At 43.7% G+C, this 50924-nt stretch overlaps 2 protein-coding genes and 2 long non-coding RNA genes across 10 annotated transcripts; 1 reads left to right on the forward strand and 3 right to left on the reverse strand.

Moving 5' to 3' along the window:
- Positions 1–3055: 3055 nt before the first annotated feature.
- LOC122209558 lies at positions 3056–14204 on the reverse strand. Of its 2 annotated transcripts, none has more exons than XR_006197658.1 (3): positions 13844–14204; positions 12663–12821; positions 3056–4067 (listed from the first exon to the last, which is right to left on the reverse strand). It is a non-coding gene; the product is annotated as an uncharacterized LOC122209558 (long non-coding RNA). The 2 variants fall into 2 exon arrangements; XR_006197659.1 differs by lacking the exon at positions 13844–14204 and adding an exon at positions 13335–13463.
- ZNF789 (zinc finger protein 789) lies at positions 12808–27306 on the forward strand. 6 transcript variants are annotated; one of them, XM_042921514.1, is made up of 5 exons: positions 12808–12891; positions 16890–16967; positions 21865–21991; positions 24419–24532; positions 25962–27306. In XM_042921514.1, exons 1-5 carry the CDS (start codon positions 12889–12891, stop codon positions 26972–26974), a joined length of 1335 nt encoding a protein of 444 aa, XP_042777448.1. In that variant the 5' UTR covers positions 12808–12888; the 3' UTR covers positions 26975–27306. The 6 variants fall into 6 exon arrangements, with proteins under 6 accessions (XP_042777448.1, XP_042777451.1, XP_042777449.1 ...); XM_042921517.1 differs by lacking the exon at positions 12808–12891 and adding an exon at positions 14057–14120; XM_042921515.1 differs by lacking the exon at positions 12808–12891 and adding an exon at positions 14109–14204 and having other exon boundaries at positions 25962–27305.
- On the reverse strand, positions 26205–34303 carry LOC122209559. The gene is made up of 3 exons (XR_006197660.1): positions 34025–34303; positions 32432–32476; positions 26205–26449 (listed from the first exon to the last, which is right to left on the reverse strand). It is a non-coding gene; the product is annotated as an uncharacterized LOC122209559 (long non-coding RNA).
- A 207-nt stretch (positions 34304–34510) lies between these two features.
- Positions 34511–49255, reverse strand: ZNF394 (zinc finger protein 394). Its single transcript, XM_042922663.1, has 3 exons — positions 48598–49255; positions 46309–46444; positions 34511–36343 (listed from the first exon to the last, which is right to left on the reverse strand). The coding sequence occupies exons 1-3, from the start codon at positions 49048–49050 to the stop codon at positions 35268–35270; spliced, it is 1665 nt and encodes a 554-aa protein (XP_042778597.1). The 5' UTR covers positions 49051–49255; the 3' UTR covers positions 34511–35267.
- Between the last annotated feature and the right edge of the window lie 1669 nt (positions 49256–50924).

Genomic DNA, 50924 nt, shown 5'->3' on the forward strand with positions numbered 1-50924 from the left:
TCCTCATCAGTACAATGAGGAAAACAATAGCACCTACTTCACAGAGTTGTTATGTGGATGCTGTAAATTAATTCATGTAAAGCGCATGGGACAGTCCCTGGAACACAGGGAAATCCTCAATAAATGCAAGATATTACCTATTAGTTTTGGTCATTATATAAACTTTTAATAAAAATACATGAGGGGCAGGGCACCTAGGTGGCTCAGTCGGTTAAGTGTCCGACTCTTGATTTCGGCTTTGGTCATGATCCCAGGGTTGTGGGATGGAGCCGTGCGTTGAGCTCCACACTGAGTATGGAGCCTGCTTGAGATTCTCTCTCTCTCTCTCTCTCTCTCTCTCCTCTTCCCCCACTTGTGCTCTCCCTCAAGAAAAAAAAATAAAATAAAAATACATGAATGATTTTAAGGGATTCTCAACCATTGCTGAAGAAATAAAATGCATCATTCAGATAACCAGAAAAGTGGCTGGTGATAACTTTGTTCACAGTTTCAAGGAAGAAATGAAAAGTTTTGAGACTCATGGGAATTAACTGAGAGCCATGGGAAAACACCAAAACGAAGTTCAAGGAAATAATTAAACTGTTCTACAAGAGAACAAGATATTGATGAACAGGAAGATGTTCAAGCTAGCTAGAGCCTAGAATCTTCATGTATTTGCTGAAAAGAGCTGAGTAGTAAATAACTTAAATGATTTGAGTATAGTCCCCCTCGAGAATGATATACTGTACATTACTGCATATATTTTACATATATACATATTTGCTGTGTACAAGTGTTCATGCAAAATCACATATTTTGGATAAGGTAAAGGATTTTACAGGAATACTTGTGAAGTCATTTGATTCATCTCACCATCTAAATTCAGAACCTATCCTCCACCTAAGGTGTATTTTCACAGTAAATAGAATATTTGGGAAATAATAAGATAACTGGTTTGACTGGATTTTGACAGAAAAGGCATGATTCATACTGAGAGGATCCTGGACATTAGGATAAGAAATAGGGACTTTAGAGGCACCGGGGTGGTTCAGTCGGTTGAGCGTCCGACTTCAGCTCAGGTCATGATCTCACAGTTCATGAGTTCGAGCCCTGCATTGGGCTTTGTGCTGACAGCTGGGAGCCTGGAACCTGCTTCAGATTCTGAGTTTCCCTCTCTCTCTACCCCTCCCCTGCTCATGCTCTGTCTCTCTCAAAAATAAACATTAAAAAAAATAGGGACTTTATTTGGGGGGCTTGGTTATCTAATGAGTTTTTTTCTTTTTCCTAAGCACAGGGATGACAATGGTGAAATATTATATGGTAGAACACCAGTTGCCCAGAATTTCTGGGGATGTAGCTGTTCCAAATTTATAAAATCATAATCATAATAATTGTTTCGGCTTCAACATCATGTGCACCTACCCTCACTGTTTTAGATCTTGTGAGAAACTACAACAGCCCTGGAAATGCCCTCCCTCTGCACTCCTGATTATGACCACCGCTTTCCTCTTAGGCAGGTCTATGGGAGGAAGGGATACAATCTGAGGGATGTGGAACCACATTAGCTACATGTCTGATTGTCAAGGGGCAAAGGCATTGCTATAGTGCAATAGAAACAATGGGGAAATCTATCGATTCCAATCATGTAGTTTGAATCAAGAGATGACTTTTAATGCAAAGCTGTGTTAGCTGCTCTGAAGCTATTTTAGTCATTTCATAAATGCTCTGGTTTTTTCTTAAACTGTAATTTCTCTGTAAATTGGTTAGTCCATCCCTGGACTATCAAGAATACAAAATAAGATTTATTTACTTTATTATTTTCTTTTTAGATTTGTTTATTTTGTTTTTACTTTATTTTAGAGAGTGCTAGCAGGGGAGAGGGGCAGCAGGAGAGGGAGAGAGAGATAATGGGAGAGAGAAAGAGAGAGAGAGACAAAGAGAATCTCAAGCAGGCTCCATGCCCAGCACAGAGCCTGAGGAGGGGTTCGATCCCTTGACTCTGGGACCATGACCTGAGCTGAAATCAAGAGTTGGACACTCAACTGACTGAGCTACCCAGGCGCCCCTAGATTTGTTTACTTTAAATGTGTATTTAAATTAAATACAGAAAGTAGCCAAACAAAAGAACCGGCTGTTCCTTAATATCAGGGATACGTTTGCCTTTAATGTTGGGAATTAAACTCTAAGAGGTCTGCTCTAGTTGAACCTAGATTACATTGCCTCCTCTGCCCAGGAGTTTAGGGAGAAATTATTTCCAAGGGCTGAGAATTGCCCCACCTTTATTTAGAAAGTAAATAAACTGGAGAGAACAATTTACATGTATGTTACGATTTGGTATAGAAACATCATCATACATGTCAAAACTTTAAGTGTAAGGATAGGTTTCAGTATTCCTTCTATATGCTTCTGTCAGGATTCGCTTCTGATTTATGAAAAAGATGTGTTCACTTTCTGGGTCAGTTATGTATCCACTGGAGTCTGTCTCAGTAATGAGACTCCTTTTCTGCAGAGGACACTAGTGACCAATCCTGGGCCCAGGGAATGACCCTACTTTAAATGGATCTGAGTGGGCATTGTGACTCAAGATGATGATTTGGGAATCCAGGGGAGCTCTCTGTTGATCACTGAGCTGGACAAAGTGGGAGCCTATAAGAAATTCCTAATTATCATTCCCACCTCCAAGTCCTGGGAGAACATAGAATACAACAAGGAACTGCTCAGGGTATCGACCTCAAAGGTCATTGTGATGTTTCTTTTTTTTTTTTTTTAAATTTTTTAACGTTTATTTATTTTTGAGACAGAGAGAGACAGAGCATGAACGGGGGAGGGTCAGAGAGAGGGAGACACAGAATCCGAAACAGGCTCCAGGCTCCGAGCTGTCAGCACAGAGCCTGACGTGGGGCTCAAACTCACAGACCGCGAGATCATGACCTGAGCCGAAGTCAGCCGCCCAACCGACTGAGCCACCCAGGCGCCCCCATTGTGATGTTTCTTAACAACATGAGGTTTCCCCACATCTATGAGAGACTCCCAGTGAGTGATATAAGGGGGACGATATGAATTAGAAGCAACGTCCAGGAAAATGAAGTTAACTTGTCCCAGATTATCGGCATCTTTAGATCCAAAATCATAATCCCAGGCTTCTCAGAATCCCTAATCAAATGCATCCTCTCAGGTACAAAGAGAACATGTTCATAAAGACATTTTTTTAAAGTTTATTTATTTGTTTAAGTAATCTCCACGCCCAATGTGGAGCTTGAACTCATGACCCTGAGATGAAGAATTGCAACATAAAACATCTTGGAAAGAGGATTTTGGATCTAAGTGGCCTGGTCAAGACTAATTAGCATGGACACCGGAGAGGTCAAATTTGGCACACAAACGGAGCATCTACAAAACAGTTCATGAGTGCGTTGGTGCAGACTTACAGTACCTAACACTGCTGTCTATAGCATTGCCCATATTCTTTAAGACCTGAGTTCTTGGGGTAATGGAAGTAGGCCCTCTAAAAATGGGGCATGTGCAAAGGACAGAGCCGTCTAACTCTGGCGAGTGAGAAACTAAACAATCAGTCTTCAAAGAGATTACTCAATATTAGGAGACAGTATCTGTTCTTTCCAGCATACTCATTGGCTGCTCTTATCCCCTGGTTTGCAAGAGTGTGATGATGGGATTGTAATAGCAAAATTAACCTGAATTCTCATGATGGTAGCAAGTAAGCCAGTTCCCTCTTCTGGTCCGTCAAATTCAACAATATACTACTCCTGGAAAGACAGGAGTCAGTAAATAGTCTTCCCTGCTATGCACTGGCTTGATGGTGCCCGAGGTGAAAGGGGGTGAAACTAGGGGAATAATTCCATCATCCAGGACCAAGAGTTCCTCTTATTATGTGGAAATAGACATGATTCAGCTTTCAGTCTCCCCACAGAGTAGAGAACAGGCTAACGGTACATGAAATAGCTTAGACTTTTCCTTTTGCGAGTGTGGGCTTTTGGAAAATTGCTCTTTCTGTGATGTTAGTCCAGGTCCTCCAAGAAGCAGATGCCAAGATGTGATGAAACATGCAAGGATTTTATCAGGAGACACGCCTGTGAGAAAGGAAATAAGGTGGGAGTTTTTAAAGCTGGCGAGAGCCCAAGATGCAAGACTACCCCACGGGAAGGAGAGGGGAATGGTCAGTGGAAGCATGATGCCGCCCTGCAGTTTAAGGAAAATTCAGCAAAGTCCTCGGGGAATCTCGAGCCAATGTCAGCTGAAGAAGAGTCCTATACCTTCCAGGGATGGTCTGCTAGAGGGTCCACACACACTCAGTGCCAGGGAGCAGCGCCTGGGAGGCATGTGTTGAGGCAGTTAGGACCTCAGCCAATTGTTCCCTGTAGCAAAGGTTCACAAGGCATGTCCTCATGGCCACTACATGAGGCATAAGAGAATGTTCCCATGGACACTTAAAAGTGTCAATTTGTAAAAATATGATGACCGAGTGTGTGGAAAAATACATAGGACAGGGGCTCCTGGCTGGTTCAGTCGGTGGAGCATCTGACTCTTGATCCCAGGGTCGCGAGTTCAAGCACCACAATGGGCATGGAGCCTACTTAAAAAAAAAAAAAAATACATAGCACAAATGACTATCAATCTAGGTAAGGCCATAGCCTCTAGTCCATACTGGATTTTCATTGCTAAGAAAGCTTCATGGTAGGGGCGCCTGGGTGGCTCAGTCGGTTGAGCGGCCGACTTTGGCTCAGGTCATGATCTCTCCATCCATGAGTTCAACCCCTGCGTCGGGCTCTGTGCTGACAGCTCAGAGCCTGGAGCCTGTTTCAGATTCTGTGTCTCCCTCTCTCTGACCCTCCCCTGTTCATGCTCTGTCTCTCCCTGTCTCAACAATAAATAAAACGTTAAAAAAAAATTTAAAAAAAAGAAATTAAAAAAAGAAAGCTTCATGGTATAGAATTATTGACCTGTCTCATGCAGTTCTATTGGATATTCCTCAAATAATGTATTTTCCTTAATAACACACTTTAACTTGGCAGACTGTGTTTTGGATCCAGGCATGTCTTCAGTGTGGGTGATTTCATACATTAAAGAGAAAATAATGGGGCGCCTGGCTGGCACAGTCAGTGAAGCATCCAAGTCTTGATCTCGGCTGAGGTCATGGTCTCACCGTTTGTGAGTTCGAGCTCCGCATCGGGCTCTGCACTGATATTGCACAGTCTGCTTGGGATTCTGTCTCTACTTCTCTCTGACCCTCCCCCACTTGTGCTCTCTCTCTCTCTCTCTGTCAAAATAAATAAACTTTAAAAAAAGTTTCTTAAAAAAAAAGAGAGAAAATAGATAAAGTAGAATCTCTGTTTATCCCAGTTAAGCTCCATTTTTGCCCTCTAATTCCAGGAAAGATTGAGAGTACTGGGGCTATGAATGGTGAGAAGGAGGAACATAGTTGTTGTTTTTTTTTAAGTTTACTTATTTATTTGCCCTCACCCTACTTTCAAATTTTTTTTTTTAATGTTTATTTAGTTTTGAGACAGAGAGAGACAGAGCATGAATGGGGGAGGGGCAGAGAGAGAGGGAGACACAGAATCAGAAGCAGGCTCCAGGCTCTGAGCCATCAGCCCAGAGCCTGACGCGGGGCTTGAACTCACAAACCGTGAGATCGTGACCTGAGCTGAAGTCGGACGCTCAACCGACTGAGCCACCCAGGCGCCCCACCCTCACCCTACTTTCAATGCCAGTCACAAGTAGTAGGTCCCCAGGTTACCCACAACTTCTGTCCAATTTGGCTACAAACTAGAAGTTCCCACAACTTCCTCCTCCGGTTTGTTTAGTTTGTTAGAACAGCTCACAGAATTCAGGGAAGCACTTCCTTACATCTACCAGTTTATTAAAAAAATATGATAGGGGCACCTGGGTAGCTCAGTTGGTTGAGTGTCTGACATCAGCTCAGGTCATGATTTCGTGGTTCTTGAGTTTGAGCCTCATACCAGGCTTGCTGCCATTAGCGTGGAGCCCACTTCCGATCCTCTGTCCCCCTCTCTCAGCCCTTCCCCTACTGGCACTCTCTCTCTCAAAAGTAAATAAAACATTTAAATATATATACGATAAAGGATACAGATAAATAGCCAGATGAAGAGGTAGATACACAGGGTGAGGTCTGGGAGGGTCCAGAGCACAGAAGCTTCTGTCCCCATGGAGTTGGGATATGTCACAATGCTGCTGGTGTGGATGTATTCACCAATTTGGAAGCTCCCAAATCCATACTATTGCGGTTTTATGGGGGCTTCCTCACACAGGTATGATCAATTATTAACTCCATTTCTAGGCCCTCTGCCCTCTCTGGAGAAGTGAGGGGCAGGACTGAAAATTCCAAGCTTCTCATCATGGCCTTGGTCTTCCTGGTGACTGTGGCCCATCCAGGAGGCACCTAAGAACCCACCCAGAGTCACCTCAGTAGATCAAAAGATGCTCCCAGTACTTTTACCATTAGGAATTTATAGGGGTTTAAAAAAAATTTTTTTTTAGGTTTATTTTGAGAGAGACAGAGTGTGCGAGCAGGGGAGGGGCAGAGACAGAGGGAGAGAGAGAATCCCACCCAGGCTCTATGCTGTCAGTGTAGAGCCCAACGTGGGGCTTGAATCCATGAACCATGAGATCATGACCTGAGCCAAAATCAAGAGTCACATGTTTAACCGACTGAACCACCCGGGGCCCCCAGGAATCTACAAGGGTTTTAAAAGTCCTGTGTCAGGGATGAGGTCAAAAACAAATATTAGAATAAGAGATGCTCCTGATGCTATGATCACTCAGGGAATTACAGGGGCTTTACAGTGCCAGGTACTGGCGGACACAGACTGATGTATTTTCTGTCACCTCATACCAGGAGGGTCCAGTCTGAGGGACGGGAGAGAGTCTGGATGAGGCTTTTGTCAAAGTTGCACATAATGAAATGAGATTCTTTCAGATTTCACAAGAGAAATAACATAATGTATATGCCAGCATAGACAGGAAGTGGCTGGCAGGAACCACATAAGGGAGTCAGAACCCCAGAGAACTTGGTTTAAAGCTAGACATAGTGTGTTCTGCCTAGTCCGAGATGAATAAGAATGGAAGCAAAAGGCAGAAACAGGGACACAAGTCCTACCAATGCAAGAGACAAGCAGGAAAACGGAGGTCCCAAGGCTCATCCAAGGACCTAATGGAGGAGGAGAACTAGGATATAAACATCCCTAAGTTAATTTACAATGTTAGCATGACACCAGTATAAGTAGATTTTTTCCCCTGCAGCTGCATTTATGAATTCTAGAACTCATGTAAAAAAATAAATAAGCAGGGTCACCTGGGTGGCTCAGTTGGTTAAGCATCCTACTCTTGATTTTGGCTCAGGTCATGATCTCAGGCTCAAGTCATGATCTCAAGGATCATGAGTTTGATCCTGCATCAGGATCTGCTCTGTCAGTGCGGAGCCTCCTTGGGATTCTCTCTCCCTCTCTCTGCCCCTCCCCCGCTTGCATGTGTTCATATGCTCTCTCTCAAAATAAATAAATAAACTTAAAAAAAAAAAAAGAAGTACAAGGAGAACAATGAGGAGGGGAAGGATGAGGAGGGTGTGGAGAGGAAGAAGAAACCAAAATCATAGTGAATTCATTTTTAATTTGGGAATAGAGAAATATTTCTAATTATGTCTCAAAATCCAAAATACAATGTCTATACACCAAGAGGAAAATATTCACGTACAATCATAGTTCAGTCACAAAATTCAAATGAAACTGTAAGAAGAAATGCAGTGGAATAAATTTAAAGACTGAATTGGCTTTATTGAATGATTCATGAATCAGGTAGCATCCCATCCAGCACTAGAATGGAACTCCAGAGGGCTACAGAAGGAAAGGTTTGTGTTTTTATTTATTTTACTTTTTTTAACATTTATTTATTTTTGAGAGACAGAGAGAAAGCAGGGGAGGGTCAGAGAGAGAAGGAGACAGAGAATCCGAAGCAGACTCCAGGCTCTGAGCTGTCAGCACAGAGCCCGACGCAGGGCTCAAACTCATGGACCGCAAGATCATGACCTGAGTTGAAGTGAGGCACTTAACTGACTGAGCCACCCAGAAGCCCCCAGCAGGAAAGGTTTTTTAAAAAGGCAGAGAGAGTGTACAACAAGGAAGTCATAGATAGAAAAATAAATCATCTGGCAAGGTAACCTTCCTTTAGGGGACAGTAGAGCCATTAGGAGCATTGCCTCAGTGGTGCTGACCAAAAAATTCCGGACTGACCAGTTAGGATTACATACCTAGGGAAGGTCGAAACTGTAATCATGTCAGGTATTAAATCTTGGCATGGTGTGATGGGTTTGAGATAGGGAAACTGAAGGACTCCATAGAAACATGGTTTTTTGCTCCTTTTTCTGCTTCTATTCTTATTAGGACCTGTGCCCCACCCCACTCCACACATGTCTAAGAATGTCCTCCTTGGATTTTTAAAATTTTATTTATTTATTTATTTATTTATTTATGTCTTTATTTATTTATTTATGAGGGGGTGGGGCAAGGGGCAGAGAGAGGGAGAGAGAGAATCCCAAGCAGGCTCTGCGCTGTTAGCGCACAGCCAGGACTCAGGGCTCGATCCTGCCAACCGTGAGATCATGACCTGAGCTGAAATCAAGTCAGACGTTCAACCCACCGAGCCACCCAGGTGCCCCTAGATTGTCCTCCTTGTAAGAGACAAGGAATTAATGAATTTATTTAACATCTAAGCAAAGATCAGGTGAGAATGACCAGAGGAAGCCATTGTAGTGGCTGCTTTTAGGCAAACGGGCTTGAGTGATGGGGTGTGGAAAGGGCCCACAGTGATTCCCTGGCTGAATAGAGACAGGCCCACTGGGTGACCCAAAATATCCATAGGCCCTAACTGACCAATGGGTTACTTACAACCAGGCACGGTTACCAAAAAAGGGAAAATTCCATATATCGCCATAACTCCTCACCTTCCTGCTTTAAAAACAGCCCCCACCCACTGCCTCATGGCAGACATGACCTGCCTGCTGCTCCCTTGCGGTGTGTTCCATAAACTTCTATTGCCTTTGTTCTGCCTCAGGTGAATTCTTTCACCACCTGTACCATTGGCTTCCACCTGATCTTCTTCGCCCCACATTTGGAGGTCCCCATCTGACCAGATAGATACCTCATTTAGACACCACAGCCATCCTACGCACATTCTGGGCCATGGCACTAGACATCTTAATGCCAAGGCCCCTTTGTTCCAAGGAATAACACCTGGGCCCTTGTCTTTGCTCTAACCAGTTCCTGGATACCTGAGGGGACACGTGCACCAGATCCCTGTCCTCAGTAAAAATCCCAGACCCCAAACAAAGACGAGACTCCCTCCTTTTCTTTCTGAGTAGCCCGGACACTATCTATATCTGCACTCTCTCTACACCTTCTATAAACTCTGCTCTCACTTCCTGCTGGCTCATGCTCGATTTCCATCCTACACGCAGCCAGGTCCTGTGGGACCCCCTCTGGGTCCCCAGACCCAGCCCGTGGGCATCAGGTTTAACTCAAGTGATTCCATTTGGGGCCTGTTGCTTCTTTTTAATAATTTAAATACTGAAAATTTTAAGCGCATGTGAAGGAAAATAAATGCATGTTAAAACTATACAGAGTTTCCTCTTCTGGCCATGATGTAGTTAGTAAGAGTGGACTTACTGAATTCATGTAAAAAACTATAAAACTAGAGAGAACAGGAGCACCTACCTGGGTGGCTCAGTCGGTTGAGCGTCCAACTTTGGCTCAGGTCATAGTCTGATGGTTCATGAGTTCAAGCCCCATGTTGGGCTCTGTGCTGACTGCATTGGGATTCTCTGTCCCCCTGCTTGGGATTCTCTGTCCTCCTCTCTTTCCACCCCTCCCCCACTCATGCGCTCGCTCTCTCTCTCTCTCTCAAAAATAAGTAACCATTAAAAAAAAAAAACTAGACAACATATGAAAAATGTTTTCAGACCGGAGACAACAGGCAGTACAGACCTGTGATCCTTGAGAAAAATGCACCTTTTATGACAGTGCAGGGGAGGAAGAGTCCATACAGACCATAGCAGGTTCTCTAAGATGAGGAGACAGACATTTGAGTTCAAGGAGGCAGAGGCAGCTGGGTTTGGGTGGCAGAATCCTAGGAAGCCAGAAGCTACACAGAGAAAATCTCTAGAAATTTCCATAAAGCGTCCTCTTGAGTCTGTTCCTAATAGAATCAATGCCAGGCAAAGAACGAACAGGAAACAGTAAGCTGAATAGATCTCCGCGTTCACACAGAGCTGGGAGATGTTCACGTTGAAATCTGAGGACTCTGACCTGAGGCATTCAGCAGAACTCCTAGAAGTACAGTAACTAGCCTTAGGGGACATCCAGATTTGCTCAAACTTTCAGGCCAAAGTCACACTCTTTTGGGGGTGACTCATCTTTACAAAGCTTCAAAACAAACCTTGAAACAGTCAAGCTGATCAGAAAATAATTTGAACTGTCTTAAAGGAAAAAAATATATTTTTATTCTTGTAAAATATATATAACATTTAAATTTTTAATCCCTTTTAAAAATAAAATTTTTTTCCCATTTTAAAATTTATTTTATATATAGAGAGAGAGTGAGAGCAGGGGAGAAGGGCAGAGGGAGAGAGAGAATCCCAAGCAGGCTCCACGTTCAGCACAGAGCCTGATGCAGGGCTTGATCCCATGGTCCTGGGCTCATGACCTGAGCTGAAATCAAGAGTCGGGCACTCAACTGACTCAGCCACTCAGGTGCCCCTAGCTTTTCAATCATTTTTAAGTGGCATTAAGTACATTCACATTGTCTGCAACTATCACCACTGTCCTTCTTCTCAAGCTGAAACTCTGTCCCCATTAAACATCAACTCTCCATTTCCCCCTCCCCTCAGCCCTTCTACTATCTGTCTCTATGAGTTTGACTACTCTAGGTACTTCACAAAAGTGGAATCATACAATGTTTGTCCTTGCGTGTCAGGCCTTTTTAACTTAGCATAATGTCCTCAAGGTTTTCCCATGTTGTAGCATTTGTCAGCATTTTCTTCCTATTAAGGCTGAAAAATATTCCATTGTATGGATACACCACAATTGGCTTTTCCACTCCTCTGCCCAGGAAACTTGGCTTGCTTCTGCCTTTTGGCTGTTGTGAATAAGGCTATTATGAACATGGGTGTACAAATATCTGTTTAAACCACTGATTTAATTTCTTTGGGGTATTTACAGAAGATGGATTTCTGGATCATATGGTTCCAATGGTTTTAAAGGAAAACAACAGGGGTGCTGGGTGGCTCAGTCAGTTAGGCATCCAACTTCGTCTCAGGTCATGATATCATGGTTCGTGGGTTCAAGCCCCACATCGGGCTCTGTGCTGACAGCTCGGAGCCTGGAGCCTGCTTTGGATTCTGTGTCTCCCTCTCTCTCTGCCCCGCCCTGGCTCATGCTCTGTCTCTCCCTCTCTCTCTCAAAAATAAATAAACATTTTTTTTTAAAAAAAGGAAAACAACAAACTCTGACACTCAATGTAAAATTTATAATGTCTGGCATCCGATAAAAAATTAATAGGTATGTACAGAAGCAGGAAAATGTAATCCAAAACCAGGAAAATAATCAGTCAATAGAAACAGATCCAGAAATGACAGACATTATGGAGTTGGGAGACAAGGACTTTAAAATAATTATGAATATCCTCAAAGACTTAAAAGAACATAAATGTAATAACAGAAAAATACAAGGTAATAAAAAGAAAAAGAATTTCTAGAGATAAAAACAACAACAATATGTGCAAGGATCAGTGAGCTTAAAGAATAGCAATAGAAACTACTGCTTGTAAGACCTACAGTTAGGAATCTCGTCACTGTAGTAGTCTCTGTCTCAAGCACTGGGACAATGAAAATTCTTCTGTTCCTTTCCCAGTATTTTAGTATAGTTCTTTGGCCTCCTGATCCATGTAGCTTCAGCTGTCAGTAAATATCCTGAGAGGGGAAACTACTCCTGAATTTGAGTCTTCCAAGTCTCCAATGTCCTTCCTTTAGCACAGCATAATTTTTCAAAAGCTCAACTGGTTTTTCCTGTATGAGATCAGCTGCCCTTTGCCTGGACCAAGCCTTAAATACTTTGAATAATGTTTTAATGTGTAATGTTTGAAATAAACAGTGCCTGGCACATTATAAGCCCTCAATGAATATTAACTGAATGAATGAATTTCATTGTATTTCCTGATTCTCTTGTCTCTTGGAAGTTCAAACTGCTACAACACTGAGTCAATGAATATGTGTTCATCTAAAGATGTTTAGAATACTGAAAGTTTTTCTCCCTAATGCTTTAGGAACATTTACTGTGGCCAGGCATTGTTATAAGCACCTTACATATATTAACTCATTCAGTACAGTAGAGAACAAGCAGAAAGTGGCCCCCCCTTTATCTGTATTCCCCCCTTACCTGTGGGGAGATACGTTCTAAGACCCTCAGGTGATGCCTGAAAGGTGTGGATGGTACCAAACCTTATATATACTGTGTTTTTTCCTATACATACATATCTATGATAAAGTTTCACTTGTAAATTAGGTATGGTAAGAGATTAACAACAATAAAATAGGACAATTAGAATAAGAGTCATGTGAATGTGGTCTCTCTAAAAATATCTCATTGTACTGTACTCACCCTTCTTCTTGTGATGATGTGAGATGATAAAATGCTTCTATGATGAGATAAAGTGAGGGGTATTATGTAGGCATTGTGAGGTAGCGTTAGGCAACTATCCACCTTCTCAGGATATGTCAGAAGGATCGTCTGTTTCTGGACCATGATTGACTCAGGGAGCTGAAAATGAGGAGAACAAAACAGAGGATAAGGGTGTACTACTACTCAGAACAACCCTATAAAATTCATGGTACTAATCTCTTCATTTTACATGCATGGAAAGTAACATACAGAGGAGTTATCTAATTTGTCCCTGGTCAAACAACTCGTATGATACTGGTAAAACAAACACCCTGTCCCTCTCTCTCTCTCCCCCCTCTCTCTAATGTTTTGGCCCATGAAAATCAAGACTTAAAGGCAGGATTTCACACAGTACCTCAAAGAGTGGTTTTTTTTTTAAACTGTTAATTTATTTTTCTTTACTAAACATAGAATCCTATCAAAGATTAGTCCTGCTATCAATTACAACTAATTGCCACTGTTAACTAGTCCTATGTTGCTTTGTTTAAATAGCATTCAAGTAACAGAAAAGTAAATTCTGAATAACATAATTTCAGATAAATACCTATCTTCATATTTTTATGTTACAGCAATAACACAGATATGTATAATAATTCATTATATTCAACATACTATGTTATTCGTCTGGTAGGACTGTGTCCAGGGTTGGCTCTCTAAAAAGGTGGTCACTCTAGTGGCGCCTGGGTGGCTCAGACGGTTGCGTGACCGACTTTGTCTCAGGTCATGATCTCACGGTCTGTGGGTTCAAGCCCTGTGTTGGGCTCTGTGCTGACAGCTCGGAGCCAGCTTTGGATTCTGTGTTTCCCTCTTTCTCTGCTCCTCCCCTGCTCGCGCTCTGCCAAAAATAAATAAATATTTTTTTAAAAAACAAATTAAAAGGTGGTCACTCTACATTACACTCACAAGGGGAGCTTTGTAAAAATACACAATTTGAGGGCGCCTCAAAGGCTCAGTTAAGCCTGGGACTCTTGATTTCAGCTCGGGTCACGGTCTCACAGTTTATGGAGCCTGGCATCTGGCTCTGCACTGACAGCATTAAGCCTGCTTGGGATTCTCTCTCCTTCTCTCTCTGCCCTTCCCCCCCTCAAAATAAATGTATAAAACATTTCTTAAAAACCCACGCAATTGCACAAGGGCCCATCTTAACGCATTCTGCTTCAACTGGTGTGGGAGGGGAAGGTCTCGCCGTTAGAGTTTTCAAAGCCTCCCGGTGATTCTTGATAGAGATTCCGAACTGCTTGGCGGGGCGGGAACCGGCCGGGCGGGGCCTGAAAGTCACGTGCCCCAACCGGGACCCTCTGCGGCAGTTGATTGGCTTCGACCAGGGGTGCGTGAGACGGAGGCCCCTTCTCTATTAAACGGACCAGAGAGTTGCGAAGCCTCCGAGCTTCCTAGAAGGTACGCTGGCCGAGAAGCTGAGCTCCCCGCGCAGGAATAAGGGTCGGCGAGTGGCGCGGGTTTCTTCCGCATTCGCGCCCTCAGGTAGGGGGTTAGCGGAGGGGCGGCGACCTGTCACGGGTCCTGCCCCGAACCTGGAGAGGGAAGCCCGCCCATGGGGGCCGCCGCAGGTGGACACTGAGGTCTTCCTGGAGGAGATGGCACCGCGGAGGGTCGGAAGCAGGTCTAGGAAGAGAGGAGCTCGTGTGATGGGACGGGTGGGTGCGGCGGCAGAGCCACGGTGTCCCCGCAACCGAAGGTGACAGGGCTCGAGAGACAGTCCTCACCCCCCGCCTTCGGGGCAGGTCGCAGGGACTTAAGGGAGCGTCTTCCTGAAGATGTCAACTTGTGAATATTTTCCGTGGCGTCGGGTCTTCAACATTAAGGAGGAACAAGTCCGATGAATGAACGGCTGGTTAATAGTGTGGTTCGGTTCGGTTTGGTTTGGTTAGGTTATAGACGAAAAGGAGAAGTGATCGAACGTTTCCAGAGTTCACATTGTTGCGAAGTGGCGTTTTAGATTCTGACTTCCAATGCACGGTAGACGGGATAGTTAGGTAATGAGAGGGCTGAGGTCCCTTCCCCAGTCTTGACGCCATCGATCAGGACGTTTCTTTGGAGCGCCTCCATGCTTAAAAGAGCAGAGGATCTTCCAAGCAGTGTTTTTAGGGTACGTGAATGGTGCGAGGGATGTTCTTAAAAACGCACTTAGAGAAAGCAGCGTTCACCAGTGGCCAGAGAAGCACACACAAAAAAAAAAGAAAAAAAAGAAAAAAAAAAAGAAAAAATCACCTGGATCCCAGTAACTATTGTTACTACTGTAACAATTGTGGAGGGCCACAATTTGGATGTACCCTAGGCCAACCACCCATGGCTGTGGAATCAAAACTTGAACTGCCCTAGTTTCCCCAAAGTGCAGACTCTCCTGCAGAACTTAAGCTTTCTTCATGTCATGGTGACTTGTAGCTTCCTAGCCCATCAGCTGCAGACCAGTCAACTTGTACAGTGCTTCTATTCTAAAATAGGGTTGTAAGTTTCTAGTAAAGGATAGAAAACAAAGCTACTTCCTCATCTCCTGTGTAGGGGGCAGAAAAATAACTGTCTTTCTCAGTTCTTAGCTGAGACTCCTGCAATAAAAGATTAAGAAACAGACAAGTCTATTTACATGTATACTTCATGTATGTGTGGGAAATACCCACGGAAAAATGAGTAACTCCTGGGGTGGCTTAGAATTCAGGCCTAAATACCATCTTTTTTTTTTTTTTTTTTTTTTTAAGTTTATTTATTTTTGAGAGAGAGAGGGAGACAGAGAATCCCAAGTAGGCTCCTCACTGTCAGCGCAGAGCTGGACACGGGGCTTGAACTCACTAAACCGTGAGATCATGACCTGAGCCGAAATCGAGTCTGACGCTTAACTGGCGGAGCCACCCAGGCACCCCTAAATACCATCTTAATAGGGAAAGGGGAGAGAGGATGTAGGCCTCTTAGAGGAGAGTAAATGCTTTTTAAGAAAGATGAACGGGCCTGTAGAAGAATAGACAGAAGGTTCAATAGTTTATGACAAAGTTTGTCTGGGTGTTGTGTCAACGTCTAGTCTCCTCTCCTGTGACACAAGTCTATCTTCCCTGGTTGGTGAAACTCCCTGGGAGGGGAATTTATGACACTTGAGTTCTTTTTGGAGGATCTATCTTTAGGGATATGCAGGGGGTTCAGAGAAGGCCTTTCTCTGCGTTTGCCTCTTTTCAAGTGCCTGAAGCTCGAAATAATCATGGGGCAGCATCTTCTCTCCCCTTCACGTGCTTTCTGAACTGAGCAGTGACTGCCGAGAGCTCTCAGCTTCTTCACGCTTTAGGCTTAGAAGTCTCCTTGTTTGTTTCTCCCTCAAGAAAATATTCATATCAAGTAAAGCTCTCTGAATATCCTTTTGACAGTGATTACCTCTGTGTATATAAAATGTAGCCTGAAATCTCCAACTGCCCTAACGTCATCTTATACTCTCTGAGCTGATTCTTTGTGAGATGCAGAAATAAATGAAGACCGCCCTCCCCACCCACCCCCCAAAATGCGAATGAGCAAAGGCTCTTCATTCAGAGCCTGCCACAGCAAGGGAGGGAGCCACTGTCACATGTTTAGCAGAGACTCAAGGCAGGCAGGGGAAAGTGGGGTGAAAAAGGGGGAAGTTTGGATGTACCCACTTTGGAGGCTATTGGCTTGGGAAAGCTGGAGGTGGGTTAAGTAAGTAGAAACGGAACATCCTATGTGGTTGGGGAGGGCTTTCTCTGTTGGTAAAAATTGGAAGAAGGAAGTAAAAATTCAGGATAATCTGGCAGTTATTGACCAAATCTGGATGTGGGGCTGATTGCTACACTGGCTGTGGTTTGGGTTCTGGGCTGGTTGCTACAGGTGGTGAGCCAGAGTTCTGTTTTTGTCTATGGTCGTGTCCCTTTGTGTATTTAGTCTTTCAGTGAGAACGTATTCTACAGAACATACTCTAGGGAGAAGGGGAGGGCGGGGTCCTTGGATAAAGCTTTGGAAATTGAGCTAACTTCAGAAATTCATGAAAAGACTCTCCTAGCAGCTCCTTTCATGTTATCACCCATTTCGACACCAAACACCGTGACTGGGTATTAGCTGAGGTTTGTTGGCCTCGTTGGACTTCCCTGTCCCAGGGCTGCCTGGTGAGAGAGCTTTAAGTTCTGGCCGTACTCATGATCGTTTTTTCTCCTTCAGTCTAGACTGATGGCTGCAATCCTGCCCCATCTCCAAGACCAGGATGTGGAAGCTGTATTCGTGACAGCTGGGTGGAAGGTGAGCTGGGCGGCTCCTCCCCTTCCTTAGGATATTCCCTGTGGCCCTGCAATGGCCTTGACTCCTTTGTTCACGTTGAGCCATCTTTATTAATTTGGGGACTTTTCTTTCTTGGAAGGTATGATGTAAAGAGCTTGAACTGTGGGCTCAGGTTCAAGTCCAGGCTTTGTTTTAGTTGTGTTACCTTCAGCAAGTCACATAAGCTCTCTGGGCCTCAGTTTACTTATCTGTAAATGGGACGATGATAGTTCTTATCACAAGGAGTTGTGAGTATTAAGTGAGACACTTATGAAAATAAGTAAGTAATACTTACCATAGTATCTGGTTATATTTTAAGCACTCTGCAAGCTTTAGCTACTGTTACCATAGTCATTGATTGTTTCTGTCAGTGAGGGATACTGTGTACCTACTGTGTACCAGATACTATCCTTTGTGCTGGGAGATAAACTCTACCTGAAGGAGTTTAAAGTCTTTATGGAAAAGTAGATATGTAAACAGATTCTTGTAATATGGGGATAAATTCTGATCTGCCCGTGTTAAAGGGAACAAGAGCAGCTTAGTTACTGAATTTGTAACATTACGGAGGATGATTATGAAAAGTTGAGTTTAGGGGCATCTGGGTGGCTCAGTCAGTTAAGTGTCCAACTCTTGATTTGGGCTCAGATCATGATCTCATAGTTCCTGAGATCAAGCCCTGTGTCAGGCTCTGCACTGACAGCTCAGAGCCTGGAGCCTGTTTCCCATTCTGGGAAAATCTCTCAGAGTCTCCCTCTCTCTCTGCCCTTCCCCTGCTCATGCTCTATCTGTCAAAAATAAACCTTAAAAAAAATTTTTTTTTTAAGCTGAGTTTAGGGGCACCTGGATTGGCTCAGTCAGTTAAGCATCTGGCTCTTGATTTCAGCTCAGGTCATGATCTTATGGTTTGTGAGATCGAGCCCTGCATCAATCAGGCTCTGTGCTGTCCGTGCTGGACATTCTCTCTCTCTCTCTCTCTCTCTCTCTCTCTCTCTCTCTCTCTCTCTCTCTCTGTCTCTCTCTCTCTGCCCCTCCCCTGCTGTCACTGTCTCTCTCTCAAAACAAACATTAAAAAAAAAGTGTTGAGTTTAAAGTTAAGGAGACAAGTTAGGATGCCATTGCAACAATTTTGAAAGGACAGTGGGACAAGGAGGGAACAAGGAGTCTGTAGCGCTCTTCTGGCTTCATGGCCAGTGCGCCCTGACTGCCAGAGAGTCTGTGGCGCTCTTCCGTTTCTCCGCTCCTTTGCACAGCCTGTTCTCTCCTTCACAGGCAAACTCACATATTTGCATTTTAAGACTGAACTAAAAACTCTTCTCCGTGAAACCCTCCCTGACTTCCTACATTAGCATCACTCTGCCCTGCGATCCCAGGTGGGCGGACATAGGGAGCAGTTGCAGAGGCTTGATGAGGCTTAAACCGGATGGTGGCTTATGGAGTGACAGGAAGTGAGTGTGTAGTTTTCTTCTAGAAGCTGGTCCGGTAAGGGAAGGAGAGAGAGCCAAAACCAGAGGAGAAGGAAAGCACGGAACATCTTCTTAAAGATAGGCGAGACTTTGGCATTTTTGGTGGCGAAGGGGAAGGAGTTAGCGGAGAAGTAAGTGTTTAAGAAAAACATTCCTGTGTCTCTCTGCTTTCTCCTTTCATGCTTTCACTTCACTTCTGACATCAGACATGCTGGTGCTTTCCTGCACACATCGGGCACTTCCTTGACACCAGCCAGGTGCCCTGCAGTTTAGCTCAGTTTTGATGCTCTCTTCAAGGATTAGCATTGGATGCCACAGGTTAAGGGCTCAGTCCCACAGGACTGCCCCTCCCCCACTTCTGACACCAGCCAATTGCAAGTCCAGGTTGTCACCTGTGCCTTGAGTGACTGACTATGTATTTGGAGGTTCCCATGACTTCCCTCCTTGGGTTCGATTAATTTGCTAGTGTGACTCAGAGAACTCAGGAAAACCGTTTACTTACTAGATTACTGGTTTATTACAGGCTGTAACTCGCGAACAGCCACACAGAGGTGCGTAGGGCAAGGTGTGGGGAAGGGGCACAGAGCTTCCGTGCTGAGTGTGCAGCACTCCCAGCACCAACTCAGGCTCGACAGCCCCGAAGCTCTCTGAACCCCATTCTCCTGGGTTTTTATGGAGACTCATTGTGTGGACTCGATTGATTACGTCATTGGTCTTTGGTGATTGATTGGATTTCCAGCCCCTCTCCCTCCTCTGAATTGGGGTGGAGGGTTCAAACCCTCTAGTCACCTGGTTGGTTCCCCCTGGCAACCAGCCTCCCAGACTTGGGGCCTTTCCAAAGCTCACCTCTTTAACATTAACTCAGGTGTGGTCAAAGGAATTTGTTGTAAGGTGACATGCCTTTGTGGCTCTGGAGCTATTTCAGAAACCAAGGGCAAAAGACCAACTATTAAGAGATGCTCCTTTGCTCTTATCCCTTAAGAATTCCAGCGGTTTTAGGAGCTCTGTGCCAGAAATGATGAAGATTAAATCTATATTTCTTATTATAAGTCATGGTATGGTAGGGGAGAAGAGGGTAAGGATATAGAAAAGGCAGAGTGCTGTCATTGGATTAAGACCCTGGGGGAGACACGAGGGAATGGAAGCAGAGGTGGAGGCAGAGGGGCAGCGGTTGCTAGAAGAGCCTCTTCTGCTGAGGTGGGGAGGGGGAGGAGTGAGAACACAGGTAATGCCTGGTGGGAGTGTGAGAGGGGTTAGGGAGCCTGTGCCCTGTGGGCTCTTTCCTGGGACATAATGGGCAATGCCTTCCCGAAGGGAGTAGTGGGGGTGAGTCACATGTCCTCCTAGCCCCCTCCGAGTACCTCCCACTGGATAGTTACCATGTTGACTTCCATCTTTCCCCACTGGACAGTTCACTCCCTGAGCAGGGACAAAGGCTGCTACAGAGTCAGACAGATTGTGCATGTAGCAACCCCCCATTCACACAGCTGTGATGTGAACTGTGTTCTGTAGGATTGAACAGTGCACAGCCTGAACAGCTATATCCTGTGGCCTCAGTAGGAACTTTTATTGCTGGCCTACAGCTTGAAGGCTAGCAACTTACTGGTGCCCAATAAATGTTTCTTGAAAGAAAGAGAGTGGTAAAGGTATAGAAAACCCTGAGAAGGAACATGAGAGAGCAAGAGTTTGGGGCAACATTAAAGGCCTGACTCTCAAACTGAGTGTATAGAGATAACTTGGTGGGAGATGAAGCCATTTTATTCCTACCTGTTAGCCTTCATGTAGAGCAGAGAATGTCAGCTGAGGAGACTTGCAGGGCAGCTGTGGTAAAAGGAGGGACATTTGGGATGGGTAGTGAGTGGGAACTTGAAACCATAGTCCTGGAAATCAGGCTTGGTAGGGAGGAAAGAAGGGTCATGCAATTTGGGAGATTCTGGTGTCTGTTTCCTGAGGGTGTGGGGGTGAGTATTCCCTTTTCCTGATCACCCTTTTCATGCACAGATTGCCTCTGATGCTACTCAGTTTGTCCTAATAGAGGGGAGTGTGGTGGGCAGACACTAGGCCTCTGCTCCAAGAGCTCCCGTGGTGGGAGGCACCTTCTATTCTCAGCCCACATGAGTTGAACATAGTTGCAAATGGAAACTTCTACAAAACTTCTACCCCGTAGTACATTGTACCAACGGTCTCTGTTTGCCCCCCTCTGATATATGTTCCACCCTCCCCCACTTTGGTCTGGGCCCTGGGAGGCTGACCTTCACACACCATCAATGGGTTCTCTTGCCCTCTGGCTTCCAGCTGGCTTTTGGCAATGGGATGGAAGGGGTCAGGGGACCAGAAACCTGGAAGAAAGTGGTGTCGGGTTTTATTCCCACAGCCCCGTGCATGTTGGGCTGTGGGATGAGAGTGGCCACAGAGCTCCAGTCTTCTAACAACTTTCTGGATTCCAGTAACCCCTCTCCTTCCGTCTTCCCCTTCAGACATATGGGTGATTGTTCCCCATGAGAGCCAGCCTGGCATGCTTCTGCATGCCTTGTTGGCTTCCATGAAGCCTGTCCCTTCCTTTGCAAATTGTCTGCATGCCAACCTATCCTCAGTGACCTCATTTGAATGTGCCATCTCTTTCCCAAGGGAATCTGGGACAGAAATATATTATTTGTTAAAGGTGCTGGTATATGGAGCAGGGTCAGCAAACTGACCTGGACCCGGTAGTCAAGTTTCACTGGAACACATTCACTTACCTGTTGTCTCTGGCTGCTTTTGTGTGACAGCAGCAGAGCTGAATAATTGTAGCAGAGACCAAATCACCTGAAAGCCTAAAATGTTTACCATCTGGCCTTCTACAGAATAAGTTTGTCAGGGTGTCTGGGTGGCTCAGTCCGGTTAGGCGCCCGACCCTTGATTTTGGCTCAGGTCAGGATCTCATGGTTTGTGAGGTTGAGCCCCGCATGGGGCTCCACACTGACAGCATAGGGCCTGCTTGGGAGTCTCTCTCTCTGCCCCTCCCCCACTCACAAATGCACGTTTTCTCTCTCTCTCAAAATAAATAAACTTTAAAAAAGAAAAAGTTTGTCTACGCTATAGTATAGAGGAAAGAATGAGCTTGGCCAAGTCACTTTACCTCCTCAAGCCTCACCTGTAGAATAATGATAGTTCACAAAGTCGTTTTAAGAACTGAGGTTGGGGGCACCTGGGTGGCTCAGTTGGTGAAGTGTCCAACTCTTGATTTCAGCTCAGGGCATGATCTCACGGTTCATGAGTTCAAGCCCCGTGTCGGGCTCTGTGCTGACAGTGTGGAGCCTGCTTGGGATCCCCTCTGTCTCTCTCTTTCTCTCTCCCTTTCTTGCTCACTCTCTCTCAAAAATAAATGAACTTAAAAAAAAAAAAGAATTGAGGCTATAATTAGTCTCTGTTTTCAGGAGTCGCTGTCATTTGAGGATGTGGCTGTGTACTTCACTAGAGAAGAGTGGGACAAACTTGACTGGGCTCAGAAGGACCTCTACAGAGACGTGATGCTGGAGAATTACAGGAACATGATCTTGCTGGGTAATGAATGACTTGGCTTGAAGATTTGGCTCCGACTGTCTACACAAGTGCTCAGCCCCTTATTTGCAATTCTAAAATCAGAAAAGCTTTGCAAACTAGAAGTTTTTTCATAACTCATCTGGCTGTAAGACCCAACCTGAAGTGTTCAGGTGGTAAAACCTGATCTCTTCTACTGGAAGCTGTGTATCATCCTTCTTTTTTCCCATGTGGTCATCATATCTATATATTTAGCGTACCAGAGATATCAGCGTGTTTGATGAAGGGTACAGCTCCAACCCCTGTGGGGGGTGGTACATAATAGAAAACATACACACCAAGTCACCTTCCTAAAATCCGGAAAAATTCTGACCTGAAACGCAGCTGGCCTCTACAATGTTTTCTTTTTTTATTTTTTTTTTTATTTTTTTTTCAATGTTTTTTTTTTTTTTTTTTTTTTAATTTATTTTTGGGACAGAGAGAGACAGAGCATGAACGGGGGGAGGGGCAGAGAGAGAGGGAGACACAGAATCGGAAAGAGGCTCCAGGCTCCGAACCATCAGCCCAGAGCCCGACGCGGGGCTCGAACTCACGGACCGCGAGATCGTGACCTGGCTGAAGTCGGAGGCTTAACCGACTGCGCCACCCAGGCGCCCCTACAATGTTTTCAAATAAGGGATTGTGGACAATGAATAGTTGCCTTTTGTTTTAGAGGTCGGAGACGCTTAATCCACTCCCCACCCCGATCCGCATCTTCCTTATCTGTAAGACCCATAGGAGCTGAACGGTTTATGGCTGATTTGGATTCCAAAGGTTAGCTTCTTTTTCTCTCGAAAAGTCTTTTTCTTTCTTCCCTCTGGAAATGGGTTCCTTCTTTGTTTGCAGCATCACTGGGTGTCTAGGAAATGATTCCTAACGGACTTCATTTCTGAACCTCCACTGCTTCCCCACTCACGGACCCTGCCTTTGGCTTATTGCAATGCAGAATCTCCTCCCATGGGCGTTTTCTCAACAAATCACTTTCTTTCTGGGGTCCAGCTTTGACACCCACACTGACACTCTTTCTACAGTCTTGACCACCTCCTGCGGGATTGTCTGCCCACCTCTGGAGTTTTTGATGTTTATTTTCCTTGTAGAAGCATTTACAAGAGCAGACTTGAATACACACAAGGTACAGGAACGGGAGAACATTCAGGGGTAACACTGTTCATATTTTGGAATGTTTCCATCCAGTTTTTCTCTCTCTGTCCTTTTAAAAAATGTAGCTGAACAGAAGTGCCTGAGTGGCTCAGTCGGTTAAGCATCCAACTCTTGGTTTCAGCTCAGGTCATGATCTCACAGTTTGTGAGTTCGAGCCCTGCGTCGTGCTCTGTGCTGACAGCATGGAGCCTGCTTGAGATTCGCTCTCTCTCCCTCTCTCTGCCCCTCCACTACTCGCACTGTGTCTCTGTCACTCTCAAAATAAATAAGCTTTAAAAAATGTGGCTGAACATATTCTGTGTATAATTTTGTAATTCCTTTAAATCTTAACTAATGTTAAGCTTCAACATTTTCCCTATGTTATTAAAAGCCCCCATAAATACAGTAAATGATCATAATGTAATTCTGTTGTATGATCTGTAATGTTTAATCATTTTCCCATTTGGGGATATTTAGTTTGGCTTGTTGTTGTTGTTGTTGACTTGTTTATGGATTTATCATCTACTATACTTAATGTTCTAATGGATGTTTGTGACCATAAATCCTTATGTGAATTTCTGACTGTTCCCAAGATCCAGAATATTGGTGTTAAAGGGTATGGGCTCTTAGTCTCTCTGATTATTGAATGGCCTTTCAGTAACAAAGTAGGAAATAAAAATCATCTGCAGGCCTACTGCCCAGAAATTATCCCTGTTAACATGTTGGTTTACTTTTTCCTAGTCTTTTCATATATATTAATACTTAATGTACATATACCCACACATATAGTTTTTAAAAACAAAATTTGGGTCATACTTCATGAGTTTTGCATTCTCCTTTAAGATATCTAGGGAACATTTTCCTATTTTAATATTCTTTGAACACATGGATTTTTAGGATCTAATACTTTTGCCTTCACTGAATTCACGTTACACTGTAGCTGTTCCCATACTGATGTCTACTTTATTTCCAGTTTTGCATGGGTACAACTGTACTGAACATCTCTGGCACATTAATCTTGTCCTGATTGTTCCTTAGGCTGTATCTCTACGATTAGCAAATCTAAGGGTGTGAATATTGTTGAGAATTTACTGAAACTGTCAGTAAAGATTGTTGGAGTTTCAGAAAGATCGTGCCAAATTCTCTTCTCACCAGCCCTTTCGATTGTTGCTCTTATCTGTTTGCCACTGTAGACTCAAGGGGGTTAAGGTGAGCGCTGGGACCTCTCTCTGTAACTCACTAACCACATCCCATTTACTTCCCCATGAGTAGGATTTCAGTTTCCCAAACCTGAGGTGATCTGCCTGCTGGAGCAGTGGGAAGAGCCATGGATCCTGGATCTACCAAGAACTGGGACTAGGAAGGCTTCCAGTAGTGCTTGCCCAGGTGGGTGAGGAGAGGACCCAGTCCAAGTGGAAAAATCAGGAAGGGGCAGGAAAGCACCTTAGTGAAGCCCCTCGTGTGCCCCCCAGATCCTGAGCCACATGTTCAACATCCATTATCCCACTTATTCATCCCTGCTGCCCTCTGAAGGTAGTACGTAAGTGTGGCCATTAGACCCATTTTCCAGATGAAGAATCAAAGATTCAGATGTCACACAGATTGATTTATAGTTTTAAAAACTATATCAATCTGTCACACAGATTGATAGTTGAGGTTCGATTTCAAGCCTGCAAAGCTCATGCTCGTTCTACTGCGGTAGAGTGTTTCTCTGAACTCTTTTTCCAAATCAGATACTTCTTTCTTCTATGCTCGTTACTTATCCTTCCCCTCTGTTTTCCTCTCATTCCTTTGCCTTCATCCTGTTTGTCATATTCCCACGGTGTTTCTCAACATACCTACTTTTTCCTACTTACTATGTCCCGATTGCTGCTTCTACCTTTTTTTCACATTCCTGTGTTCCAGAGTTTCTCAGCCTCTGCTCTATTGACATTTGGGGCTAGATAATTCTTTTTTTTTTTTTTTTTTTTTTTAGTTTTTAAAAATGTTTATTTGAGAGAGAGAGAGAGAGAGCGTGAGTGAGGGAGGGGCAGAGAGGGAGGGAGACACAGAATCCGAAGCAGGCACCAGGCTCTGAGCTGTCAACACAGAGCCCGAAGTGGGGCTTGAACCCACAGACCACGAGATCATGACCTGAACCGAAGTCAGACACTTAACCAACTGAGCCACCCAGGTGCCCCAGGCTGGATAATTCTTTGTTGTGGAGGAGCTGTCCTGTGCGTTGTCAGGTGTTGAGCCATATTAGCCTCTACCCATTAGGTTTTAGTAGCACCATCCCAGTTGGGACAACCGGAAATGTCTCCAGACATTGTCCAGTGCCCCCCAAGAGGCAAAATCACCTCTGATCAAGAACCTCTATTCTATTCCATTGGCCTTTGTACCTACTTCCCTCTGGTTCCTTTTCTCTTGTGTCTTATGCTCTCCGTTTTTAAAGAGTTGTTTCTCTCAGAATTATTAAAAAAATACTAACCTAGAAAGTATAAGATGTCACCTCTCCTATATTTATGTGACTTCACTGAGTACCGAGAGTAAGTTTTATTTTTCCAATAGTAGTGATGTATTTACTCAGTTCTCACTTCTCTGACACACACTTGTGCATTTTTCAGTCGTTCAGTTGATTTTGAGAACTCTTTCTGGTGTCAAAGCCGAGAGTCCTGTGGAAATCAAAATTTGGGTCTCTTTAGCAGGACAATATAACTAAGCAAGCACTTCATTTCACTTGAGTGTCTTCCACACACACACAGGTGGCTTCTTTTTTTTTCCTTCTGTGATGTGGGGGGCAGGTCATTTCTATGTTTTCTTTTTATTTGGTTAGGTTCTGAAGCCAGATGGAAGATGAAAAAGCCAACTCCAGGGCAGAAGATCTTTAAAGACTTAGAGTCGTGTAAGACATCTGCAGTAAAGCAGCAAACAGCCAAGGGACCTTCAGAAAAGTTACGTAAATGTAACGAATTGGTGGACATTTACAGACTTGCCTTTCCCACTATTGGTGATGAATGCAGTAAGAACTTCCTTCAAAACCTTCACCTTATTCAAGATCAGAATGCTCAAACAGGGAGGAGGCGTGGCCAGTGTGATGAGTATGGAAAGCCTTTCAGTCAGAGATCACTGTTTTTGCAGCATAAGCAAATCCCTCCAAACGCAAAATCTTACAAATGCAGTGAATGTGGGAGAGTCTTCAGACGTCAGGCAAATTTTGTTCGACATCATAGAATTCACACATCAGAGGACCCCTTTGAATGTGACATATGTGGGCAAGCCTTCAAACAGAAGTCCACTCTTGCTGTCCATAAACAGTGTCACCTGCAGAAAAAGCCATATAAATGTCATGACTGTGGAAAATGTTTCCGTCAGATGGCATATCTTATTGAACATAAGCGGATCCATACCAAAGAAAAACCCTATAAATGTAGTGAGTGTGAAAGAACGTTTAGTCAGAATTCAACCCTTATTCGACATCAGCTAATCCATAGTGGAGAAAAACCCCATAAATGTGTCGAGTGTGGAAAAGCCTTTGGTCGGCATTCGACTCTTATGAGCCATCAACAGATTCACACTAAACAGAACACTCATAAATGCAGTGAATGCGGGGAATGCTTCAGTCGGAATGTAGACCTCATTCAGCATCAAAGAACCCATACCAAGGAGGAATTCTTTGAATGTAGAGAATGTGGAAAAACTTTTAGTTTTAAGGCAAATCTTCATCGCCATGAGGTCATTCATACTGGAGAGAGACCTTACAGATGTGACAAATGTGGAAAATCTTTTATCTGGCGCACAAGCTTTATTAAGCATCAGGGTACTCACAGAGAACAGGTATCTGTGTGATACTAACTAGAAAAAGACCATTTAAAGACCAGAACTGGGACACCTGGCTGGCTGTTGGTGGAGCCTATAACTCTTGATCTGAGGGTTGTGAGTTTGAGTCCCACGTTGGGTGTAGAGATTACTTAAAATCTTAAAAAAAATAAAATAAAGACCAGAACTTACCACTAGTGTAGTTATGTGTAATTACATTGTTTTAAGACAATTACTAACCGGAACTGAAATGGTTTTGCTTTGGGGACCCTCTTTCTGCAGCTAACCTTCTTGCTATAGTTAAGAATTACTTAATAGGGGCGCCTGGGTGGCGCAGTCGGTTAAGCGTCCGACTTCAGCCAGGTCACGATCTCGCGGTCCGTGAGTTCGAGCCCCGCGTCAGGCTCTGGGCTGATGGCTCGGAGCCTGGAGCCTGTTTCCGATTCTGTGTCTCCCTCTCTCTCTGCCCCTCCCCCGTTCATGCTCTGTCTCTCTCTCTCTGTCCCAAAAATAAAAAAAAAAAAAAAAAAAAAAAAATTAAAAAAAAAAAAAAAAAGAATTACTTAATAGAGGGGCGCCTGGGTGGCTCCGTCGGTTGAGTGACCGACTTCGGCTCAGGTCAGGATCTCACGGTTTGTGAGTTTGAGCTCGGGCTCTGTGCTGACAGCTTGGAGCCTGGAGCTGCTTCAGATTCTGTGTCTCCCTCTCTCTCTGCCCCTCCCCCACTCGTGCTCTGTCTTTCTCTGTCTCAGAAATAAGCATTAAAAAAAATACTTTTTGAAAAGAATTACTTAATAGAACATGTAATAGGCTGTTATGTACAGTCTCCCTTGAGTCCCTCCCCCGACCATACTTTCATTCCCTCAAGTCAAGGCAGAAGGGAGGCATAAGAACTATGTGGTTCCCTAGGCTGGAGACCATTTGATGATTATGAACGATTTAAGAATGCTCTTCTTATTTCTCAATAAAACCGGAGGAAAAAAAAGTTTTTAATTTAAAAAAAAATGGGTGTAAAGAAATACCTTTCTTGGTCTCATATGGAAAAATTACCTGATATTACATTGACTTTTTAAAAATAAAGTAAGGGGTACTCACCTAAGAATTACTAAAATGTATCCATAAACTAAAATTAGTGTGCCACTAGATTCTACTGAGAGTTCTAAGTCAAGTGTTAACAGAAGCTGTTGGTGCCCTTGCCCCCTGCTTACTCCTTCTGCTGGCCTTCATCTGACTTGCACTGTGTGTCTCTTGGTCTGCAGGCTTTTTTTAAAACCACGAAAAGGCCACTGGTCTGTAGGGTAACTAGCACATTTCGAGAGCAGGCCTCGACTAAAGCTTGATGGGAATTTAACAAATATGATATTCTCCCCTGGGGTGGAATAACTCTGAAGCATGTGTTTTACACAGTTTTCAGTTTTCCCATGGGAGGATTATGCATTCATTTACCTTGGGAGCTCCTTATCAGCTGTCTTCCCCAGCTATAGTCCTTGGGGAGCCACACCCTTTCTCCAGTTATTCCAAGCACATCCTTCTGTTCAGGTTATGTAAGTTGAGCTGACCTTACAACTCTTCCCTACAGCTCACCAAGACAAGAACCCCATTTGAAATTCTAGTATCCTAAACAGCATCCTAGGTCTGCATTACAACTTGCTGCTATTTAGACCCTTTCCTATAAATCCCGTCTAGTTTCTTCTTGATTTTATTTTCTTGCTCCTCCCAATTCCATGACTTCTTACCCAACATATAAAAACAAAGATCACTGAGAAAGGAAGTGGCACCTCAGAAAATTAAGGAATGTTAAGCCTTGCAGGAGGAAAATAATGAAAAGGGATAGATTGTATATTGGGTTCAAAAAGCAGTCATTTTGTAGTGGTCAGCATGAATTGGCTAGAAGAACCTACACAAAATTAAGAAGTTGAGACTTCTGAGTGAGGGGGAAATAAGCCAGTGAGAGATAAGACCACTTAAAACAACTTTGGGAGATGGAGACCTATGTAAAAGCGCTTCCCTCCACTGCTAAGTGGAAGCCATATAAATCAATACATACATACATACATACATACATACATACATACATAGTGATTAGATACATAGGGCCAAAGGGCTGGCTCAGTTGGTGGAGCATGCAACTCTGATCTCAGGGTTTAAGTTTAAGCCCCACGTTGGATGTAGAGATTACTTAAAAATCTTTAAAGCAAACATCCTGATGGCAGCTCTCAGTTGTATGGATGAGAACTGAACTGGAGGTAAGTAATCTGGTGTGGGGAGACTGTTACAGGCAGGACACTTGGCTATATGAAGACCTAGATGCATGCCGTAAAGGTTATTCTTGGGCTGTGGCCAACAGCTAAGACATATAGTCTGGCAAGTGGACCTTGGACAATTAAAAATAAAGTGGGGAGCCCAATTATGATAAGCCCTTTGCTTCCCAGAATAATCCAGGGTGGTTCTGAAGGTAACATATTCTAGGCGGACCATCTGAAATGAAAGTGTGGATATGTGAGCATCCAAGATAAGTGGCCATGGAAGCTCCCAAGCCATGCTGTCAAATCATCCCACATTCCATTGTGACGCCTGCTGGGGCACCAATGGTTGTCAGAGAGTGTTTAGAACCTGCCAAGTTAGCACAGTGGGAAGTGGGCTCATCCCACTGCACGTGCCTGGTAGATTGCCCTGCCCCACGTCCCTTCCTGGAACCGCAGATGCCTCACAACCTCTGGTCCCTCACTCTCTGGTGGGGTTAGTGAGAGGGCCCAGCCATGTGCTGCTGTGGTTCCCACCCTGAGCCCCAGGAACTTCCCTTTTAACTCTATGCCACTGCCCTAGAGACCTCCGAGTCCCAAGCAGGGCACAGGACCGTGCAGAACAGAACTTGGAAATGTTTCAAAGACATGCTAAAGCAATAGATTTAAACGACCATATCACTCTCTCTTCTAGCTCCAGTCAGGAATTCTAACACTTTGTTAACAAACATCTGGACTTCCCATTTTGTAGGACAGGAGATGCTATGTAGGTGCTATGGGAGAATGTGAAGAATGGAAAGATTGTTGCCCTCTGTTATGGACTGAATTGTGTCCCCAAATTCATACGTTGAAGTCCTAACCCCTGGTGTGACTGTATTTGGAAATAGGGCCTTTAAAGAGGTAATTGAGGTTAAATGAGGTGCTAAGTGTGGGGCGTTTAGTGAAAAGACCGGTGTCCTTTTAAGAGGAAGAGATACTAGAGGCCTCTCCATCCACTGCACAGAGGAAAGGCCATGTGAGGACATAGTGAGAAGGAGGCTGTCTACATTAGGAAGGGGCATCAACAGAAACCAACCCTGAGGGCACCTTAACCTTGGATGTCCTGCCTCTAGAACTGTGTGAAAATAAATGTGTTATTTAAGCCACCTAGTCTGTGGTCTTTTGTTTTGGCACGAGAGCTAATCCACTCACCCTTTATAATCTAGGGATCAGAGATGGCGTATTCACGTTAACTTACTGGCTATAATAGTTTGCATGGTAAGTGACAAAGCCTACAGATAATGGTAGTTTAGTAAAGGAAATATTTCGGGGTAGGATAATTGAGAAGTGACATTTTAAAATTGCTTTACAAGGGTCGACTTTTCCATTGTTAATCTGGTGGGCTAGGGTCTGAGAAAAGGGATCTGGGATTAAAAGAATCTTGAACAAAGGCATGCATATATGTGGAAATATATGGAAAATTCAAGTAGTATGTAAGCAACAGTCAATGTGTCGAGAGGGTAGAAGAAGGGAAGAACGGAGGGAAAGCTAAAAGTACAGAGAGGACAGTCAGCTCTAAGTCTGTGGTGTTCCTGGGGTGCCTGGGTGGCTCAGTCAGTTAAGCACTGGACTCTTGAATTTGTCTCAGGTCATGATCCCAAAGTTGTGGGCTCGAGCCCCATGTTGGGCTCCACGCTTAAGATTTTTCTCTCCCTCTCCCTCTGCCCCTTCCCTGCTTACACACCTTCCCTCTCTCTCTCTCAAAAAAAAAAAAAAAAAAAAAAAAAAAAAAAAGTCTGTGGCGTTCCTCCAGTAAAAAGAACACTGGAATCAGGCTATCACTACTACTCTATTGCTTACTAGCTCTGTGACCCTGGGCAAATAACCTTGATAGGCTTGGGGAGAACAACACCAGGGTGATACAGCTCATGGCCCGCCTAAACAGACACCATGTCCACGCCCTCATTCTCAGCCCCAGTGCTAGATACGAAATCTCATTCATAAGTGACATTCTCCACCTGACACACCAGACCCTGAACACACCCAGGCCAGCCCTCTCGCCATCCCTCCTGCCTGGCCATGCTACTATTCCACCACGTCCAGGATCAAGCAAGGGAGTTCTGAGAAGCAAATGACTTAGTTTTGGGTTTTGTACATTTAGGAAAAAAAAAAAAAACAAAACTAAGATGTGGTAAGGTGACAAGGGTCGAGTAGAAGACTCATAAAGGAATGTAATTTGGTACTTGCTTTGGGGGAATGTGTATTAGCTCACACACTGATCAAGAAATTCTACTTTTGGGAATCTAGGCTTAGATTCTGAAGAACAATCAAGGGGGTGCCTGGGTGGCCCAGTCAGTTAGGCGTCCAACACTTGATTTTGGATCAGGTCCTGATCCCAGATCCTAGCATCATGGTATCAAGCCCCCGTGTAAGGTTCCACGCTCAGCATGGAGCCTGCTTAAGATTCTCTCTCTCTGGGAATGCAAACTGGTGCAGCCACTCTGTATACAGTGTGGAGGTTCCTCAAAAAGCTAAAAATAGAACTACCCTACGACCCAGCAATCGCACTACTAGGTATTTATCCAAGGGATACAGGTGTGCTGTTTCGAAGGAACACATGCACCCCGATGTTTATAGCAGCACTATCAACAATAGCCAAAGGATGGGAAGAGCCCCAATGTCCATTGATGGATGAATGGATAAAGAAGATGTGGTCTATATATACAAAGGAGTATTACTCAGCAATCAAAAAAGAATGAAATCTTGCCATTTGCAACTATGTGGATGGAACTGGAGGGTATTGTGCTAAGTGAAATTAGTCAGAGAAAGATAAAAATTATATGACTTTACTCATACGAGGACTTTAAGAGACAAAACAGATGAACACAAAGGAAGGGAAGCAAAAATAATAAAAACAGGGAGGGGGACAAAAACATAAGAGACTTAAATATGGGGAACAAACAGAGGGTTACTGGAGGGGTTGTGGGAGGGAGGATGGGCTAAATGGGTAAGGGGCATTAAAGAATCTACTCCTGAAATCATTGTTGCACTATATGCTAACTAACTTGGATGTAAATTTAAAAAAATTAGAAAAAAAAAAAAAAAGAAAACAAAAAGTAATAGCCCCTTCCTAACCATTCCCAGATATCTCACTGAAGAACTCAATATGCTCTGAAAATAATTATTTTTCAAATGGGAGTCTTTCTAAATAGAAAAGACTGGAAATAATTAGTTTAGTGGATATAATGCTTGGACTGACGGTTACCTGTTTGAGCCACACATTTGTTGTCATCAGTTGATTCTTTTCATCCTAGGAAAATGACAATTAGAAAGATGTAAATTCAAATTAAGTGAAGTTTTTGAGATTTTTTTTTTTTGTCAGAAAGACCTCCCTGAGTCTTACATTTGAGGTGTTCAAAGTGTAAAGGATTCTCAACTTAAAAACAGTTAAATGGCATGGGATCCTAAAATATTATGCATATTTTGCGTAAAATAAAAAATAATTAAAGCAACAACAACAACAAAAAGATTGTCTCTCCCTCTGCTCCTCTCCCCCATTGGACTATCCCTCTGTAAAAAAAATAATAATAAAAATAAGTAAATAAATTGATTAATTAAAAAAAATAATGAACAATCCAAATTATGTTAAAATTACACTGATATTCACTACAGCATTGCTTGCAACAACAAAAAGGAGTAATGGCTGAAATGACTAGTAAAAGGAAAATGGGACACAATTGTCAAATCTACTCAATGGATAATGATGCAGCCATTAAACATAAAGGTTATGAAAACCACGTAAAACCCTTAAGACATAATATTAAAAAGATGTAAAATATAAACACTATGGTTTTCATTACATGAGAAGCATGCAGAGAAAAAAAAAACAGAAGGAAATACAACAAAATGCCTATAACAGGTGATCAGGGTTGTAGGATTATGGGTAATTTCTTTTCCTGTTATTTTTCCAAATATCCAATAGTATGCTTATATTCCCTCGATTTAAAAAAAAAAAAAAAACCCGCGGGGAGGTGTCTGAGTGGCTCAGTCAGTTAAGCACCTGACTTTGGCTTGGGTCATGAACTCATAGTTCGTGGGTTTGAGTCCCGCATTGGGCTCTGTGCTGACAGCTCAGAGCCTGCAGCCTGCTTTGGATTCTGTGTCTCCCTCTCTGCCACTCCCTGGCTCATGCTCTCTCTCTCTCCCTCTCAAAAATAAACATTACAATAAAACAAACAAACAAACAAAAAACCACAGGGGCACCTGGCTGGTTCAGTCAATAGAGCATGTGACTTTTGATCTCAGGCTTGTGAGTTCGAGCCCCATGTTGGGTGTAGAGATGACTTAAATAAATAAAACTTAAAAAATAAAATAAAAATAAAAAATAAATTAAAAAACACACAAAAACCCCCAACCAGGTTAAAAAAAAAACTTACATGCAATACATGTTTGTGTGTAGAAAGATAAGATAGGCTCAGGCTTAGTTTCATTCCTACAGTTTAACCCAACAAGGGCAAAAAAGCAAACCCCATAGCCTTCCCTCACCAGGCACAGGGGTGGAAAGACGGCGCTGGGAAGTTAAATAATGATCGTTTTAACCCCCTTTCTGAGCTAGTGTTTCTTATCTTGAGGCGTGTGCATGCGCCACTGGCCCTCCACCACTACTACTGGGCAGAGGGGAGGAGGGGCAGGGAGAAGCGGCAAGCCATGGTGGGGTGGGAGCCCGTCACTGATGTAAAGGAAAAAACTCACGTTACTGGACAAGCAGTCAGATCACCCAAGTTCTAAAGCATCAACTGTGAGCCTCCACTTCCTTTCTACCTGGGAATGACAAGGTAGCTTACCTTGTCCACCTTACCTCAGTAGGATTGCTTGGAAGTCAAATGGAAAATGTCTATGGATGCATTTTATGGATGATAGAGTATTACATGTCAGTGAATACCCATTAACAAAACAAGCAAGAGCTGAAGGAGCTTCTTTCTGCCTTTGGTGTCCTCTTCTGGAACACCCCCAAGGATGCACTCCACACCACTTCCTTATGTCCCATACGTTAGGAAGCCTTGACAGGGGTGGCTGGGTGGCTCAGTTGGTTAAGCATCTGATCTTCGGCTCAGGTCATGATCTTGCAGTTCACAAGTTCGAGCCCTGCTTCTGGCTCTGTGCTGACAGTTCAGAGCCTGGAGCCTTCTTCGGATTCTGTGTCTCCCTCTCTCTCTGCCCCTCTCCCTCTCCGTCTCTCTCTTTCTCTTTCTCATAAATATAAAGAAAAGAAAGAAAGAAAGAAAGAAAGAAAGAAAGAAAGAAAGAAAGAAAGAAAGAAAAGAAAAAAGAAAGAAGCCTTGACAGAAAAAACATGTTTTAGGTTATTTGATATCACAAGAGCCTCCCTCCCTCTCCCCTACACAAAGCTTACCAAAAGGTTTAATGAGGACTTTCATCAAAAACCAAAAGTTCTCAAATAAAGTGCCCTTAATTTAATAAGCTTAGAAAAGGATACAATGATGGGAATTTGTAGGTGTATTTGGGTGGTGTTTCCCTTTGCCTCTCTTTTGAAAAGAAATCAACAAGACTTATAAAATGGAACCCCTAGAATGGGGAAGAAAGAGAAACTCTGCAAAGTTCATTTTTAAAAAAGCAAAAAATATAGAGTGTGTCTTGTATGTACCAAACTTTACACGGTGTTTTGGATCATCATGTATTTGAAATCCTGTCTACCATCAAAGCAGAAAGACAATTCTAAGTGACACAAATATTTCTCAGGGCAGTGAGTGGAGTGGGCAAGATTTGGTCTGAAAGCAGAGGTAAGAAAAGAGAAGAGACCAGGACAGAACTGTTACAAGTGAGCCCTTGATGTCGTCGGGAGGCCCTTCCATGGGACCCCCTCATCCTTTGGAAGGGCTCCCCGCTTACACATTCCTGCTTCACAGTGATGTTCAGAGTAGGTACTGAGACCTACCGACTGATCTATCTTGGGTGTGATGCCCGTGGAAATACGATCCACAAATGACTGACATATTCCAAATGCCAAAGAATGTCGTTTCTGGACAACAGAAAACACACACACACACACACACACCAAAACAGCCCAAGCAGCAGCCATGTCAAAATGGTGGGACTTTATTTCTATGGATCCTTTGGTGTCGGATAAGGTGTGGACTCTGTCTAAAGCTTTCCCCGCATTCAAGACATTTGTAAGGTTTTTCTCCAGTGTGAGTCCTCTGGTGCGTAATGAGGGTTGCACTCTGGCTGAAGCGTTTCCCACACACAGAACACCCGTACGGCTTCTCCCCAGTGTGGATCCTCTGGTGTTTAGAGAGGTCTGAGCACCGTTTGAAGCTCTTCTCGCACTCCTCACACGCGTAGGGTCTCTCCCCTTTGTGAATTCTCTGATGTCTAAAACGGTTGGAAATACGGCAGGTCTCCCCGCATTCGTGACACTCGAAGTGTTTCTCTCCTATGTGGATCCTCTGGTGCCGGGTGAGATGGGAGCTCTGCCGGAAGCTGTCCCCACACTTAGGGCAGGTGTAGGGCTTTTCGCCCGTGTGTGTCCTCTGGTGTTTGATCAGGGCAGCACTCTGACTGAAGCGCTTCCCGCACTCCTGGCATTGGTAGGGTTTCTCCCCCGTGTGGATTCTCTGGTGTTTAAAAAGATCAGAACGCTGTTTGAAACTCTTCTCACAGTTCCCGCATTTATATGGCCTTTCTTCACGGAACTGTCGCTGGGTCTTAAAGAGGTCTGCACTGTGGAGCTGTTCCTCACTGTCAACGGAGCGGGGAGGTTTCACTGTGTGATGCTTTACCGGCTCTGAACTCTGTGTACAACTGTCCCCCAGGTCATTGTGGTCGACGGGCCTCCCTGTGGCCTGCACGTGCTGACAAAGAACAGAGTTTGAACTTCTGGCCCTGTTCCCAAGTTGGTCATGTCTGAAGTCTCCCTCCTCCGTGGGACCATTCTTGAGATCTGCGGTGCTGGGGAGTCCTTCCTCTTCAGGAGAATTTTCCAGTTTCAATGATGAGGGATTTCTTGACTGCTTTTCTACCCCTATCTCACCAGTATCACTACATCCAGGGGGAGCCTTCCTGTGGGACCCTTCTTGTAGCTGCCCCTGAGGCTCTACTTCTTCTAAAATTTCTTGTTTTGGAATAAAGTCTTTGTTCTCAGTTCTGGTTTCCAAACCTGAAACATTCAAAAATAAAAAGGAGGCAAACCGTAAGAGACTCTTTTTATATATATAATTTATTGTCACATTGGTTTCCATACAACACCCAGTGCTCATCCCAACAGGTGCCCTCCTCTATGCCCATCACCCACTTTCCCCTCCCCCCACCCCCATCAATCGTCAGTTTGTTCTCAGTATTTAAGAGTCTTCTATGGTTTGCCTCCTTCCCTCTCTGTAATTTTTTCCCCCTTCCCCTCCCCCCTAGTTTTCTGTTAAGTTTCTCAGGATCCACATATGAGTGAAAACATGAGAGTATCTGTCCTTCTCTGCCTGACTTATTTCACTTAGCATAACACTCTCCAGTTCCAGCCATGTTGCTACAAATGGCCAGATTTCATTCTTTCTTGTTGCCAAGTAGTATTCCATTGTATATATAAACCACATCTTCTTTATCCATTCGTCAGTTGATGGACATTTAGACTCTTTCCATAATTTGGCTATTGTTGAAAGTGCTGCTATAAACATTGGAGTATCAGTGCCCCTATGCATCAGCACCCCTGTATCCCTTGGGTAAATTCCTAGCAGTGCTATTGCTGGGTCATAGGGTAGATCTATTTTTAATTTTTTGAGGAACCTCCACACTGTTTTCCAGAGCGGCTGCACCAGTTTGCATTCCCACCAACAGTGCAAGAGGGTTCCCGTTTCTCCACATGTTCAAAGAGACTCTTAAATAGGTAGCAAACTGAGGGTAGCTGGAGGGGAGGTGGGTGGGGGGATGGGCTAAATGGGGGATGGGCTAAATGGGGGGAGGGCACTTGTTATGATGAGCACTGGGTGTCATATGTAAGGGATGAATCACTAAATTCGACTCCTGAAACTGTTATTACGCTATATGTTAAAGAACTTGGATTTAAATACAATTTAAAAAAAAAAGAAAGAAAAAAGGGTGACATTTCATGCTGGTGCAAGAGTAAAATAAGCAAGTGCCTGCAAAAAAATAAGCACCCTCCCAAACCTTTTTAACATTCTCAATGAACCACTCCTCAAGATAAATGATTTTATTTTTTTTATTTATTTTTTATTATTTTTTTTAACATTTATTTATTCTCGAGACAGAGAGAGACAGAGCATGAATGGGGGAGGGGCAGAGAGAGAGGGAGACACAGAATAGGAAGCAGGCTCCAGGCTCTGAGCCATCAGCCCAGAGCCGACGCGGGGCTCGAACTCACGGACCGCGAGATCGTGACCTGAGCCGAAGTCGGACGCTCAACCGACTGAGCCACCCAGGCGCCCCTGATTTTATTTTTTTTAATTGTAATGTTTATTTATTTTTGAGAGAAGGAGAAAAACAGAGCGAGAGCAGGGAGGGGCAGAGAGAGAGGGAGACACAGAATCTGAAACAGGCTCCAGGCTCTGAGCTGTCCGCAGAAAGCCTGACGTGGGGCTCGAACTCACAGACCGCGAGATCATGACCTGAGCCGAAGCCAGACCCTTAACCAACTGAGCCACCCAGGAGCCCTTCAAGTTAAATGATTTTAATTAACCTGCCAAATGTACTCATATTTACCTGTACAAACCCCATTCTTTCCTTTTACACTTGTGCCTATACTCACACACCCATCTCTTTCCCCCTGCCCCACTCCACCGTTGCAGAAGACACAATATCAGGAAGGGGTGTCAAGAAGGGCACGACAGCCTGTACCCCATGAATGGAGGATGGTTTAACAAGAGAAATTGTATTCATGTGATAGGTTATAGTAACAGACACACCCCATGCCTCCAAAGTCTGGAAGTGGGGTCTGGGTGGGAGACAAATCTAGGACTGACTACAAGTCTCTATATAAAGGAGCAGTTAAGCCACCAGATTCCACCCCAAATCCAGAATTTTTGCAGTTTACTCCCCAGGGAGACTGAACCACATAAATTCTGGACTGGGGACACCAGGTACAGCTGAGAACAGGCGACAGGGACCACTTTCACATCAGGAGAATCAAGTGAAAACAGACACACAATTGGTAGAACCTCAGTGCTGTTCTCTGCTCACGTCCCAAACCATGAGCTCCAAGAAAGGGCGGGGATTTTTGTGACAGGGGATTCATAGGTTTTGTTCCCTAATGCGTCCCCAGCACTTAGAATAGCACCTGGCTGGGGTGCCTGGGTGGCTCAGTCAGTTAAGCGTCTGACTTCAGCTCAGGTCATGATCTCTCAGTTCGTGAGTTTGAGCCCTGCATCGGGTTCTGTGCTGTCAGCAGAAAGCCTTCTTCAGATCCTCTGTCCTCCCCTCTCTTTACCCTTCCCCCACTCATGCTCTCCCTCTCTCAAAAATGAATAAACATTAAAAGAAAAAAAAGAACAGCATCTGGCTTATTGCAGACACTCAATAAAAATATTTGTTGAATAAATCTCTCTATGGTAAAATTTGCAAGCCCAGGCCTGACATATGGAAATTCCCCCAAACAGCACCTGATAGCCAAGGCAATCCTGAGAAAGAACAAAGCCAGAGGTATCACAATACCAGTTTCAAGATATACTACAGGGATGCCTGGCAGGCTCAGTTGGTGGAGCATGCAACTCTTAATCTTGGGGCTATTAAGTTCAAGTCCCACACTGGGTGCAAAGATCACTTAAAAATAAAATTTTAAAAAGAAAAAAAGATATACTACAAATCTGTAGTAATCAAAACAGTATGGTACAGGAATAAAAATAGACACAGATCAATGTAACAGAATAGACAGCCCAGAAATAAGCCCACAGTTATATGGTCAATCAATGACAAAGGAGGCAAGAACATACAATGGGGAAAACACAGTCTTTTCAATAAACTATATTGGAAAAATTGGATAGCTACATGTAAAAGAATGAAACCACATCACTTTCTAACACCATACACAAAAATAAACTGAAAATGGATTAGAAACCTAAATGTGAGACCCGAAACCATAAAACTAGAAGAGAGCATAGGCAGTAATTTCTCTGACGTCAGCTATTTTCTACATATGTCTCCTAAGGCAAAAGAAACAAAAGCAAAAATAAGATATTGGGACTACATCAAAATAAAAAAAACTTTTGCAGGGGGCATGTGGCTGGCTCAGTTGGCGGAGCGTGTGACTCTTGATCTCAGGGTTGTGGGTTCGAGCCCCATGATGGGTGTAGAGTCTAGCTAAAAATAAAATATTTTGTTTTTAATTAAAAAAATATTTGAAATGTTTTATTTATTTCTGAGAGAGACAGAGACAGAGTGCGAGCAGGGGAGGGGCAAATAGAGAGGGAGACACAGAATCTGAAGCAGGCTCCAGGCTCTGAGCTGGCTCTCGAGATCATAACCTGAGCTGAAGTTGGACGCTTAACCAATTGAGCCACCCAGGCACCCCAAAAATAAAATCTTAAAAAAAAAAAAAAAAAAGCTTCTGCATAGCAAAGGAAACCATTAACAACACAAAAAGACAACCTACTTAATAAGAGAAGATATTTGCAAATGATATATCTGATAAGGGATTAATATTCAAAATATATAAAGAACTTAGACAACTCAACACCAAAATAAACAATCCAATTTAAAAATAGACAGAGGATCTATGTTTAATTTTTTGAGGAACCTCCACACTTTTCCAGAGCGGCTGCACCAGTTTGCATTCCCACTAACAGTGCAAGAGGGTTCCCGTTTCTCCACATCCTCGCCAGCATCTATGGTCTCCTGATTTGTTCATTTTGGCCACTGACAGGCGTGAGGTGATATCTCAGTGTGGTTTTGATTTGTATTTCTCTAATGTGGTTTATATTCACAATGGAATACTATGTGGGAATGAGAAAGAATGAAATATGGCCTTTTGTAGCAATGTGGATGGAACTGGAGAGTATTATGCTAAGTGAAACAAGTCATACAGAGAAAGACAGATACCATGTTTTCACTCTTATGTGCATCCTGAGAAACTTAACAGAAGACCATGGGGGAGGGGAAGGAAAAAAAAAGGTTAGAGAGGGAGGGAGCCAAAGCATAAGAGACTCTTAAAGACTGAGAACAAACTGAGGGTTGATGGGGGGTGGGAGGGAAGGGAGGATGGGTGATGGGTATTGAGGAGGGCACCTGTTGGGATGAGCACTGGGTGTTGTATGGAAACCAATTTGACAATAAATTTCATATTCAAAAAAAAAAAAAAAAAATAGACAGAGGACCTAGAGGCACCTGGGTAGCTCAGTCGGTTAAGTATCCAACTTCGGCTCAGGTCATGATCTCATGGTTCATGGGTTCGAGCCCCACATCGGGCTCTATGCAGACAGCTCAGAGCCTGGAGCCTGTTTCAGATTCTGTGTCTCTCTCTCTCTGTCCCTCCCCCACTCATGCTCTCTCTCTCTCTCAAAAATAAATAAACATTAAAAAAAAATGGGCAGAGTACTTGAAGACATCTTTCCAAAGAAGACATAGAGATGGCCAACAGACACATGAAAAGATGCTTAACATCACTAATCATCAGAGAAATGCAAATCAAAACCACAAGGAGATATCGCCTTATACTGGTTAGAATGGCTAAAATCAGTATGACAAGAAATAACAAGTGTTGGTGAGGATGTGGAGAAAAAGGAATTCTCATGCACTGTTGGTGGGAATGTAATGTAAATTCGTGCTGCCACTATGGAAAACAGTATTGAGGTTCCTCAAAAAACTAAAAAGAGAAATACCATATGATCCAATATTTCCACTATCAAGTATTTACCCAAAGAAAATGAAAACACTAATTCAAAAAGATATATGCACTCCTACATTTATTGCAGCATTGTTTACAATAGTCAAACTATGGAAGTAACCTAAAGGTCCATCAGTAGATGAATAAAGAAAATGTGATAATATATACATGATGGAATATTATGTAGTAATAAAAAAGGATAAAACAACACAGATGGCCCTAAAAGGTATTATGCTAAATAAGTCATGGGGTGCCTGCTGGCTCATGGTAGGCATGTGACTCCTGATCTCAAGGTTGTGAGTTTAAGCCCCATGTTGGGCGTAGGGCCTACTTTAAAAAACAAACTTAACAAATTAAAAACAAATAAATAAATAGGTCAGACTGAGAAAGACAAACACCATATGATTCCACTAATATGTAGAATCTAAAAAAAAAAAAAAAAGAATATACAAAAAGTAGAATCAGATCTATAAATACAGAGAACAAACTGATGGTTGCCAGAGGGGAGGGGGAAAAAGGTTGGGCAAAATGGGAGGTACGGGCTTCCAGTTATGGAATGAGTAAGTCAGGGGAATAAAAGGCACCAGGTCACAATCCTACCCCAATACAAAGTTTTCAGTCAGAATGCTTATGTTTGACTATTACATACAAATGGAAAGTGAAGGGGCGCCTGGGTGGCTCAGTCGGTTAAGCATCCGACTTCGGCTCAGGTCATGATCTCGCGGTCTGTGAGTTAGAGCCCCGCGTCGGGCTCTGTGCTGACAGCTCAGAGCCTGGAGCCTGTTTCAGATTCTGTGTCTCCCTCTCTCTGACCCTCCCCTGTTCATGCTCTGTCTCTCTCTGTCTCAAAAATAAGTAAACGTTAAAAAAAAATTAAAAAAACAAAAACAAAAACAAAAACAAAAACAAATGGAAAGTGAAAAGTTACCAACATTTCAGGAAAACCTCGAATATAAGTGCTGAGGAAACATGCAATGTGTAAAACAGAAAATCTAATGATCTACAGTTAACATTCTCAGGTAAATAAGAGAAGATATTGCATCCAGGAAACAAGGAGGCTATAAGAAAAGGAATATTTAAAGAACAAGAAAAGGCTCCTGAAAATATTAATGAGAGCAGAAATATTTCAGTATTAACAGCTGGAAAACAAAGCTAAGGAGATCTCCCAGAATGTGAAACAAAAGATAAAGAAATGAGAACCGGCAGAGAAGAACCTGATGCGATCAGTCCATGAGTTCCAACATCCAATGAACAGAAATCCCAGAAAGAAAACAGGAAAAAAATAATGAGATAAAAATAGATAGATCAAAAGACAGACAGATAAAACAATACCATAAAAAATTTCTTGGGCACCTGGGTGGCTCAGTCGATTAAGCGTCTGACTCTGGCTCAGGTCATGATCTTGAGGTTTGTGGGTTCAAGCCCAGGGTTGGGCTTTGTGTTGACAGCTCAGAGCCTGGAGCCTGCTTCGGATTCTGTGTCTCCCTCTCTCTCTGCCCCTCCTCCACTCATGCTCTGTCTCTCTCACTCTCAAAAATCAATAAACATTAAAAAAAAAATTTTTTTTTAATTTCTCGGAATTCAAAGTGTGGGTGTCTATGTTACAAGGACCCACCTACTACTCAACAATGAATACAAAAAAAACAAAAACAAAAAACAAAAAACAAAGCCTCCTTCACACTAAGCTGCACCCATTCTGAAACTTCATACTAGCAGGAATAAAGAAGAGAGTCTAAAGGCTTTCGAACAAACATCACACACCAAGGATAAAATATCACAATGGCATCCAATTTCTCAGTAGCAACATGGCAAGCTAACTAGAAAATTCAGTCTTCAAAATTCAATGGTAAAATCATTTCTAATGGGGAATCCGGCCATCCCATGATCTGGATGTAGGAGAGGAATAGAGACATTTTCAGACATTTTCAGGCAAACTTTCAAAAAATTAAGCTCCCAAGAATATGTTCTCTGGAAGATACTGGAAGATGTTCTCCATCAAATCGAAGGGGGTAAACCTAGGAAGAGAATGGTGTGGGGTCCAGGAAAGAGAAAACGAATTCCAGAGTGATAGTCAAAGAAGGTTCTTAGGACGATAGCCATGTGGCAGGCCTGGAGGGAAGCCCACTCACACTGGAGCAGAAGTTTCTGGAGGCTTCCTCCAAGGGGACTATGAAACTGATAGCATACCTGATACATTTGAACATACAGTTTTACATTTCTAACAGGGAGACTGTGGGTAGACTGGTGTTCAATAGGTAGAAAAGCAGCACATGCAAAATGAGGCATTATTAATTCCAGAGAAAATTAGAAGTTGTAAAATAAAAGACATATAATCATACAGGTTACAGGTAGTATTTACATGGGTAGGATATTGAAATATTGTACCAATATGCAAAAGAACTGATTTAACTATAATGAGAGAATTACAGACTGTTAAATGTGTGCATGGTCCTGTCTCCCTCAGGAGATAGTCAAGAGGTAATACCTGAAATCGGGGGAAAATTAGCAGAATAAGCATCCTATTTAGAAACATGAAAATAAATACCAGTGAAAAACACAAAAAAGATATTAAAGTTGCCTCTGCAAAGATGGAATCAAGATTGAGAAGGGCCTTGTATTTTCCAAAGATTGGAAAAACACAAACCATAAGTAAAAGATCAAAAAACCTGACTATAGTGGACACTTGAACAAGGGTTTGACCTGTGAAGGCCCAGTCATGCGCAGAATTTTTTGGTAAAGTTGGTCCAGCACTGTAAAAGTATTTTCCCTTCCTTACAATTTTCTTAATAACATTTTCTTTTTTCTAGCTTACTTTATTATTTAAAAAAAAATTTTTTTTTAACGTTTTATTTTATTTTTGAAACAGAGAGAGACAGAGCATGAACGGGGGAGGGTCAGAGAGAGAGGGAGACACAGAATCTGAAACAGGCTCCAGGCTCTCAGCGATCAGCACAGAGCCTGACGCGGGGCTTGAACCCACGGACTGCGAGATCATGACCTGAGCCGAAGTCGGACGCTTAACCGACTGAGCCACCCAGGCGCCCCTTTTCTAGCTTACTTTATAGTAAAATAACAAAGAGTTAATACAGAAAATATAAAGAACTGCCACGAAGCAATAAAAAAAATGGAGGAAAGGAAGGGAGATAGGATACAGACAATTCACAGAATGCCTCCCCCACCCAAAAAAAAAAAAAAAAAACAACCTGAAAAGATTTAACCCAGAACCAATCAGGGAAATGTAAGTTAAAACAACAAGATACTGGGGCGCCTGGGTGGCTCAGTCGGTTAAGCGGCCGACTTCGGCTCAGGTCACGATCTCGCAGTCTGTGAGTTCGAGCCCCGCATCGGGCTCTGTGCTGACAGCTCAGAGCCTGGAGCCTGTTTCGGATTCTGTGTCTCCCTCTCTCTGACCCTCCCCCGTTCATGCTCTGTCTCTCTCTGTCTCAAAAACAAATAAACGTTAAAAAAAAATTCAAACAAACAAACAAACAACAAGATACTATTCATTCATTAACCCAACTAGTATTTATTGAGTACCTGCCAAGCACTATCTGTTCCAACTGCTTGGGATATATTAGAACCAAACAAAAACCCCTCCCCTTGTGGAGTTTACATTCTAGAAGAGGTGGTCAGACAATAGATAAACAGAAAGTAAATTCTATAGGACGTCAGAGGGTGATGAATGCTGTGGACCAAGTTGAGGAAGGTAAGGGATGGGACGGTAGTGTGGGAGGAGGGGACAGTGGAAAGGCAAACTGCACTATTGAACATGATAGTCAGGTCAGGCCTCTCTGAAAAGTGAGATCTGAGCACAGACTGGAGACAAGTCAAGGAGTTTGCTTAGTGGAGATCTGAAGGAAGAATGTTCCAGGAAGAGGGGCGCTCGGGTGGCTCAGTTGGTTAAACGTCCAACTCTTGGTTTCAGCTCAGGTCATGATCTGACAGTTCGTGGGTTCAAGCCCCACATCGAGCTCTGCACTGACCGTGTGGAGCCCACTTTGGGTCCTCTGTAGCCCTCTCTCTCTGCTCCTTTCCCTCTCACACTGTCTCTCTCTCTCAAAAATAAATAAATATATAAAATAAAGAATATTCCAGGTGGAAGGATCAAATAGAGCGAAGAACAGGAGGCGGGATGCCTGCCATGGTCAAGGAACAGCGAGGTCAGTGGGGCTGAAGCACAATGAGCGAGGGGCAGCGTAGGAGAGGGGTGTGCAGGGTGACGGGGCCTTGTCACATTAGGCAACACAGGCTTTTCCTTTGCATGAAATAGAGAGCCACTGCAGGTTCTGAGCAGAGGCATGACGTAACATTTTAAAAGGAACACGTGAGCTACCGTGTTGCGACATCACGCCATCAGCCAGGCACCAAATGTCAGTAAGGATGTAGAGAAGGAAGAATTCTCATGTATTTCTGGTAGGAGTACAAACTGGTTGCACTCCTTCCTTCTGAACAGTAAGATGGGCAAACACGCCTAAGTCTATTCTCTATAGTTCCTATGTATGTTCCTATATATGAACACAGAAGGATTCAAGTATGTTCGAGGCAATGCTATTTGTAACAGTGAAAAACTAGAAGCCTTGATGTCCACTGATGGAGGACAGTAGATAAATGAATTTTGGACAAGTCATACAATGAAAGATATAAGTGTTAAAATGAGTGGACTAGAGCTACATGTGCCAACATAGATAAATCCCAAAAATGTAATGGGGAAAAAAAAGAAAGGCAAGGTGCAAAAGAATCATACAGCAATATAATTTATACAGCATCAAAACATTTAAAAATACTATATATGTTTACAAGTGTATGTATTTATGTTCATATACAGTTTATATACACATTTTTGCATATAGAAAGTACACACATAATGTGCACATGTAGCTACGTGTACATGTAGAAAATATAAAACATGCATGGAAATAAGTACCACAATCAGGATAGTGGTTACCTCTGAAGAAAGAGTGAGGGGAACAGCTTCAGGGAGGGTATCCAGAGTTTCATCTACAGTTGTTACATTTTTTTCTCAGCGGGGGGGGGGGGGGCAGAGAATGAAGCCATTAGGGCCAAATATTAAAATATGATAAACCTGGGTGGTAGATATAAGGTGCCTGTTATATTTTTTGTATTTTTCTGTATGCATTTTATTTAAAATGAACCAAAATAAAAAGCTGAATCTCTCACCTAACAATACAGAACAGCAAGGTCCCAGTGGGGTCACAAAAGAGACTCCATGGCTCTCAACATGGGTGTGTGACTGGCTCAGAGAGAGATCACACACAGCTAGAAACAAAGCCAGCACTTACTCGGCGAGACCAGTGAGACCGAGGTCCTATGATCCTCCTGTGCGCTCTCCCAGCAGAACTCCCTCGGAGCTGGGTCCAGAGGCTCCCACTCCTCACAGTTTAGAGACACAGCCACATTCTCAATCTTCACCAACTCCTGAAACAACACGAGACCTCCACTCAGCACCTGCTGTCCCAGGACAGCATAAGTGACTGTTAATCTCAGGATGAGGCCAGACTCCGGAGGAGTCTGCAAACCCTGAGCAGGAAACTCCCTGGGAATCAAGCAATAACCATGGCTGTCGAGTCTGTTCCAGTGAGTGTTGTACTAACTGGAGTTTCGGAGTAACAAAGACAGAGGCTGAAATTCTCTTGCAATCCTGAAAAGCCTTTCTTTCCGTGGACTATCCACACTAATTTGGGGTAAGAGCAAAATCTTCATTTGAGTTATATCACTGTGATTTATCAAAATGGAAATCGGATACAGATTAAAAATGTACAGGTAACCAGAAAGTGCCAAATTCCAGTGCTGGCTGTGAGATACGGTTACCTCATGCGTGAAATGGACATAAATTTAAGAAGATGAAGGTACCTCCCTGACAGCGGATGCTCAGTAAAATCTACTTTCCCTTCCCTTGAACATTGCACAGTAAGATAATTATCTGGCAAGACGACATTTTGAGATAACTTATTTAAATGCAAGTTGACCATTCACAGAAGGTAAAGCCACAGTTCTTAGAAAGGGAGGGTTCTAACATTGGTGTGCGAACATGTTTGTCTAGTGATGGGTCACAAATTGACTTCAAGGATCTCTCACTAAATGACAGGAAAGGGAAATACATTTAAAATTTTTCTGTATGTTAAAAATCTGGCTAGGGAGACTGACCCTCCCAGGGCTAGCCAATTCTTAGAGCAAAGGGCTCAGCCAAGACTGCTTATCTCAAGCAATACCTCCTCTACGTGGCATATACACTCCAGGATGCCACATTACTCTGCCTTAATCATCCTAGGGCCAGGTTTCAGGGCAACTAGGGACCAGCCCTATAGGTTAGAGCATGCTGAAATTATCCAGACCAACCAATCTTAAACAGATCCCCCTGCCCTGTGTGTTTCCTTGGGAAACCTCAGTAGAGGCGCTGGCCTAAACCTTCCCCTTGCTCCAGTCTTCTGCCTCCTGACCACCCCTGGTGTCCTTCCCAGGAAGTCCTGAGTGTTGTGCTGTGCCTCCTATTTCTAAATCTGAGTATAATAACATTTGTTTTTTAACTGAGCCTCTCCTCTGCTTCCTGGTAAAGGAAAAAAAAAAAAAAATCACACTTCTGTGCCTCTTCTACTGTCAATACTCTGAATACTTCCACTACAATACGTCTTCACTTCTGACACCACATATAGGGGTTTTCCACACATCAAATAATTCTGTGATACCAGCTAGGTGTCTTCAAGTGTAACTCCATTCTGACACTATCTACCTGGATACAGTCAGATCCCACAGGTAAAGGGCTTGGTCCCACAAGACCACTCACCCCTCCCAACTTTGGAAGCCAACCTCAAGTAGTAGGTCTCCAGGTTACCCACAATTTCTGTCCGACTTGGCCACAAATCAAAGGTTCCCATGACCTCCCCCTACCAATTAAATTCTTTGCTTGAACAGCTCACAGTACTGATGGAAACACTTAGGTTTACCAGTTTATTACAAAAAGATATGATAAAGGATACAGTAAACAGCAAAATGGAGAGACACACAATGAGGTCTGGGAGGGTCCTGAGTACAGGAGCTTGTCCCGTAGAGTTGGAGTTTGCCACTTTCCAGGTATATGGATGTGTTCACCAATTGGAAGCTGTCTGAATCTCACACTATTGGGATTTTTATGGAGGTTTCATCACACAGGCATGATTAGTTACCTCCATTACAGCCCCACTCCACTCTCCCAGGTACCATTATCAATTGTAGGAGGGGGTCGCCAAACTGTTAAAAAGCAAAAAGGGAACCTCCCAAAGTGCTCAGTTATTGCTAAGTAGTTAACGACATGAAGCCACTTTCCATCCTGACACCTTTCTTCCGCAAACAATCTAGTTACACAAGAGGCGGTCTTACAATGGGTAAACAATACTCCCACGTTGGTTTTGTGCTCAGAAGTCTATTAACTCAAAGATCATTTCCTGGATAGATTTATTTGTCACTACAGAAAGAAAGTTTCATGTACACCCTGAAGCTCAAAAATGTAGCAAGGAAAAAAGGCCTGAAACCCTTAGCATCCCGTGTACCTCTATTCCTCACACCCCTACCACCAGAACACTTTCACTCTTCACCTGGGGTGAGGCCCCATCAAGCGCTCTCTGAAAAGCGCGCACCACGGCCGCAGCTTTCTCCCCGCTCTGCGGGCAGTGCTTCCGCACCCAGGCCTGGAGCTCCTGGGGCAGGATGCTCAGGAACTGCTCCAGCACCAGCAGCTCCAAGATCTGCTCCTTCGTATGCATCTCAGGCCTCAGCCACCGGCGACAAAGTTCCCTGAGCCGGCTTAGCGCCTCTTCGGGTCCAGTCACCTCCTGGTAACGGAACCGCCTAAACTGCTGCCGCGACTTTTCGGAATCCTGACAGTCCGCGGGCAGGTCCGACTCCCGACCTCCAGGTGAGTCTTCCTCCACTTTCACTATCAAAAGTCCATCACGCAGAGATGGCGCGGCGACCCTAGACTTCTCAGCTGCCATCCAGGCTCCTGCCTCGGCGTCACTGACTTGACTCGCGGTCAAGCTCGAACTCATCTTTCTCCAGCACGTGCTGACTTTTCCGGAGTTCTGCCTTCAAGTGATAAGACAGCAAACCCTGCAAAAAGCCACGGAACTCATCGGACCTTCCCAGAGCGGCGGGTCCCCACTGTCCCGTCTCAAGCGGGGCCCAATCCGGCCCGGCCCCCTCCGGTACTCCTCCTACCCGCAGTCAGTCCAACCACGACCCGCGGCGCCAGGTGACCAAAACTACGAATAAAACCTTGCCGGAAGTGCGTCACCGACTCCCTGCGGTCCCCACCCCTCCCGGGCATTTCCGGAGCCTCTCTAGGCGCCCAGGAGGAGTGAGACCCATCTCGGTGGTTTGCCGTCGTGCCCCTTCCAGAGACGCTCTGGTGCGTGTGTACCGTTCTGATGGAGCTTATAGTCGTTCAGCTTAACAGAACTAAATGACACTCTTATTTTACAACTTGAATGTCATTTTTTAAACACATCGTCTGTGAAAAAAGTTTTGTAACTTTAGTTGTAGGAAAAAGGTCCAACTATACGATGAGTGGTAAACAGTCATCTATCAATGTATTTATGCAAGAAAGGTTTGTAGAGTTACCTGCAACATGCCAAGGCATCGTGCTCGACTCCATAGGTATTAAACTGAGTAGGAATAGTCTCTATCCTCAAGCTCCTAAGAGAGTTAGACACTTAAATCCTTACAGGACAGGGTGGTGAATGTAATACTTTGGCATGTATGCACAGTACATTTGTATGACCCAGAGGTAGACATAATCAGCCATGGCTGATGGGGAGGGTATAGTGAAAGATTTCCCCAGGAGATTAAAACTTAAAATGTCCATGTGAGCTGAAGAAATGTTCTAATTAAAAAATAGTTTAGATAGGGGTGCCTTGGTGGCTCAGTCCTCGGACTCTTGATTTGGCTCAGGTCATGACCTTGTGGTTCATGGGTTGGAGCCCTGAGTCAGGCTTATGCTGATGGTGTGGAGTCTGTTTGGGATTCTCTCTTTCTCTCTGTCCCTCCTCACACACTCGCTCTCTCTCTCTCTCTCTCAAAATAAATAAACTTAAAAAAAGTTTAAAAAAAAAGGTGTAGATAAGTTTATAGGCAACAAATCCCCAATAGATTAAATAAATCCCAATAAATCCCTCTGACATTAAGCTTTCCTATGCGCAGCTCCCTTGCTATGTCTCACACTCAGGCATCAAAGCTGCCAAGGATTTTGTCCTCTTCGAAGCTCAACCCTTCTGTTCTATCATTTACTCGCTCTCTCTCACTTTTGAATATCAGTATGGACACTGCTGCCACCTTCTCCCTCTTCTTTCCTATGCTTCTCTGGTTTCGATTATATCTGTGTTTGGCATCATATTGACTATATAAATAAAACACTTTCTAAAGAACTTGGAGGTAAAAAAAAAAAACGGCAAAATTAAAAAAAAATTTTTTTGTATTTCTTTTTGAGAGAGACAGAGCCTGAGCGGGGGTGGGGGCAGAGAGAGAGGGAGACACAGAAACCCAAGCAGGCTCCAGGCTCTGAGCTGCCATCACAGAGCCCTATGCGGGGCTCAAACTCATGAACTGTGAGATCATGACCTGAGCTGAAGTCAGACGCTTAACCCACTGAGCCACCCAGGCACCCCAGAACAGGGCAGAATTTTAAAGAAAGAGAAAAGCCAAAAGGCCAAACTCTCCATAGTTCCTAAGAAAAAGTACTTTTCCCTGAGGAAGAAAAGGAGGGAGGTGATGGGCACAGTCTATGTATGTACACCCATTTCTTCCTCACAGTTCCAGGGTCTTTGTGTTGTTTTCTTTTCATTAATATTTTTTAAATGTAAGAATATGAGATATCAAAAAAAGAACATAATGAGGAGAAATGAAGATGGAGATAATTGTTTGAGTT

This window comes from Panthera leo, chromosome E3 (assembly GCF_018350215.1).
Source record: "Panthera leo isolate Ple1 chromosome E3, P.leo_Ple1_pat1.1, whole genome shotgun sequence".
NCBI lineage: Eukaryota > Metazoa > Chordata > Mammalia > Carnivora > Felidae > Panthera > Panthera leo.

Coding starts and splice junctions, on each gene's coding strand:
- ZNF789 (XM_042921511.1), top strand. CDS start 14,318: ATGGCACCGCGGAGGGTCGGAAGCAGGTCTAGGAAGAGAGGAGCTCGT. Junction 14,378..16,889: donor GAGCTCGTGTGATGGGACGG/GTGGGTGCGGCG, acceptor TTTCTCCTTCAG/TCTAGACTGATGGCTGCAAT. Junction 21,992..24,418: donor CAGGAACATGATCTTGCTGG/GTAATGAATGAC, acceptor CCCCATGAGTAG/GATTTCAGTTTCCCAAACCT.
- ZNF394 (XM_042922663.1), bottom strand. CDS start 49,050: ATGAGTTCGAGCTTGACCGCGAGTCAAGTCAGTGACGCCGAGGCAGGA. Junction 46,445..48,597: donor TTGATGGGGCCTCACCCCAG/GTGAAGAGTGAA, acceptor GTGTTGTTTCAG/GAGTTGGTGAAGATTGAGAA. Junction 36,344..46,308: donor GGTCTCACTGGTCTCGCCGA/GTAAGTGCTGGC, acceptor TGAATGTTTCAG/GTTTGGAAACCAGAACTGAG.